The 71,257-nt window shown below is 36.7% G+C and overlaps 5 protein-coding genes and 2 pseudogenes across 8 annotated transcripts; 1 reads left to right on the top strand and 6 right to left on the bottom strand.

The window, feature by feature from the left end:
* Positions 1–10,154: 10,154 nt before the first annotated feature.
* LOC114274811 (ethylene-responsive transcription factor ERF095 pseudogene) lies at positions 10,155–10,568 on the bottom strand (annotated as a pseudogene).
* A 3,158-nt stretch (positions 10,569–13,726) lies between these two features.
* Positions 13,727–17,962, bottom strand: LOC114277385 (dehydrodolichyl diphosphate synthase CPT3). 3 transcript variants are annotated; one of them, XM_028219284.2, is made up of 2 exons: positions 17,791–17,962; positions 13,727–15,216 (listed from the first exon to the last, which is right to left on the bottom strand). In XM_028219284.2, exon 2 carries the CDS (start codon positions 15,174–15,176, stop codon positions 14,268–14,270), a length of 909 nt encoding a protein of 302 aa, XP_028075085.2. In that variant the 5' UTR covers positions 15,177–15,216; positions 17,791–17,962; the 3' UTR covers positions 13,727–14,267. The 3 variants fall into 3 exon arrangements, with proteins under 3 accessions (XP_028075085.2, XP_082761717.1, XP_028075086.2); XM_082905591.1 differs by having other exon boundaries at positions 16,863–17,902; XM_028219285.2 differs by lacking the exon at positions 17,791–17,962 and adding an exon at positions 16,318–17,790.
* Positions 17,963–20,291: 2,329 nt separating this feature from the next.
* Positions 20,292–22,503, bottom strand: LOC114277321 (hyoscyamine 6-dioxygenase). Its single transcript, XM_028219216.2, has 4 exons — positions 22,031–22,503; positions 21,221–21,471; positions 20,811–21,129; positions 20,292–20,717 (listed from the first exon to the last, which is right to left on the bottom strand). Exons 1-4 carry the CDS (start codon positions 22,235–22,237, stop codon positions 20,472–20,474), a joined length of 1,023 nt encoding a protein of 340 aa, XP_028075017.2. The 5' UTR covers positions 22,238–22,503; the 3' UTR covers positions 20,292–20,471.
* Positions 22,504–31,504: 9,001 nt separating this feature from the next.
* Positions 31,505–34,438, bottom strand: LOC114277386 (hyoscyamine 6-dioxygenase). Its single transcript, XM_028219287.2, has 4 exons — positions 34,000–34,438; positions 33,620–33,858; positions 33,212–33,524; positions 31,505–32,058 (listed from the first exon to the last, which is right to left on the bottom strand). The coding sequence occupies exons 1-4, from the start codon at positions 34,201–34,203 to the stop codon at positions 31,813–31,815; spliced, it is 1,002 nt and encodes a 333-aa protein (XP_028075088.2). The 5' UTR covers positions 34,204–34,438; the 3' UTR covers positions 31,505–31,812.
* Positions 34,439–36,152: 1,714 nt separating this feature from the next.
* Positions 36,153–37,442, bottom strand: LOC114277347 (hyoscyamine 6-dioxygenase). The gene is made up of 3 exons (XM_082904796.1): positions 37,146–37,442; positions 36,591–37,061; positions 36,153–36,513 (listed from the first exon to the last, which is right to left on the bottom strand). The coding sequence occupies exons 1-3, from the start codon at positions 37,347–37,349 to the stop codon at positions 36,265–36,267; spliced, it is 924 nt and encodes a 307-aa protein (XP_082760922.1). The 5' UTR covers positions 37,350–37,442; the 3' UTR covers positions 36,153–36,264.
* Positions 37,443–38,855: 1,413 nt separating this feature from the next.
* LOC114277348 (RING-H2 finger protein ATL16 pseudogene) lies at positions 38,856–40,029 on the top strand (annotated as a pseudogene).
* A 20,162-nt stretch (positions 40,030–60,191) lies between these two features.
* APG9 (autophagy 9 (APG9)) lies at positions 60,192–69,888 on the bottom strand. Of its 2 annotated transcripts, none has more exons than XM_082905587.1 (11): positions 69,410–69,888; positions 68,934–69,020; positions 66,330–66,979; positions 65,889–66,209; positions 64,868–65,090; positions 63,084–63,263; positions 62,753–62,959; positions 61,768–61,845; positions 61,611–61,681; positions 61,388–61,498; positions 60,192–61,286 (listed from the first exon to the last, which is right to left on the bottom strand). In XM_082905587.1, the coding sequence occupies exons 3-11, from the start codon at positions 66,902–66,904 to the stop codon at positions 60,443–60,445; spliced, it is 2,610 nt and encodes an 869-aa protein (XP_082761713.1). In that variant the 5' UTR covers positions 66,905–66,979; positions 68,934–69,020; positions 69,410–69,888; the 3' UTR covers positions 60,192–60,442. The 2 variants fall into 2 exon arrangements, with proteins under 2 accessions (XP_082761713.1, XP_082761714.1); XM_082905588.1 differs by having other exon boundaries at positions 68,938–69,020; positions 69,410–69,799.
* Positions 69,889–71,257: the final 1,369 nt, after the last annotated feature.

Here is a 71,257-nt window from a genome sequence, read left to right as displayed (position 1 = left end):
GTCGAGCTGCTCGCAACCAGGTTAGAGCTGGAGGTGGAACGCTGCAAGGTGGTGTCGCTCGAGTTCTAGTTGGATGACGAGCAGAAGAAGCTGGAAGAGGCCCATAAAGCCTGCACCGTCACCAACGAAAGGTAGGACAAGGCCATGGTTTGCAATGAAGATCTACGCGCTCAGTTGATCAAAGAAAAAGAAGAAACAGATCTGAAGATCGCTGAATTGAAGAGGGCGCTGGCGGACGAGAGGGCCAAGGTAGTAGCTGAGAAGGTAGGGCTAAAGAAAGCCTTGAAAGAAGAGAGGACCTAGCTAGCATCTGAGAGGGCGGCGTACCCCGACCTACGTGTTGCAGCGGTGGAGCAGTTCAAGGGGTCCGCCGATTTCCAGATGGCTATTAATGCCGCTATTGCCAGCAGCTTGGCAAGAGAAGGGGATAGGAGGACTGGCCCGTCGGGAGCGACCGCTGGAAGGAGGAGTGAAGAGGAAATGATTCAGAGCTTCCAGCTGTTGGACTTTTACAAGCATGAGATAGCTGAGTTTTGGGACAGCGGCTGGAAGACTTTTAAGCGTAAAGCAGAAGAGCTGTTCCCAAACTTGGACTTCAACACTGTGAGAATAGACGAAGACGATGTGGCCCAGACCTCCCTAGACGAAGGTGTTGACGAAGAAGACCTTGCTTCGAGCGAGGATGAATGATTGATGCAAATAAAATGTGTAAATAAATTTTTTGTTGTTTTTGTTTGTTTTGTTTTTTTTTTTTGTTTGTTTGTTTATGTTGGGCGTGTAATTTTCTGTAATTGATGTATAAGTTTATAAATAAAATTATGAATTGTGTTTTTCATACTATTGTCTTTATTTCTTGTAGATCTAAAAAGAATGAGAATGGTCATTCAAATAAGGCTTGTGTATAAATCATAGTAAAAGTTGAGAAGTAGGGAGTCAATCTAACTTGTGAGAAAACTATAACGCAAAGAATGTTAACAATAAAAACGTTGAAATGTAAAGGTCTTAAAATGTGAGAGTGTTGAGAAAACATGAGAGTGTAAAGGTCTTAAAATATGAGAGTCTTGAAATGTTAAATCATGTGGTCAGAGTGTTGAGAAATGAAGGATTGGGTTGGGCAATGAAAGTTAAAAAATGTAAAGAATGTTAAGAGGCGTAAAAGCATGGACCTGGAATTTGACTAAGTATGGCAGGTCTGGCTGAGGCTTTAAGTAACTTAGTCTGGCTGAGCCCTTCGTGCTCAGTCTGGTTGAGGCTTTAAGTAACTCAGTCTGGCTGAGCCCTTCGTGCTCAGTCTGGCTGAGGCTTTAAATTACTCAATCGAGCTAAGGCTGCAAGCAAGGTGTTATTGAAATTCCACGCAGATAACTGAGATATAAGATTGGTGCCATTTAAAACGTAGCCCATTGATCACAGATTTACACCATGTGAGAGAAGGACAAAAACATCCATGTGTGTAGATTATCAAAAAGAAAATACAGTAATGGATCAATACAAAAATAGGGCTTTTATTGAAAACAACGCTTTAAGTGCTCGGCATTCCATGGATGGGGGAGGTCTCGGCCTGCCATGTCCTGAAGTCGGTAAGTACCCGGATGAGGTCTGGCCTTAACAACGTAAGGTCCCTCCCACTTGGCTGTCAGCTTGCCCTCAGCCGGATTTTTGGTGGCAAGAGTTGTTTTGCGCAAAACAAGGTCCTCCACGGCGAACTCCCTAGGTCGGACTTTACGGTTGTAGTGTGTTTTCATTTTCTGTTGGTATGACGCCTGCCTGACAGCAGTCGTCTCTCGGAGCTCTTCAATCAGATCTAGGTCTGCCCGATGCAGCTCTTCAGTTAGTTTTGGATTCGAGTGCAGAACCTTTGGGGTGGGCAGACCGATTTCCACTGGGATGACCGCCTCAGCACCGTATGTTAAGCGGAAGGAGGTCTCCCCAGTGGGGGTTCGGGTGGTAGTGCGGTAGGCCCAGAGTACGTTTGGTGATTCCTCAGCCTAGAGTCCATTACCAGCTTCCAACTTAGTTTTGATGATCTTCAGAAGAGAACGGTTGGTAACCTTAACTTGGCCATTGGCTGAGGGATGACCTAGGGAAGAGAAACATGACTGGATTTGAAGCTCTGCACAGAATTTCCTGAACTTGGCATTGTCGAATTGTTTGCCGTTGTCGGAGACGATGGCTTGAGGGATACCAAATCGGCACATGATCGACTGCCAGATGAATCTGGTTGTGTTCCGCTTGGTGATTGTGGCGAGGGGTTCCACCTCCACCCATTTAGTGAAGTAATGAATAGCGACGATTGCAAATTTGGTTTGGCCTCGGCCGGTGGGCAATGGGCCAACTAAGTCGATCCCCTATTTGGCGATTGGGTAAGGACTGCAGAGTGTGATCAGTTCTGTAGGAGGAGCATGAGGGATGTTGGCAAAAGGTTGGCACTTATCACATTTAAGCACGAATTCAGTGGCATCTTGATTGAGAGTAGGCTAGAAGTAACCGGTGCGAAGTATTTTGTAGGCTAATGACCTGGCACCCGAATTATTACCACATATACCCTCTTGGACTTCCCTCATCACGTAGGTCGCTTGAGCAGGATTGAGGCATTGCAGGTATGAGCATAAAAAGCCACGTTTATACAAGAGGCCACTGATGAGAATGTAGTTGGACGACCGGGCCTTGACTTTGGCGGCCTGGTGTTTGTCGTATGGCAATTCCCCCTTTGTCAAAAATAGAAAGATGTCGGCCGCCCATGGAATAAGTTCGTTTTGGAAAAAGTGGACTTGCTGCAAGTTTGAGGAAATTGCGGGGTGAGCCAGGTACTCGAGGCGGACACCATGGCTGAGGTCTGACTGGTCTGCCGAAGCTAATTGAGCCATCTCATCTGCCTTTTAGTTTTCTGCCTGAGGGATGTGTTTGATGTGGAAAGTGTTGAAGAGGCGAGCAAGGGAGAGTGCAATATCCCTGTAAGCCCGCATTATGTCTTCCTTGGCATCGAATTCCCCCGTAAGTTGTCCGACAATGAGCTGGGAATTGCTGAACACTTGGATATGGCTGACACCAATGTCTCTAGCAAGGCGGAGACCTGCGATCAATGCTTCATATTCAGCCTCATTATTGCTTGCGTCGAACAAGAAGCGAAAAGCACACTTGAAATAACCACCCTCGGGGGCGGTGGGGATGAGACCAGCCCTACTGCCTTCTTTGCGGGATGATCCGTCGACGTTGAGGGTCCAAGAGTGGGGGTCTTCTGCCTCGTGTGGGGTTGCGGATGAGGGAGGCGTGGTTGGAGTGGGATTAGTGAATTCTAGGATAAAATCGGCAACAGCCTGCCCTTTGATCGCCGTTCGAGGTCGGTAGGAGATGTCAAATTGGCTGAGTTCGACCGACCATTGCATAAGTCTACTAGACAGCTCTGGTTGTTGCATTATCTTCTTCAAGGGTTGGTCAGTGAGGACCATTATGGAATGGGCTTGGAAATAAAGGCGGAGTCGTCTTGAGGCGGTGACCAAGGCCAAGGGCATATTTTCTAGCAATGGGTAGTTCTGTTCTGCGCCTCTGAAAGCCCGTCTAATGTAATAAACCGGGGCTGTACTGAACCGTCCTCCCTGATGAGGGCTGCACTAACTGTAGTGCTGGAGACGGCTAAATAGAGGAAAAAGAGGCTCACCCGTAAGCGCCTGGGAGAGTAAGAAGGGGTTGGCCATACACTATTTCAATTGTTGGAAAGCCTCTTCGGATTCGGTCGTCCACTCGAAAGTTTGCCGAAGAACTTTAAAGAAGAGGAGGCACTTGTCCGTTGCGCGGGAAATGAAGCGGTAGAGGGCGGCGACTCTGTCAATAAGCCTATGAACTTCCTTAACCGTTCTGGGCGACTGCATTTCTATCAATGCCTTGATCTTTTCGGGGTTAGCTTCGATGCCCTGCTGACTGACCATGATACCCAAGAACTTCCCAGATCCTACGCCGAAGGCGCATTTCTCCAGATTAAGCTTCATTTGATACTTTCGTAGGGTGCCGAAGGTCTCTCAGAGGTCGGCCAGATGATCAGTGGAGAGTTTGCTCTTGACTAGCATGTCATCGACGTATACTTCCATGTTCCGGCCTATCTGATGATGAAAGACGGCGTTGACCAACCGTTGGTAAGTAGCCCCGGCATTTTTCAACCCAAATGGCATGACACAATAATGGTAGGTTCCCCGGTCAGTGATAAAGGAGGTGTGTTCCTGGTTAGACGGGTGCATCAGAATTTGGTTGTACCCAAAGAAGGCATCCATGAAGTTGAGCATTTGATGACCGATCGTGGCGTCAACAAGCAGATCTATGCGAGGAAGGGGATAACTGTCTTTGGGGCAAGCTCGGTTAAGGTCGGAGTAGTCGACACAGAGTTACCATTTACCATTGTTTTTACGAACCAGGACCACATTTGACAGCCATCTGGGGTAGTCCACGTTTTTTATAAACTGTGTCTCAAAGAGCTTATCTACTTCAGAAGCGATAAGAGTATTGCGCTCTGGGTGAAAGATGCGATGCTTCTGGCGGAAAGGTCGGAAATAGGGCTCAATGCTAAGACGATGGATGATGAAGAAGGGGTCAATACTCGGCATATCGGAGTGGGTCCAAGCAAATACATCGTTGTGCTCAATCAGGAGGGCCGTAAGGTTGGCCTTGGCCTGGGAGGATAGTTGGCTGCCGATCTTGGCATTTTTTTTCGGGTTGGTGGGATTGATGAAGACCTCGACAAGCTCTTCCACTGGTTCCCCTCTGACCAGCTCGTCCTTATCTTTGACGTTGAGTCCTTTAATGATCATAGCCTCCTTTAGCTTGACCTCTTTAAGTGAAGCGACGTAACATTCTCTGGCCATGGTCTATTCTTCCCTCGCCATGCCGAATCCAAGGTCGGTGGGGAAGTTGACGGCAAGATGGAAAGTGGATGTGATAGCTTGGAAAGCATTTAGGACGGTGCGGCCGAGGATAATGTTGTAAGTAGAGGGACAGTCGACGACGAGGAAGGTGAGCAACTTTGTGGTCTGCCACGGGTATTCTCCGATTGTGATGGAAAGACCGATGGAGCCGATAGAGGTCACTCGATTTCCAGTAAAATCGACCAATGGGATTTGGAGAGGGGACAGGCTTTCTTCCCCGACCTTGAGTAGGCGAAAGACATTTAGGAAGATGATGTCTGAAGAACTGCCATTTTCGACGAGAACCCGTCTGACTTTGTAATTGGAGAGGAGGGTAGAGATGACGAGGGGGTCATTATGGGGGTAACGAATGCCTGTGCAGTCGGCCTCCGTAAAGGTGATGGGCTCCATCCACTACTTGGGCTGTTTGGAAGGGCGGTCCAATGTGACAACTTCTTTGTCTGAGCCCTGCCTTATTTTTCTGAGTTCTGCTCGCTGAACTGAGCGGGATGGTCCTCCACAAGCAAGCCCGCCAGCAATAACTCTGATCTCTCCAACAGGAGGGGCGGGGTTACCTTGTGCCCGGGGTTGTTGTGGAGGGCGATCATGACCTTGGTTAGGTTGTGCAAGTTGCCGGGGAGGGGTGCGCCGGCAGTTATTTCTAATAGGTTTAGTCCTTTGCCTCTGCTGAGGGCGGGCTTCCGTGAACTGACTAAGACGTCCTTGATGTACCAAGCCCTCGACCTGGTCTTTGAGGTTAACACACTCCTCGGTATTATGGCCGTAGTCTTGGTGAAAGTGGCAGTATTTGGACGGGTCTCACCGATTGAAAGGAGACCGTGACGGTTGGGGCCATTTTAGGGGATAATCTCGCTGGATCTAGTTCAGGACTTGTTCCATGGGGGAATTGAGGGGTATGCATCGTTTGAACCGGCCGGGTGGTCGGGTAGGCACCGGCCGGTCGGCTCGGGCAGGTCGATCGGTATACTGAGGTGTTTGGTGAGTGTATGGGGTGTTTCTGGAGTCAAAGTCCTTTCTCTTCTCTCTGGGGGTCGGGTTTTTGGCTGTAGGATCTTGTCGGGCGGTTAGGGAATGTTCGGCGTTCATGTATTTTTGGGCTTTGGAAAGTAGGGTTGCCATGGAGGTCGGAGGGTTTTTGAAGAGGGAAAAAAGGAAGTCAGATGATCGTAGACCGGCCATGAAAGCCGTGAGAATGACCTTGTCTTCGTTCTCTGTTACCTGTAGGGCTTCAGTGTTGAAGCGGGTGACGAAGCTGCGCAGCGACTCCCCCTTGGTCTAACGGATATTGAGGAGCTGGGTTGCCGGACGCCGCTGGCGCTGGGCACCAATGAAATGGCTGAGAAATGAGTCACTGAGGTGCTGGAAAGTGGAGACAGAGTCTGTTGGTAGTTGACTAAACCAGAGTCGGGCCGACCCCTTAAGTGTTACAAGGAAAGCCCGACACATGATTTCGTCAGGGAATGCATGGAGGACCATAAGGGTCCTGTAAGTTTCCAGATGGTCGACCGGGTCTGTTATGCCGTCGAAAGAGTCAAGCGAGGGCATTTTGAACTTAGGAGGTAAGGGTTTGTCCTTGATGGAGGCAACGAACGGAGAGTTGGCTGTGGTAGATGGTTCAGTCTGCATGTTTTGCATGACTCCTTGGAGCTGGAGCTTCATGGCTCAGAGTTCTACATCCCAGAGAGGAATGTTGTCACCACCGGAATGCAGTGGAGGCTGGACACTACTGGCCTCTCCTTCGTAGGTGGGTGCTTGGACCGAAGGATGTGGGGCTAGGGGTGACGGGTTCATATCTGGGGGAGGGGGTCGCAAGCCTTCCAAGTTGGGTGGGTAGGGCTGTTGGATAGGATGGCTCGGGGCTTGTTCTTGGTTGGGTGAGATATCTTGAGGTGGAGGAGGAGGAGAGATAAGAAGGTCTCTTTGAAGCAAAGCATTAATCAGGGCTTGGTTTTGCTCTGCTAAACGGTTGATGCTGTTGGTAAGTTCTGTGAAGTACTACAGAGGGTTGTTTGGATTTGGAGGGTTGGCTTGGTGGTCGGCAACATTATGGTGAGAAGCTATGGATCTAGTTGTGACCATCCACCTTGGTGGGTGGCAGAAAGAGGTTATTGGGAAAGGGTCTTCGGCGACAGTAAGCACAACTGGCGCGTAGAGCAAAAGAATTTCCCACAGACGGCGACAACTGATGATACAGCGTATTCCAAATGGAACGGGTCAGATCGATTCACGCTTCACAAACCGATGTTCGAGGTACCAAGCCCACAGGGTGACCTGCACAAGAGTTCAACGGGAAACGGGGAGTCCCCAGCGAACTCTCCGACGAGCAAGTTAGAAAGAGAGATGAAATGTAGAGATAGATTAGTGATAGAAAGCTTAGCCTTCTTCTTGTCTTCGATGCCGGCTTATATCCTCTGGTAATCATTTCGTTGTCCCTTCCGACCTGTCGTCTTGGCCGAAAGTCTATACTCTAGCTTACCTTGTTCATGGTGAGGTCGTTCTGTCCCGACGGGGAGGGGTTATCGTAATAAATACTGTAAGAAACTCTATTAATGGCTGATATGCAGTGCAATAACTTTGCAGGATCTTTGTCTGCTTATGTGACTTGTCCTTCTCTTGCCACGTGTTTAGATGTCACTGGTTCTTAATGTCACGTTGAGTTCCAGTAACGTTGAGCTTTAGTATTTGAATTATGTATTGGGCCCTAAGTGGTGGTCTATAACTTTTATGGACTTACTCATGTCATGTGACATTTTTTATGGTGTGAAATCTTGAATTCAACTCTTATGAAGAGGAGTTTGATGGTTTATTTCTCTTCCATAATGGTTGTTGGGCTTAGAATTTGACTTAATTGTGTTGGGCGTTGTTTACTTTCTAACTATCATAGGCTAGTAATATGGTTTATATAAATATTTTTCATATTTACAATTATTCTCATATTAATTTACAAAAGAAAACAAAAAGACAAAAAAATATCAAATAAGTATTTAATGAAAATATCATTAAAAAAACCGCACACACAAATGATATCATTATGATGAGTATATAAGATGCATCACTTGGCAGTGAGGTCATAGTGATTACGTCTCCCATATTACTCATCATGTCCTTATACCATGTTACCAATGCAAAAAGGTTCATATTGAAAACATAAATAAATCCTAAGAGCTGATTTGGAAACAAATATAAGTTATTTATTGACTTAATAGTTTATCTCGACCTTATTATTAATTTTATTTTTTTTGTATATTTTTTGGTAATAAATAAAGAAGTTAGTTTATAAGTTATCTCTAACATTATTTTTAATCATCATTGAATAATAAATATTATTTTATACAAATTTTCGATGTGTATTACATATCGTATGTAATTCTATATAAAATTAAGTAAGTTTTCATAAACTTACACAAATAATCTCATAAAAATACGCAAATTAAATATAACTTTATATAATCACGTAAATTTTTACAAATTCATATTTAACTTATATAATTTTATGTATACCAAAGCATTTCTCCTATTTGTTCCTCGCTTGCTACCGAAACAATGTACGTTTTAAATAGCGTTCTCAAAATTTTATTTTTATTTTTTGAAAAGAAAAGAGAACAAGATTTTCATTTGATTGCCAGTTTTAAGTTGTCTTCTTTTCTTTTTTTCTTTTTTTAATTTCGCAAAAAGAAATTTTCATTTTTTATATTGTGGGTCAAACACGATTGAATTGAATTTGAGTGTACTTTAATGTTATGTTTGGTTAGGGGATTTGAGCAGAGATTTGAAAAGAAAAATAGAAAAGATAGGTGAAATGTGAATAAAACATGCTTATATTTCACCTAATTTCACACACTTTTTTCTTTTTTCTTTCTAAATTTCTCTCCAAATTCTCTAATCAAACACAACGTAAATGATTGGATGTTTAGTTAAACAAGAGGTTGCGCCAAAGGATTGAATTACATTTCCTTTGCTTCAAAACATTGTTATTGTAGTTGAAAATTAATTAAAAAATTTAAAAAAACTAGAAAAGTATTCAAAACTGAGGCACCGTTTGGGAAGCAAGATTTGAGGTTTTTTTAGCTATTTTAGCCACAAAAAACAAAATAGATTATTTTAGTCACAATAAACAAAACATCACATTCAACCCATAAACATTACACTCTTCTTTCACAAAAAAAATCAAAAAAATCAAAAATCTAAAAATTTCTTCCCAAACTAAACTTTTTAACTTAGGTTAAAATAATTAAAAAAATTAAAAAATCAAAAAATTAACCCACTTTCCAAATGAAGCCTGATTAGTTACCTAGTTACCAATTTGGGGTTGTTCTAAAACTCAGGTAGAAGCACTTGAGAGCAGAATTGAGAATGAAAAGTCAAGTCAAGTAAAGTCAAGTCAGTTCCTCCCCTGAATTGTGGGTCCCAAAGCAGGTGTTCTTTCTTTTGACAGTTTTAACATGCAAGCAAGACAGGGTATCATTACAAAAAATGTTTGAGAGTTGTAAAAGCTTTAATGGATGGAGTTTACTTAATGATGTGATATTTTAATTTTTTATTTTTAATTTAATTATCACATAAGTAGAGTTTGATTTAGAACTTTACTTTTAAAAGTTTCTATCACTGCTCAGTATCATTAACAAGTCAATAATTACTTAAGCTTACCAAGACTCCCCAAAAATTTTTTTAAAAAAAAATACTAATTAGATCAATCAATTAAACAAACAATTCTAATTGGACAGAACAACCTTGTTTTCAACTGTCAATCACTCAATCAATTTAAAATAATGTTTCATGATTCATTATGGCGGGAACTTAATTTTTTTGATTTTTTTAATTTTTTTACTAAAAGATAAATTGATTATAAAATCAAAAAATTTTTTTTAAAGAAAATATCACATCAAACCACAAAAAAATTCAATTGTCTTAACAAACACAAAAAAAAAAAATTCTTTAATAATATCTTACAACTAAAAAAATTTAAAAAAAAAAAAACTATTTTCCAAACACCCACTATAAAAGACTCGAGTTTTACGGGATTAATTTTACATAATATGCCATGTCATTATACTTAAAAATAGAAATCTCAATATTTTCCTTATGAAATTGGGGGAAAAGAAGATTTTATTTGACAAAGTGAAAACATATGCCTCCCCCTCCAGGAAATTATATTTACAAAAAAGAAAACAAAACAAAACAGAAGATTAAAAGAAATAGATGCGCATATAATCCTTTGAGCCCCAACATTGGTGTAAATTGTTAATCTTTCTTGGTATTTTTGTCTTCATACCCAAGAAGGTCCTCTAACAACTGGTCATCCAAGTACTCAAATTCAATTACTTCTCTTCCCCTCCCTCCCTGAGTTCTATCCACATTCTCAGCAGCAGTGGCAGAGGACGAGGACGAGGATGATGACGATGAAGAGGAAGAGGGAGGATACTCATCAGGGAAGTTAAGAATTGCCAAACGACCCCTCATTGAATGTGCGGCTCGATCATAAGCTCTTGCAGCCTCCTCTGCAGTGCTAAAAGTGCCAAGCCACACCCGCACTCCGTGCCTATTCGAATCACGAATCTCCGCCGCGAACTTCCCCCATGGCCGCCTTCTCACCCCTCTGTACCTCACTTCTCCTTCCTTCTCTTCATTCGCTCCCTTTCTCTTATCTTCTTCCATATTGTCCTCTGTTCAAGCTATCTCAATTACAGAGGACTCTGTTTCACTCTGTTTCTTTGTAGTAAGTACTCCGTTTCATATAGTTGTAGGAATAGAACTATATCTGAATTACAGAGCACTTACTCTGTTTGTTTTGTACCCACAATTTATATATAGGGAATGTGAAAACAGTTTGAATGGACAAAAGGGTCAATAACTGTATGCGGTACCCGAGTCCATCAATGGGGTAATCCTCAAAAGTGCTCAAAACCTTTTCAGTGAATTATATATTCGTTACTTGATTGGTTGAATACTTTAAAGAAAGTTACATTTTTGGGGGGGTTAGATTTGGATGTTACTTGTTTTCAGTAATGAAATCAGGTGGGTTGGTGGTGAGGTCAGGGTGATGACGCTGCCCAGATGCTCATCATGTTTGTGTCATTAATTAATACAACTTATAATAATATGATTATACATATTATATATAGAGAGATGCCAGTGGTGGTATGGTAGATTCGGATGAGCGAAAGGGGTGATTAGTTTAATTAAAAATGAGGATTTGTGTAAGATGTAAGCCATGGTGAGGTCATAGTGCTTACGACACTCTTCAAGTAAGCCTCTTTGTATTTGTATTTGTATTTCTCTTTTGTTTAATTATTAATTAAAGATTAGTGTATATGTAAATTTGGAGAGTTAAATGATGATGAGCTCATATGGCTTGCGTCTCTCCATATATGATCACTATATGACAGTGAATGGGGGTTTACTTAATGAAAAATACCCTAATGTGTGACTACTACTACTTCAATAGGTTATGATTTTGCAGTGAGAATGGAAACACACAAAAATGCCTCTCCAAAACAAATTACACATTTAAATTTGCAGTGTGACTTCTTACTCTTCTATTTCCTTCTAGTAGATAGATTTGGTGTTGTTTAAATTGTAACATCTACATATATGAATACTCATTTAGGAAAATGATTAATCAAGAGTTTTGATTCTCTTTTAAAGCGTAACATCAAAATTTGTGCAATCCTTAATCTAAATCACATGTCCCCCCTTTATATATATATATATATAGCATTACTATTCAAGACAAAAATTTAGACTTAATTTTCAAACTCAGTGATGTGACAATCAATTAAGAAATTAAAGGTAATATTTTTTCTCATATATTCTCTAATCATCAATCAATCGTATCAATTACACATCATTGAATCTAAAAAATGAGTTTAGAAAGTGGACTTGTATATCATTTTTCACATTTTTTTGCCCCCATTAATCGAATATAATTATAATATCACTTTTGTTGACATGAACAATTTCATAAACTAATAAGATGCAATAGAATAAAGAAAGAAGCTTAAAAAGGAATAGGAGGTCTTGATTCCTTGTTGGAAAGCTTAAAATGAGAAATTTAGTTAAAGCCCTTCCATTGGACACTCGTTTGGTGAAAAGAACAATTTAATTTATTTTACTTCATAAATCCTTTAAGGAGGAAACACATAATTGAGTAAGGACAAAATAAAATATTGTCCTTACTGAGATAATATTGGATATGCTACTGTCAAACAGAGTAACATATTACTGTTTATATCAATTTTGACGGTAATAAATTATTATTTTTTTATTTAAGAATTTCATAGTCAACATAAATCTTATTTGATATATCTTGATGAAAATTTTTTTCAAATACTAATTTTATTAAAAATCGACATCTACATCAAAGTTATATTATTTTAAAATTTAATATTTTGGTAATAGTGGTATGTGTTGAACTTTTCAAAAAAAAAAAATTTGTACTTGTTCCTAATGTATTAAAATTTTAGAATAATACTTCGTAACTCGAAATCCCTTTGGCCTGAATGGCTTGACTGCCAACGACATCGTTCTGGGCAGTTTTTTTTTTTTTTTTCCCCTCTTATATCTCGAAAATAGAGGGATGGAGGAAGAGAAAGAAGAGAGAAGAGAGAAGAAGAGAAAAAGGAAAAGAGAGAAAAGAGAAAAAGTGAAAGAGAAAGAGAAAGAGAAAGAGAGAGAAAGAGGGAACAGAGAGAGAGGCTCCGTCCATCACCAGTGCCATCACTGACGTCGCCATCCTCTGTGTGTGTACACAGATCTGTATATATCTGTGTACCTCTCTCTCTCTCTCTCTCTCTCTCTCTCTCTCTGTGTTCTGAGTTATGGAAAAAGAAAGAAAAAAGAAAAACAGAGGAAAAACAAATACAAAGAAGAAAGGGAAAAAAAAAAAAAAAAGTGCCAAAACATATTGATGATGATGTGGTGTTGTTTGTTATTGTTGTTCAGATTCTACAATTTTTTTGTTGTTGTTGTGATTGTTGGCTATTATTAATGACGATGTGTTGTTGTTGATGTTGATGCTCTCTCTCTCTCGGTTTCCCAGCTCCCTCTTCTCTCTTTCTTCTCTCTTCTTCTTTTTCTTCATCTTCAGAGAGAAAAGAGAGAGAAAAAAAACTATCCAAAACGACGTTGTTTTGAGCAATCGAGCCATTCAGGCTAAAGACATTTCAAGCTACCTAACAGCGCTGGAAATTTTATTACGAGAGGGTTTCAAATAAATCTCCCTAAAATTAATGATGAAAATCAAAACCTAAATGAATGCCTATATCCACCAAAAAGCCATATTTTCAGTTTTTTTTAGTTTACTTTCCAGAGAGAGAAAAAAAAAAAAAAAAAGTCTCAGTTTTTGTTTTGTTTTTTTTTGTAAAAAAAACTTTTTATATGCTTTTAGACTAAAAGACTAATTTTTTCAATAACAAAAAAAGATGAACTTTGAAATTTGAAATTGTTTTTTAGTAAACTTCATCAAATTTGACCCCTTTTTTTGGTTCTAGGTGCATCTAATAAGTTCAAAAATTGACAAATTTTGAAGAAAAAAAATTACTAAAAAGAAAAAAAATTCCCCTTCTTAAGCAGGTGCCGAACACAAACGCCTTAATCCTGTTGAGATCATAGACTAAGAAAACGGACATGCAGACTCAGTGGCCTGGCCGCTTTCAAAGACCAGAAATTTGACCAACATGGTTTTGGATAAACACATGGGCGGTGGTACTCTCAATCCCCTCTGAGCATGAAGTCCAATTTTCCGTCCCAGCTTTGTATGAGTCCATGGCCTAATCAGTAATGAGTCTCTTTCAAATTTAACTAACAAGAACACAGATTCAGAATCTCCCTTCTAATACAGATGAACAAGAACCGAATCAATGGCTCAAATTCGAATTACAGGTCCAAATTGAAGCATACAGAGTTTCTCCTCCAGTGCTGACTACAAACACAACCACAAGTTTTATCAGCACTAATCAGAGAATGCCAGTACCTATTATATATCCAATACATATGCTTCATTAAAATAAAAATATACAGAGTACTCCTGTTCAACCTTAAAAGGCCAACAAATACAAAAATTTCACACCACATACAAGCCCCATACACGAACCTAGTACTTGCTTGGCATGCACTAAGCCAAGGAAAGACTCTTCCCATGCATGAATGTGACCCTGTGTAATGTTCGGAGTATAACTTCTGCTGTATCAGAAGAATAAATATTGCTACGTAGCAAATTCAAGTTTATATTCTCAACCTAGCACCAAGGGCACGGACATGAAAAAGAAGTCCCGACCCAGGTCTGAATGAATTCTGTTGTCAAGACAAATTGTGGAATAGGAATACAATCACTAAAGTAGAACAACCACATTATTGTCAAGAAGATGAGCAATTTGTGTCGGGGTGTGGAATTTGTACAACCTTCTTTCTTTCCTCCAAGTAAACAAATTTCCTTTGGAAGTCCAAAACTGCCCAAAACAAATGCCAAAAACCGATCTCTGGCCAAAGCGCAGAGGGAGAATATAAATGGCAATGCGCAGTCTGCCACAAAAGAAAATTGCTCAAGCGGGTCTCACCGGAAGTACGGATCAAGATATCAGGGTCGGGTGTGACTGCCATATACATATGTTTCTCAACATCTGTCACACTAATAATATCATCTCCTTGGTTCATTTCATTGGCCCCAAGTCCAATTAAACCATACCCAGCACCACTTTCTTCAAGTAATTTGAGTTCATCCCATTTTTCTTGGCAAGATTCTTGAACAGAATGCACAATCTCATCAGTGGAAGTGTAGGCAACACAGATCGACAGCACTGCCTTGGAGTTACTGGCTGTGGCTGTCATAGCCCTCTCTGCTGCCAACCTCACAGATTTGCTCAAAAGCTTAAGGTCACCTATAAAGTAAACTCTAACTCCATAGCGGTTCACTATGCTCTCTTCTTCGATTAACCCTTCAATCTTTTCCTGCATCAACTCCATAACATAATGAACTTCTTCTGGACGTCTTTTAAAATTATCAATGCTGAATGCATAAATCGTTACGTATTTCACACCGAGCTCGTAGCAGTATTGGAGCATGGACATGAGAGCCAAGAAACCAATCCTGTGGCCAGTCCCTTCTATCAATTTCCACTTCTTTGCGTATCTTCGATTCCCATCCATGATGAAGGCAATGTGCTGAGGGACAGGACCAATGGAAAGAACCCCAAAAATGCATTTTCGTAGGATACTGCCGAAATTCCCAAAGATTCGGGATGCTTGATTACCTCTCTCTTTATCCATATCAAAATCCTGACTAGTGCCAAATTAGCATAGGCGAAACCTGTTCATCATGAATATAATCTTGAATTATTAACCGTTCAATCATGAAGCATTCATTTGTCAATCTTCTCAAAACATGTGCTACGTGTAAATATTTTACAAATTTGGAATGAGAGACTGTCAAAGTATGTTTAAGAACTAGAAAACTCTTACTATTAGTACTACCATAAATATCTACTCAAGCCATATCATACAGGTACTTAAATAAAAGTAGCAGACTATCATTACAATCATGGTTGCATGCAATCATTTCACAGAATGACAGGCTCAGTTTACCCAATTTCATTATCGATGAGGAAAAACGAAGTCTAAAAGGTTTTCAAGTGTCATACACAGCTTTTCAACTAGATGACATTTTCTCAAAGATTTGAAGAAGGTAATTTGAAAGAACTGATATGATTCATATGAAAATCCACGAGCTTCAGTTATTTTGTTAGATATTGAAATCATTTTTTGGCATTTTATGATATTGTTCCAAGAATTTGCATATTGTGTGGTCAGTTTTTTTTGAAGTTAACAGCACATAACATGTTCATCTAATTTGAATGTTAGGAACCCAAAAAAACATTGAAAGTTGAAGAGCACTAAAATATGCCTCTGCTAATTATCTGGATGCCTAGTAATAGTATACCACACCTCGAAGGCAAAGAAGCAAGGATACGAACACGGGACATGAATGCAACAAGATACATACACGTCGAGACGACAATTCTCAAAAAAATTAGGACATGATACAGCAACAAATAAATAAATACTTTTTTATATCCATACATGAAAATAAAAACAATTTCTTCACTTTTACATTACAAATACATTTATATTTTGTTATATCAAAATAGTAAGAAGTCATTTTCCACATTCTACATATTGGAAAAAAAAGTGTGTACAAAAAATTTTAATATTTATTTTAGAAATATCTATTAGCCCATGTATTCTCCATTTTCAGAGTTTTTCCTTAACTGATTGCTTCATATCATACTGATTACATGAAAAAACCATCTATAGTTGATACCCTAGTGATTGCAAACAGATTACTCAATTTTTGCACACAAACTATCTTATCTACCTTCTAAAGGTAGTTTGCTGACATGAGTTTTGGTACCTTTTATGAATGATTTCTAGTGGGTCTGATTCCCTGAACCGTGAGCATGTGTGCAAATCACTAGTTAGTTGTACAGAATTGCAAGTCAATAGGTAGCGCATGGACACTTAGGCAAATGGTGCTAGAAAAAGACATCATTCTGGTAAGCATCCATCGTGTGCTCTTTGTTGATCACAATATAGCTCTCATCAAGGATGGAGCCAAAGTTATGCTAATTGCCAAGAAACAAAGATAGGAAGGAGCACCCCACAAAGTTGGGTTTCTCATCATCATGTCAATGCTTAACTTGCTACATCCTACAATGTGGGCATGAAATATAAAACAATATATGCATTTAATATAAGAAGCAATTATTGTACATGACGATAGAGACAGTTATGATTTTTCAGAGAACCTAAAGCTCCAAACTGAACCTGCTGGAGTCTCCGTACTACTCCAATGCATTGATATCAATTTGGGTTTCCTACAGTTTCAAAAATAGGATCATCGTTGTTCTAGAATTGTGCGAAGGAGAATGCAATGATATATGAGAAATGAGTGCATACACAGCTAGCTCGCAATGGTTAAATTGGGCTATGGAAGGTAATGGATAGATATAGGAGATCAATCATATTGTAACAAAGAGGATATATGTGCTGTTGGCCACAGCACAACTCCAAAGTGTTGCCATCAATTTGTGTTTTTCAAAGTTCCATTGGCAAGTTTGTGGTTGTCCTACAATCATGTCAACGAAAATGAAATGATATCTACAAAATAAATGCAAAGACAGCTAGCAATTTCAAGTTGGATTTTGGAATGTATAATAAGAAGTATATATGGGATCAAATCATATTGCAATTTGCAACCAAAAAGAGAAAAATGCTAAATTCATTGGTTTTTGGGCGAATCGAATCGTGAATCAAATCGCAAATCGTAAGATTCTAAAAACAGAGCTGGTTAGCATCAATGATAATTATTCCGGAGATATGTGGACTCTACAGTATATAATATCCAATCCAACCTTTATATCCGGGAATCAAACAGGACCAAAGTGCTTTTCTACATGTTTGATATGACTGCACACACACCATTAACCTACAGCTAAGTTATGGAGGATTGCTTGCTCAACCTAGTCAATCCTGAACTTTGATCAACAAATATTCAATTTCTACTACTAGTACTGGGTTTTCAAAGAAAACAGTGAAATCAATTAAAAAGTACAACCATTAACAGAAATTAACACAAATTGGCTAATAATCATTAATAACAGTAAAACCATGTACTTAAGCATATAATTGTAATCAATGAAATGTTCAGAGTCAATAAACACAGCAAAATCAAATCACATCAATCAATAGTGATACTGGTTCAAGATTTGGTGCAATTTCAAGAAGGAATATAGGAACGCCGATTAGAAAGAAACAAGAGTAGAAATTAATCAACTGTAAAGAAAAGAGAGAAAAACAAAGAATGAGAAAGATCGTTCGTTATTACCTGTAAATCTTTGATTGTCTTGTGGTAAAAAATCTAGGTCCTTCCTAGTTGAATCGAGTGGTTCAGTTCATACATGAGAGAGAGAGGGGATCAGATGGAGGCGGTATCGTGTGTGAAGCCACCACGCAACTTCATCATGGAACTTGTAATAGGAAAACGCCACTTCAACTGTGAGTTTTTTTTTTTTTTTTATTATTATTATTTATTTATTTATTTATTTATTTATTTATTTAACACACAAGTTTTAATTTATGAATTTATATTATATTAGGTCTTAATTAAAAAAAAATTGAACTTTTAAATTATATTTAAATTTTTGATAATCGGAATTGTCTTTTAAACAATGATTATTTATTATTTATGATTATTTATGAATAAACATAATGATTTGACATTTATTTTGATTTTCAAAATTTTAAAACATCAACTTTCTAATTGAAAAAAATTATGTGCAAAAAAAAATGTTTTTTTTGAAAATTTTGAATTTTTTTTTGTTCAAAATTAAAAAATTTGTGTCTATAAAGGAGCATGATAATAGAACATTGATGTGCAAAAAAAAACTTTAAAAATGAAAAAATTGATAATATTCTCAATTTTAAAATTGGAAAAAACTGATAATGTTATCAGTTTTATTAAATAGTAGAATCAAATCAATAAGTAGAAAGACAAAAACGTTTAATCTCATACTCTGTTTTTCTTCATCAATTAGTGAAACAATTATTTTGAACATTACTATACAAAATTGATAATGTTCTTAGTTTTAAAAATTGAGAAAAGCTGATAATATTCTTAGTTTTATTAAATAGAACTTATTGGTTCAAAATCTTAAATAGGACCTACGTTACCATAATATTTATAAATAGTACTTTTAAGTAATTTTTTTTTTTTTAATAATTAACATTGATTTTTTAAAAACATTTTAAGAAAATTTTGAAATGCTGAAACTAAACAAAGGCCATGGCATCATGTGAGTAGCTTGCCGAGGTCTCGTTTGGTGGCTGATTGAGGTTAAATAAGTTAATAAAAAAAATTTAATAGGTTAATTTAATTATTAAAATAAAATATTATATTTAAATTATAATTATTTTATTTTTTCTTTTATAACCATCAAATTAATTACAAAAAAAAGTTAAAAAATTATTCCAAATAGAATTTTTTTAATCTAATTAAAATCATCAAAAAATTATGTTAAAAAAATTTATTGCCAACGAGGCCTAACTTTCCTTTCAAGGCTAAAGAATAATTTAAATATATATTTTTTTGGATGTAATTTATGAGCAGAAACAAGAAAGGGAGAGGGTGGGAAAAAAAATATACTACCCTAAAAGCTCTCAAAAAATAAATTAAAATAAAAAGACCAATTTTCAAACCAAAAACAAAATCAAATTTTATTACCCTGAAGATGAGAAGCCCATCCCGCTGAAGTAAGATTAAGGGAAGTAAGCTTATGGGCTTAGGCTCGCGGTGTCTAGTACTTTTGGCATGTTTGATTGGGTGGATTAGAGCATGGGATTAGGATTATTAATCCGTAGGCCCAATTATCCTATGTTTGTTTTAACATTTTGGTTTAGGATTATTAATCCAATGGATAATTAATCTAACAAATTTGTAGGATTATTAGTAATGGGGTAGGGGTGGGATTATTAATCCAATGGATATTAATCCAATTGGATAGTGAATACCACACTAATTTAATAGGATTATTAATACTTCACTATTAATTGGATAGTGAATACCACACTAATTTAATAGGATTATTAATACTTCACTATTAATGTTTGATTGGAAGGATTAAAGCATAGGATTGGGATTATTAATCCGTGGGCCCAATCATCCTATGTTTGTTTTGACATTTTAGTTTAGGATTATTAATCCAATGGATAATTAATCCAACAAATTTGTAGGATTATTAGTAATGGGGTAGGGGTGGGATAACTAATACCACACTAATTTAATAGGATTATTAATACCTCACTATTAGTGTTGTGAATCAAACATGGCCTTAAGGTCAAATTTGAGTCTAGACTTAGGTGAGAAATGATTAGAATTGCGGTATTTACGTGCTCCTGAGGCTAAACTTGAGTCTGGACTTAGGTGGGTAATGATTAACCACCTATATCTAATTTTTCAAAAATCTATGATTCTAAAAAAATTAATTAGAGAGTGTTCAGAATATTTGATTAATGGTGTATATTAAAGAAGTTATTGTGTGCTCATAGTTTGAACAAATCTTTGCTTTTAATGGGAAATCCTAAATGATTTTCTAATTATTTTTTCTTGATGAAAAACATAAATTTTCGATAAGGATTGAACATTATTAGACCAGTTTAAAAGAAGAAGCCGACACCCAAGTGTTACATTTTTTCATTTGGGAGGGGTTTCTCTCTACCTAAAGAAATCGATAATAATAATGATCATAATAATTAATTTTTCACATTACTGAGATGTTTAATCTTCTTGTTACTTTTACAATTTCCCATTTTGTGATGCAAAATAAATGATTGATGATAAAAATCAAATTAATAATTTCACAAAAAAGGTACAGGTAATTATGTTTCATGGGCCTTTGTGAGAAACACTAAAAATACATTTTTAGCTCCATATATTACAAGGCACTGAAAGATTTGTACACTGCAATTCCACAGCACTTTCTATGATCTTACACAGCATTACTTACTAGCTTATTGGAGCTTATAACACTCCATTACAGCTTCATATTCACCAATTTTCTCTGCATAGGTCCCAAGAAACTCTTTGTATTGGGAGGCTTTATAGATTGGTGGATTGCAATCATCAATCAAATTTTTCGCTGGCTCTACGAAGCATTCATATGAAGGAATAATAAAGTAGCCAATCGTGGTCCGATCCACTTCTGAATTTGTCACCACTCGATGTTCAGCACTTTTCAGCTTGTCGTTACTGATAATCTACAACAAAACAAAAAATTAAAATTCAGAATACCCTTTAATCATTGTAAAAGAAAAATAAAAATTGGATTTTGAACTTTAATCAGATTATACCTGTAATTGGCAGCCTATGATGACGACAAAGGCGTTAGGAAGAGGCTCGACACTGATCCACTGGCCATCCTTGAAGACTTGAAGCCCATCTATGTCGCCTTGTTTTAGAATGGTGACAACGTTGGGATCGCAATGTCTGTGCATTCCCATGGCTAAACTAGGATCAGGGCATCGTGGGTACTGATTAACTGACAGTAACTGAACTTGGCTCAGCTCATCTGCAAAGTACCCATTTTCTAGTCCTAGTCCTTCACAAATCAGGTCCAAAATCCTCAATACCAATTTGCTCACCTCAACCGAATACTTTCCCAAAACTTCCCTGATAATTTGTTCCAAAAAATATGTATATATAATTTAGTCGCGGAAACTATGTAATAAAAAGGTCACATTTTGTTGTTGTAGCCGTTTACCGGTATCTAGGGGGATTTTCAGGCCAAAGTTGAAGGCAATCCTCTAAAGGATGACAAGGGTGAGTCAAATTGTCTCTCCAGAAATGGACCTCTTCGGTGTCATAATTCAAAGTGCTCGTGTAGAGCCGGCATTTTTTGCTCGAGTCTACTTTGAACACGCGTTCCTTGACCTCAGCAGGCATGTCAAAGAACTCCTTGAGAACCTCCATCGCTTCATTCATTAAAGTCTGCGAAGTTCCATGGTTGATCACCTATTTTACAGTGAAATTTCATTGTTATTTGATCTATATTCCCAGTTAAGGTTTCAAATAAAGGTTGTCGTTGGCACTGATACGGTTGTGGGGTGTAATGGGTATGGTGTAACATTAAGGCAACATGAGCTGTGAATTTTTTCAATTTAACGATATGCATGTTTTTAATACAATATCACTAAGGTTTAAAATGATTTTTTAGAGGATTCATTTTTAAATACGATCAAATATATGTACTAAATTTCATACTATTTTTAAGCTGCCATAAAGATAGTTGTGACAACATTTAATGATTTCACGTGCTATAAATTCATAATATGCCCTTTTATTGATACTAATTTTGTTAAGGTTTATATTTTCAAGTTAAAACTGCATATAAAAAATTATGTTCAATTTTTAATATCGAGCAAATAAACAAAAAAATAAAAGCTTAAAAAAGGGAAAAAATTAGCAAAAAAATTGGCATTTAAATATAACCACAGTTATGTAACAGTCGTAACAGATAGCAGTGATGGCCTAATATTGTCAAATTAAATGGGATAATTTTCAAACTTAAAACCTGAAAAAACCCGAATTCTCGGCCAGCTTTCAAAATTTGCTGAATCGTTTCAGAGCGGCCGTGATTATCGACAGCCTTGTTGAGGTCAATTATTGGGTTGTTGCATGCCAGAGGAATGAGGTCACCAGCCCTTTGATCCGGTGGAAAGACATAAGTTTCAGGCAATGAATAGACATCTTTAGACCAGCTTGAAACAAGCATTGCCATCCTCTTGATGAGTATATTTGTTATGTGAGAACTGAGAATTTGGTTTCAATGCTTAAGATGTGGGGGAAAAACCATGTGTTTTATAGTTCCTAAATCACAAGTCCAAAATTTTGTACCGTTTGGAGAAAAAATAAATGTACCTTCATTTTCCGGGAAAATGAAAGGGGTACAATGTATCAGCATTATGACTATGCAAGCCACTAGTTTTATAACCTAAGATAAAGAGAATGTGATCCTCATGAGAATCAAATATTATTAGATTCCATAATTTTGATCTAGTGATGATCATGAAGTTTTAATTGTAGCATGTGGTCCTGCCTTCTGTTGTCAATCTTTCAATTTCAATACATCATTCTAGGCTTTTCCAAGATCTTAATAGGAAATTATCAAATTAGTATTTATTCTTCAAATGAGTGCATTCTTTAGAAGTTCCTTTTGAGTATAATTAATGTCATTTTCTTTGGGATTTTGATATCTTGAGGCAAGGTCATGATAGAAAGAACTTAAACTACTTTCATTACAATATTTCAATTATTAATCAAAGTAATATATAAATTATTGACGTGTTTTGTTTGAATTAAGCAACATAGACCCACATAACACAATATCCAATCTTAAGTTGAATAAGTCAATCGACCTCAACTTGAATTTTAACCTGAAAATATGTTCATCTTATCTTATCTTATATATATAAGCAGTAATTTTCATTTTCTTATGCGGCACATTCTAGAGTCTTTTTTTTTTTTTTTTTTTTTTTTAGAAAAGCCACCTCAACATACATTTTCTATTTACATAGAAGTTTTACCACTCTTATTTATTTCTACTCTAACAAACCCACAAACCCATTACACTTAAACAATTTTGTAAGGGCTCTATTTGCTGAGAAATACTTATTTGACAATTTAAATTAGAGTTTTACATTAAATCTAACTACAAATTCTATATGGATTATACTTTAATTTTACAAAATATTTCTAATATTATTCTATACAATCACAAATCACAAAAGAAAATCAGTGATAAATATATATTCAAAGGCCGTTTCAGATTCTGTATTGAGTTATTTCTTCACTGTTGTATTCTTCAACATCCCTTCTGATTTTTGGTTTTTTGTATTTGGTTGATCGAATATGAAGATTGTTAATTTTTATATATACTAAAAGTAGTGTTTTACTTTTAAATTTTTTCTCTCTATGCATGTCTCCTCTCTTTATTTTTAATTTTATAATTATTATTTTTGATATCAAAATTAGTACTTCTTCTTGTATTACATTATAATTTAATATCATATAAAATCATTATATATATTTATTTAAATTACACTTTTATAGTACGATGGAGTTAAAATTATCAAAATAAATGTTTCTTTTACTATGCTATAATTTAATATCATATAAAATTATTATTATTATTATATATATATATATATTTAAGTTAGATTTTTATAGCACGGTGGGGCTAAATTATTAAAATACATATAAATAATTTATCTAAAATTATTATATATTCATTTAAATAACACTTTTATAAAATGATATGGTTAAGATTATCAAAATAAATAGTTAGAATTATTTTTCAATTTTAAATTATTTTTTTTCAATTTAATTATTATTTTTAATATTTTATATATAAACATATATATATATATATATATAATTTAACTAAATTTTATAAAATATTATTTTCAAAAAACTATATTTTTTTGGGGGGTTAAAATGAAAAAAAAAAACTATATTTTAGCACGTGCACTGCACGGTTAAGTACTTAGGCTTGGTCTGGCACAACCTACAAAATCAAAAAAATATTAAAAAAATCCATACTATTTGAGGGAAGTTTGTGGGAGAAGCTTAGAGGGTAGAATTATTATTTTACGCTTTGAATTCAACTATCCAAAAGTCAAAAAGTCAACAAGGGTAGAATGATTATTTTGATTTTATTATAATATTTTATTACACATCTTTTCCTAAAGAGTTAAAAAATTATCCCAAACATACATATTTTTTTCCTCTACTTTTTTAACTAAAAAGTCAAATAAAAAAAATACTTATATAACAAATCCCAAACAACCCATAGGGTTGGTTTGGGATGTCCTAAAAAAGTGCACTTTTTGACTTATTGGTGGGTTTGGGTTGGGTTTGGGTTGGGTTTGATGTGATGTGTTAGAGAAGTGATGTGATTTAAATAAGATGATGTGACTTAAATAAGATAGTGACTTTTTGACTTTTTAGCTTATTTAGTACATGCCAAACTAGCCCTAAATTATATGTAGGCCTCGTTTGGTAGAGTTGTGGGAAAGTAATTATGTGCCATTTTGGGAACATAGTAAAAACGTGGCTGTCAAAAATGCAACAAAATTCCTTTGGGAAGTGCCAAAAACGCAGTCTTAAAATTACAAATTAGGGCCTATGAAAAAATAAATAAATAAATAAATCTCTTATGCTGGGTAAGGGTATTTGGTCATTTTAATTTGATTTGACACTATAAATAAATATTAAACTAAAAAGCAAAAAGTCATCTTTTTACCAACTTCCCAAATCACCTCCAAAAAAGTCAAAAAGTTTGGTAAAAAACCAAAAACCAGCTTTTTAACAACTTCCCAAAACAACCCTATAACTTATAGCTTAACAACTTATACCTTATAACTATGAATATAAGCTGATTTTTTACTTATAAATTAAGTTTCCCCTCCCCCACTCAAAGAATAAGTTGATTTTTGACTTACAAAAAACTATAAACTGTATTATTAAGCTGAACCAAACACATCAAAATAGTTTAAATTAAGGTAAAAACTGAAATAAGCTGAAAATAAGCCCTACCAAACAGGCCCGTAGTTGTCAAACAATAGAAGAGCACTAACCCTTTTTATTGCATACTTCAAATGATCAAAACATAAGCTTCTATTAAGGCTTCCGTTAAGAGTTTGTTAATAAGTTAATTTATAATTAAAAATAAGCATATAAAGAAATTAATGTTAAAAAAAATTAGTTTGTTTGATAGATTTTTTTATTTATTTTAAAATGAGTTTTAGAATGAAAAATTTAGTTTAACATTTCTCTCCAACTTTTAGTAATGGAAGAGGTTCACAATATATATATATATATATATATTTTGTAGTCTAAGGTCCCTCGGTCATATCCTCTCTCCTGTCTCTCGCTCATCCTCTCTTCTCTCTCTCCTCATGACTGTTTAACATTTAGACGGCGCCAGCGATCATCTTCTTGATATAGTGCTATGATGTAGAAGACAAGTCCAATTTGAATATATAATATATATATATATATATATATATGTAGAGAGAGAGAGAGAGAGAGAGAGAGAAGATGTGAGAAGACATGTCGAAACTGTAGACGAAAATTGCAAGGTTGTTTAGCAACCAATCAATCCCGAGAATGGACTAAGTAAGGAATCGATACTTCACTAGAAAAGACGCAATTGATGGTTTTAATAAGTGGATCTCTCTCAGCAACCAATCAATCCCGGGAATGGACAAAGTAGGGAATCGATACTTCACTAGAAAAGACACAATCGATGGTTTTAGTAAGTGGATCTCTCTCTCTCTCTCTCTCTCTCTCTCTCTCTCTCTCTCCTCCCTTCGCTTTCTTTCTATTCTTGCAAAATCCATTCATTGATTCGTTTGTTTGAGTTCAGAAAATTTAGGGAAACTATTGATTCTAAGGCATTAAATTTTGTAGCTTTCGTTTGTTTCAAATTTAGTTAGTGCTACATTGTTACTGTTTTGTAGAATTGAATGTTAAGTCATATATATACTGGGGACAATATGGTTTTCATGTCTCTTTATGTCTATCGTATAATTTCAGTTTCCAGGGAAATGTTTTTTTGATTGGTTGTGCTTTATATGGCTAATTTTCTAGTTTTATGTACAAAATAAAATTTGCAATCATTGGAAGCATTGTAAGGAAATTGTGCCACAAGTATATGAACTTGCTTGTTTTAGCAAGAAAAAAAAAAGTCAATTGAAACTCGATTCAGAAAATTAAAAAATTGAAATTTTTGCACTCAGTTGATTTTGTGATGAAGAAACAATAGCAAATTATTTGAGTTTTCAGTATAAAAAAAAAATGGTTGATTAAGCAACCTAATGTAGAATGGGTGATCATAGACAACAATAAACTCATGGATGTAGCGGAATTCAGATGAGGAGATTGTGATGTATAAGCAAATCAGATTGAAAGTTGTGTGAGCAAATCAGATTGAATTTTCTCTAGACTGTGTGAATTTTCTCTAGATGTGGGAACTGTGTAAATTTTATTTGGTTGTGACCATTGTTTATAATTTTGTGAATTTTCTCTAACTGTGTGAATTTTCTCTAGCTGTGATCACTGTGTGATTTTTCTCTGGTTGTGGCCACTATTTGTAATTTTGTGAATTTTCTCTGACTGTGGTCGCTGTATGTCACTGTATAAATTTTCTCTAGCTACGGTCATTGTGTGAATTTTCTCAAATATTGTGGGATTGTGATGTGCCTAGAGAAATTTCAGTAAAAATGCCCAGAGAAATTCTAAACATGAACATACAAACACACTCAGAGAATTCTAAGGAGATTTTGATATGTCTAGAGAAACTCTAAACATGAACACACAAACACACTCAGCGAAATTTCTCTGGTTTTAAAATTTCTCCGAAAAAATGTTGAGAGACCCCAACTACTATGAAAATATTGCATGTCTTTTATCCTATAAAATTTTAATATCAAGAATCTTAAAAAAAAAAATTCCCTGTTTAGAGTAGCTAAAATATATTTTTTTTTTATGAGAATTAACAAAATATACTTTGTTAATTAATAAACTCATGTTGAAGTCACATCCAAACGAAACCTTATGGATTGTTGTTAATTATCACTAACACCATTATATTAGAATAAGAAGCTATTGGTGACTGGTTCCAACACAAGACAGACAAGCATGCTACAAAGATAATAATGATAAATTGTGAAAGATTGTGGCCTCTGTATTCTATAAATCTTTCTCTTTCAATGCATCATTAATTTTTTTTTTTTTTTTAACACCTCAAGTGGGTGCAAGCTTTTGATGAGGCCAAATTTAGCAATTCCTATCATTAAAATAATTATCATTTATTTAGAATTTTGATATCTCAATATTACATCGTAAATCACAGTCACATACAAAAAAAAATTCAATATGATAGAAAATCTAAATAAATACAAAAAGAATAAGATTTTGACCCTATGAGTTTGAACTTTTCTGTTTCTGGCTGATTGTACATGGAACTCTCCTGAGGAGTTTTAAGGAGATGGTTAAAAATTAATTTTTAATTTTTTTGATTTTTTTTTAAAAAATATGACTTAAAAGTTGACTTCTAACTTTTTAATTATGTTGCCAAATTAACAGTATATATATTGCTTTGATAGAATGAAATATAAAATTAAATTAACGCCAATAATGGCTTATTGACAGAGAGAGTGGGGGACCATAATTATATTCATTCTTGTCTACAGTATATATAATATTTAATTAGTGAGTGATATAATATTAATTTGGTGGTTCATTAAAGAAAATTTTCTGTGATGTATCAAATGACATAGAAAGTCAAAGATTTTAAATTCTTCTTCAAGATACCCAATTATTATTTTTCATATTTTGTAATTTTTATTTTATTTTATTATTTATTATTTATTATTTTTTCACTCTCCCCTCCTCCTAACCTCCATTGGGCCTGATTACCGTGGATTGGCTTGGCTGTCTTGGGAAAAATCATCTACTCCTCTTATGACGGTTGAAAAAATTTTCAACCCATTGCCAAAACTCACTTATGTTCAAAGCCATTAGGGATGGCAATGGGGTAATGGAGTAGATATTAATTCTCTATTTCCATTTCTTTATAATAATTTTTTTTCATTTCCTATTCTTCATTCTCCATGGGTACCACCCTCCCCATTTCTTAATGGGTATGGATTTTCCCCAACCCACTTTAATCCCCATTTTTATTTTTTATATTTAATGTTAACAATCACTTTTTTTTTTAAGGTTCACAACAAAAACTAAATATACCTTCAATTTTTTTTCTTTCCTTTTTAATATATTTAATGCTAAATTTTTTTTTTTTAAAGGTTCACAACAAAAGTTAAATATACCTTCAATCTTTTTTCTTTCTTTAATGTTAACAATTTTTTTTTTTTTAAGGTTTACAACAAAAGTTAAATATACCTTCAATCTTTTTTCTTTCTTTTTTAATATATTTAATGTTAACAACCTTCTTCTTTTTTTTTTTTTATAAAGGTTTTAGCTAAATATACCTTCAATATTTTTTCTTTCTTTTTTAATATATTTAATGTTAACAACTTATTTATTTATTTTTTTTTTATTTTCTTAAGGTTCACAACAAAAGCTAAATATACATTCAATCTTATTTTATTTTATTTGGTTCAACAACAAAATCAAATACACATTAATTAATTAATTAAAAAGTTTGTTTTATAATAATCAAATATATAATTTTATTTGGAAGAACGTGGAAGATTAAAAAAAAATTACAACCATCTCTCTTTCTCCCACTCTCACTCTCTCCCCTACATGTTATAAGAACCTGATTACAATTTTATAAGAGCCTGTTTAAAGAAATAAAATGTGAAAGAACCTGTTTGAAGAAAGTATTATAAGACCCATATTAAATTGCATCAGGGCATAAATAAGGAATTGTTTGTTGATCTCTTAGCCACGGACATTTTTGACATTAAACCATCTTTCTCTTAGCAAATTTAAACCATTCATTTTAATTTATCCAAAATCTAAGTATACCTTTATCAAATCTGAACCACTCATTTTAAGATATCTATGCATTATCACACCCAATCCATCCTCCATCTTCTTCCTTTAGTCCCCACGAATTTTGTTGTTTGTTACTTTTAAAAAACAAAAAATATTTTTTCAATTAAATTTTTACTAATTTCACAACACCATCACCACTATTCTCACTTTCACTGTCACACTACCATCACCATAGCCACTACTATCATCACTGCCGCCATCACCCCACCACTATGTAACAATCTTTACTTTCACCTTCGTTCCATCACCACCACCACCAAATATAAAAAAATATATTTTTAATTTTTTTTATAAAAAATATTTTTCATTAAAAATATTTTCTATCTAAATAAATGAAGCATAACATTGGGAAACAAGCTGATTTCAGTTAAATCTGTTCATAACTAAGAAAATTTCTTTTAATTTAAAAAAATTATTTAGTAAGACTTTGTATCCCCTTTTTGTTTTTCCAGCAAATAAATCTTTGTACCTATCATTTCTAACCAATCACGACTCATGCTTGTATTGATTCTCTACAATTTCCTTATTTTCAAATACATTCATATATATATATATATATATATGTTGTATAAATTGTGTGATAACATAAAACAAATAGATTCATACTCGTTAATTGAAATTTCAGAACAAGCAAACCATTCTGAAAATTACAATACATAACGAAATAAAATAACATAGAAAAACAAACCGAAACCTACACTAGACAGTGTCCTTAATTTTTTTAAATAAATTTAAAAAATTCTAGATATGCATAAAATTTGACAAGAATAATGTGACAATGTTAATTAATGTGTATTTGATTTTATTGTTGAGCCAAATAAAATAAAATAATATTGAATGTATATTTAGCTTTGGTTGTGAATCTTAAAAAAAAAAAAAAAAATGGTTGTGAACCTTAAAAATAAAAATAATAATAATAAAAAAAGATTGGATATATATTTAGCTTTGGTTGTGGATCTTTAAAAAAAAAAAAATGGTTGTGAACCTGAAAAAATAAATAAATAAAAAAAAGAAAAAAGATTGAATATATATTTAGTTTTGGTTGTGAATCTTAAATAAATAAATAAAAAGAACATGGAGAAATTAGTGGGTACTCATCCCCTGCGGATATTTAAAGAATATCACTTACCCTACCCAATGGATAAGAAAAAGAGGGGAAAACCCATGTATTTGGGTTGGGTCTCATGGATACCCACAGGGTAGGTTATCCATTGCCATCCCTAAAAGCCATCGAGCTAGTTGAATATTTTAATAGATTCAAACCAATAGTTTAAGCCGATTAGGCGAGTTAGATATAAAAAATGAGAGAGAACATTAATAATTATGCAACTTTAAATTATTATTGTTTTATAATTTCAACCAAAAAATTGATTATTTATTCTAAATTTTGACCCAAAATTTTGCCCTAGCACACACACTGAATACAATTTTTCTTTCTTTTGGAAAGACTCAACATATAGTATGGGATATGGCACAATTCGGGCTGGGTTCGAATCATGAATAACATCTGATCTCAACAAAGAAGAAAAAAACAAAAACTAAAAACTGTTTCAATTGTAAATTATTTATGTACCTCCTCCGTCCCAATTTAAAGAAAGAAAATACTTAAAAACTCTAATTGAGTATCTCTAATCTATCCCTAATGACATGGATCGGATCATGTGAAGGGGGATCCACATTCTTCTCTTATTCTCTATCTCTTTCACCTCATTAGAGGTAAAAATGGGAGTGATGTATTAGGGGAATGTATCACCACTCAAAGACATGTAATCATTACATTTTAATTCAAATTTTGAAACATTTTCCCCACCAATGCCCTTCTATTTGAATTTTAAAATATGTTTATAATGATTATAAGGGGCAATTTTGAAAATCTAACAAAATTTAGTATCCCAAAATAAAAAGTGGACAAACATTTCGAAACAGGCTAAAATGAAAAGGTGGACCAACAAAATGATATAGAGAGAATATCATTTAAAAACAGTTGTCATTTTCTTTTTCTTTTTCTTTTTCTTTTTTTTTCTTTTCTTTTCTTTTTTGTATATAAATGTTTTGAAAGTAAATAAAAATTAAAAAATAAATCGATATATTTGATGAGTTGTTGAGATGGTAGCTGACAATATAGGATGGTCGAATGTGGTGGTTGACGGTGGGGGTGGCTAGAGTGTCACATGAGGTCACGGGTGGCCAAAGCAGTCACCGAGCCACTCTCAACTCCTTCAATTGTTAACTATTTGGCCCCATTATGCACTTGAGAAAGGCACCAAAATCTAAATAGGTATTCCAGCAGCTTCTAGCCTATGTTTAAGTGACACCAATTCTTTTCTTTTCTTTTTTTAATCCTTTTCCTGTCAATGTTTTTCATCAACAATGATATAAAACACAAAGATCTGCTCTTAGAAATCTGTCATCTGGAGTGAGACTGAAGGTGACTACAACCTTTTTGATAGAAACAGTGAAATTTCACTCTAATCAACTCACTCTGTGGTATTTCTTTACGTTATCAAATACAAATGATAGTGATTACATGACAGAAATCTTTTACAAGACAACATTCAAAAACAAAAACAAAAACAAAAACAAAAAACAAAACAACAAGAAGAAAAATCACAGATGAAAGTGAATTTGACGAATCGGGTTGATCAAACCACCTAAGCATAACATCCTGAGTACCTCATAATTTAGCATTCACAAACCATATTTTTACACAACATTCACAAACCATATATATTTAACATCCTGAGTACCACATAATTTTGCCTTCGTGCTCTATGGCTCACAAATTTGTTTGAGTATTGCTTCAGTATCAGAACCAAAGGCTCCATAACTGTTGACAAAATCTTTGTACAGGAAGGTACTGTATTGTGGTGCATTTAAACCATTAACCAAAGCCTTTGCGGGTTCCACAACACAATCAGAAGGAGGATTAATGAACGTCGAGATTGCTGTCCTCGTAACTGTTGAATTTGCCACAGCTCGGTGTTCAGGACTTTTAAGCTTCCCGTTGCTGATAATCTGCATAGATGTGAAATTTAACTGTGAAACTGACTAAATCAATCACCAACAAAATCTAACAAATAATAGTCATCTAATTGTGATGTAGTCTCAGATCAAAAAAAATATATATTTGTGATGTAGTAGTGGAAACATGTAGAAACAGAATTTGTAATCACGAAAATCACGGCAATTTTTCTATAACTCTACTGATTCCTAAGAATGCTAGAAAAATGAGAGGTTTACATAGCTATATAATGAAAGAACATCCTAACAATATTAGGAAACAACCAATTAAGTTGATTCTTGGCTAATCACATTTAAATCGAAAAAAATAAAAACCAATATTTGGTAAATTTGAGGCACAAATTTTGATGCTGCAAAGAAAAAGAAACAAATGACATTGAAAAATGAGAAATTTTTCCTAAACACAAAAAAAATCGCTAATTTGGATGCCTAAACAATGAAATCTGCCTGAAAACTAGCCAAAGTCACTGCAAAGTGGTGAGTTTTACTTGTTGGGTTGTTTCTAATCAAACACGGGCTTTCGGAGAAAATCTGCCAACGTTGGGCCGAGCCCATAATTACTATTTTGTCATCCAACAGTCAAACCGATCCAAGTATTGAACTGTCATCATGTCCTCATCAGCTTGTTACAAATAGTCATGTATTTAATTTAATCATCAGTAAAGAACCAGGATAATTTTTAAGATTCAGCAATTTTGAGAACATATTCACAAGTGATGTGGAGTACCAGGCTCCAAGGACAATTTTTGGATTATCATGAAAAGTTGCAAAGAAAACCTCTAAATCAATAAGACAAAATTAATTAAGTAAATGATTGATGTGGAAATAATAAATTTGAAAAAGAGTTTGCTCATCGACGGAACCATACGTAAGAATTCTACTTCAATTTTGTTGTGATTTTGTTGTCACAACCATTTGTCTCGGGACATGTTCTTCACAATTTTGTTGTTTTACAGCTTTAGAAAGGCAGGACTCATTCTTTATACTTATAGAGGCATTCAATTGGACCAAATCATAGCAGTGGGACATGTACTGAAATGAAAAATGGGCTGCCTAAGTGATTTGAGTTCTTAATGCTATTACTAACCGGGTTAATTTGCTGACCAATATTTACTAATCATGTTCTAAAACCGGGATAGAGATATACCTCCAACTGATTGCCAATGTTAACCACGAATGCGCTTGGAAGAGCATCAACACCAACCCATTGTCCATCCTTGACCACTTGAAGCCCAGGCACGTCTTGGAGAAGAATAGTAATGATGCTAGGATCACAATGTCTCAATATTCCAAGGGTTAAACTGGGGTCCGGGCATGGTGGGTAATAATTAGCCGACATTAGCTGAAGTTGGCTCGACTCCTTGAAAAAACCCAGTTCCAGTCCCAATCCTCGGGAAATTAGCTCCAAAATCCTCAAACTAAGCTCCTTTACTTCAACCAAATATTTCGAAACAACCTCCCTAAAAACCACACTCATCATTTAGTTGTGATGCCAGAAAAAAAAAAGACCAATTCACAAAGGGATTTATCATTTACATGGTTTTGCAAGCCTTACCGGTATATTGTAGGCTTTTTGGGGCTCAATTGTATGCATTTCTCCAAAGGGTGACAAGGCTGTTTCAAATTTTCCCTCCACAAGTGAACACCATCTTTGGCATACCCGGTACTACTCGTGTAGATCAAGCCACTTTTATTGACCATGCTTTCCTTATCCTCAACTGTCATGCCAAAGAACTCCTTGAAATTTCTCATCATGTCAAGTATTGAATTTTCCGATACTCCATGGTTGATCACCTGCCAAACAATATTATACAAGACAGTAATTGGACACACACAATCATATGGAAAAAAAAAAAAAAAAAAAAGTCCAACAATTTGCAAATACATCGCATAGTTAAGATTAAAAAAGGTTAAAAAAAAATTGAAAATTTGTACCTGGAAGATTCCAAAATTCTCACTTGCTTCCAAAATTTGCTGAATTATATCATATTGATCTTCACCAAGTGATTTTCCAAGGTCAATGACTGGAATGGCCTTGCATAGAGGAGCAATTAATTTTCCAGGTCTGGTTTCGGGTGGGAATACATAACCCTCTGGCACAGATTCAACATTAAACCAGCTCGAAGAATGCTTCTCCATCGTCTCAATGCTAAGTCTTTTTGGTCTCCCAAAATATGTGTTTTGATTCCAAAGGTGTGAACAACATGTTGACAACAATGGGTTGCTTTTAAAATTAAAATTGCCTGCAAAGCTTACCCCTTCTGTATCAGTCAACTCATGAATTCCATATTATTTTATTATCCAAAGGGGATACATAACTTTCCTAAGTTTAGTATATGATCACATTTTTGCAACTTGAATGTTAAGTGTCCCCAACTTGAATAAAATAGTATTAGTGGCCTAATAGCTAGGCCAGGCAGCTTCTAGTTTGGATCCCAACTCAGAAGTCAGGGGTTTAAACTAAATATTAACATAATTAATAATGTTTTCACGACTACCCAAAAATAAATAAATAATGATGATGATGATCATGATGATGGTTACAATTTTAATTATAGTAAATATTAGGATGTTGTTACTGCTATCGATAAAAAAAGACATGGTAATGATCACAGAAAATTAAGATGACAATGAAAGCATTATGAAATCCTTAAATTAATCAAAAAGATAATTGTGAAATAGGCTAATAGCAAGATTATTTGTTGAGCCAAGTACAGTCTTTTTGGCATTTTCATGGTATGTGGAAGAAATATAGTAATGTAATGTATATTCTGCAAAGATTAAGGAACTACTAATCTTGGAAAGTAAGAGTTGACAGAGCAAAATAACAATAAAGTAATGAATAATTATAACAAAAACAGTACTTAAGTGTGACAATAATTGAAAGGGAAGCCCATGTTGCAATATAAAATATGAACCACCTCCGGCAACAAATGTTTAAAAAAATGACTTTCGTGTCTGACAATCGACAAAGAAAATATGGTATTCACAAAGATGAAGGTTCAGAGCAAGAGGCGGTAACAAATAGGCATGTGAAAACAGACTAGCTAGTTAGATTCTATGCACCATGTTCAAGATATATTGATAATCGAGGAAGTATCATATGAAAAATTGGCCTAATACTGCTGAAGACTTGCCGCATAACAGGAATAAATTGGGGGGGTTTTGTATATCAAGAACACTGCTGGTAAGTCCTAGAAGCTATGCCTGAAGTTTTGGCACCAATTTGGCCACCATTGTATCCAGCAAATGGCCATTTTTTTTGCTTGTGCTGGAAATCATGCCGCCCCCAGTGCCAAGTCTTCCAATGAGTCGTTAACACAGATTTAAATGCTTGGAACATTGAGACCCCGGTAAGTTGGTGATGCAGTGTGATTGACAACTAGTTCAAGGAGCAGGACTAGTTTGACCATTTGATGGCAAAACTTCAATTTTGCTGATTTTCCAAGGCTTTCAGATCAAGCCCAAATTTTACTAATTTTCCAAGGCTTTGCAGTGACCCGTGCTAGATTTTGCACAAACTCCATTGTTTGGCCTTCAAATTAGAATTTTTTTTTTTTTAAATATTTGAATGCTTAATTCTAAGATCTAGACAAATCCACTCTAAATCACGATTTTTCTGGAAATTTCATATTTATTCTAGATTCTAGATTTGAACTAACTCAAATTCTGCATTCTAAGTAGTTTTGACTTCGTGTAATTTTAGCTCAATTTGGGGCATGAATTGTGGTTTGGTTGCCAAGCAATATTTACTATGAATCGGATTGTAAGCCTTTGAGGCTAGGGTTTGTTGTTTGAGTAATAAAAATCCAGAGAAGTTTTATCTCTATGAAGTTATTTTCTTTCATTTCATACGCTTCCCTGCATCAGTTGGCAATACCACTTTGAGACTTTTAGCTAGTTACACTACTATTCCTTGTACTGTACTCTTAGTCCATCTAATGTTTTACCAATTGCATTACAAGACCTAAACCTAGCATCTTTTAAACATTGGATAGACCAAAACCCCCTTACCAAAAGTGTAACTTGCTATACAGAGCTTCCACAAGTCAGACCACTTAATATTCCACAGACTGCAAGAGCAAGTAGGCCCAAGTACAAACCATTATGTCTTGACAACATTTCTTATTCAACATATGGCAAATCAACAGTGTTTTGACATCGGTCACAATAGCATATTCATTTTTTGCATGTTATTACTCAAGCTTGGAGCTTGTAAGGCTCCAACACAGTATTGGTGTCACCAGTCTTTGCTGTGTAGTTTGCAAGAAAATCCTTGTATTGGAAGGCCCTGTATAGCGGAGGACTCCCTCCATTGATCAGCGCTTTAGCGGGTTCTACAATGCTGTCATGACAAGGGTTAAAGAAAGTGACGATTGTAGTCCGAGCATTGTTAGAATTTGTCACTGCTCGATGTTTGGCGTTTTTTAACTTCCCATTGCTGATAATCTACAACAAAATCAAAGACATATATACATACATGATTTTTAATGCCTACAACAAGGATAAGAGTTAATTTAAGAATTAAAAATGGGATTCGATAAAAATATGAGATATTCAGTCCTAAATGGTAGTACTCTTCTTTTCTTTTTTTCTTTTTCTTGTTTTATTTTGTTCTTTTGCCTTTTTACAAGTGTAAGTGCATGAGTTCTAGCATTACACACTAGTCGTGTAATTGTGAGTAAGAGACAAGAATAGACTCTATTTCCAAGATAGAGAATCCCATAAATTTTATGGAGTATGTACTGATATCTAGTTGGCTTTTGGGGCCACAATTGAATGCATTCCTCTGAAGGATGACAAGGGCGTCTGAGATTATCCCTCCAAAAGTGAACCTCTTCGTGGCCATAGTTGTAGCTGCTCGTGAAGAGCCTACGGAGATGACTGGGATCGTCAGAGTAGACACTGGCCTTGTCATCAGCTGGCATGTCGAAAAACTCCTTGAAGAGATCCATTGTTTCGTCCATTAAATTTTCTGAAACTCCATGGTTGATCAGCTTTTTGTAAAATGCAAAATATGGTTTACCATTTTGCGAGAGTCAGAATCAAGATGCACATATTGAACTAGCTATCATGCGAACCTGGAAGAATCCAAACTCTTGGCTAGCATTGAGAACTTTTTTGATTATAATGTTTCGATCACGAGCCTCTGCCATTGAAAGATCAATCACTGGAATGGTTTTGCATAGAGGAACAATTAGCTTCCCAGGTCTTATATCTGGTGGAAATATATAACCTTCAGGAATGGTTCGGATGCTAAACCAGCTTGAAACAAGCTTTTCCATGGTCTTGCAGTGATAACTCAATCAGGAAAAAGATGGGTTTTGAAGAAGTTGAGTGCAAAAATGGGTTCTGGAATTTCTTGCAAGCTTGCACTCTACCATGTCCAACCACAAGGTATGTTTACTAACTCTTGAAGATAAATATTAAAATTAAAAAATCAAAACAAATCAAATCAAAGGGAGTTTGACTTCGTGAAATTGTGAATTGCCACGTTGATGATAGATCATTTGATTGGCCCCCAATTGTAATTGAATAAAAAAATTATGATGGTTGAGAATAATAAGTCAAGAGTAGACCACACTTAAGGACAAGTCATCTTGATGTGAATGAAAGGAATTGGATGCTCTGCTGCGTCTTTTGGTGAGGTCCATTATAGATTTATTTTTATGATTTGAATCGTTCATTTTGTAAAGATTAATAAGTAAATCATTCATGTAAATTATTAAGTCGAGCAAATATCACATGTCTTTAAAAAATTGTCTATCTATCCTCAAATTATATCACTATTAATGTTTGATCAATTTAATTTTTTATTACTAGGTAAATCTTACAAGATAAACCGTTTAATTAATGAAAGTGAATTCAAACCCCTGACATGTTGCAACATAAACGAACTGCCCTGGTTGAAATCAATCTGATGGAAGGCCATGGCTTGCTGACCAAATGTATGTAACTGAAAAATGAGAAGAAAATTATTATTTGATCCAAAAAAAAATTACCTATTAAAAAAATGAGTATATATAAACAATACTCTTTTCCATTTATTTCTCCCTTGATGAATTCAAGATTCAGCCACAACCAAATTCTTCCAAGGAAAAGCATAAAAGTTTGAACAATATCCTCTCTTGCATAACTGAACAAAAAAATCAGGTCCAGAAAATTGATTTATAAACTAAACAAAATCATATAAAAATTTCATTTAGTATAACTGACATTTTCGCAATTATGAATAAAAAAATTATTATTTTGAATTAAAATGAAAATACCACATAAACAAAGTTCAAAAGACCAATCCTTCAGTCATAAATAATATACATGAATTGATAAAATTTTCAAGTATGTTAGTAGTGTCTATTTTTTTAAAAAAATTATTTATTTATATACATTTTGTGTCTAGTTCTACAATTAATTTTTGTGATGGGGCACTTACCTATCTGTCTCAAACAGGAAGGATTGAGTCAGCTCAAGCTCTGTCTGTGTCCAAAGATTATTGACTGGTCCAAAAGCACTACGTGATCATATTTTAGACCAATCACGAATTTTCATATCTCCTCATATGCTCTAATCATCCAACACAAAATCATAAGTCTCACTTCTTTCACCAATCACAATATATATGAAGCGCCGCGTGATACTGTTTCTACACCAACCAATAACTTCTCATCTATCTCAGCTTGCACATGTGTTCGTTTCCCCATTCATATGCTAGTCCACTTTCTTTTCTTTTCTCTTCTTTTTTAATCTTGGTAGATCTTTGACTTGACTTCTTAACAGTTCATCCACTCTCTCTCTCTCTCTCTCTCTCTCTCGCCAATTTCTATTTGAATATTTCCTGTATATGATTCAGTTGTAATGTTTGATTTCTACTCAAGATCTTATGAATCCTATCTACAACGATGAATCCTAATCTCTCACTCCAATCAAGAACCACCAAAGCTCAACCTATCAACAACCTAACTTCCCTATGTTAGCCATTGCAGTACTCTGCATCATGGCCGCGGCTTTTTTACTAGTAAGCTACTACATCTTCCTCACCAAATGCTGCTTCAACTGGCAACAACTCGACCCCCTCCCACGCTTCTCTCTCTCCCGACCACAACGACACGAAGACCCATTAACAGCTTACTCTCCCTCCCTGCAGAGCCACGGACTCGACGAATTGTTGATTCGTGAAATCCCAACTTTCCAATACAAAAGTGGTGAAGAGAGAAGTATATATGAGTGTGTGGTTTGCTTGAATGAGTTTCAAGAACAAGATATGCTGAGAGTGTTGCCTAACTGTGGTCATGGGTTTCACTTGGATTGCATTGACATATGGCTACAGACCAATGCCAATTGCCCTCTCTGCAGATCAAGCATTTCGGGCACCACAAGGTATCCGATTGAACGGGTTGTTGCGCCAACCTCTTCACCTCAGGATCCACTGCCATTTGTGGATACCCATTTGGGTGGTAATGAAGATTTTGTGGTTATTGAATTGTCTGGAGCTGATAGAACAGAAATAAATGACTTGAGGCAACAGAGGAGTCGACATTCGCCAAGAAAGTTTGAGAAGAAGATTGGGAAGGCGAAGCCAAGAAAGTTTCAACATGTTTCAATCATGGGTGATGAGTGCATTGATGTAAGAAGAGAGGAAGAGGATGAGTTCTCTGTCCAACCCATCAGGAGATCTTTCTCAATGGATTCGGCGAGTGATCCAAACGTTTACTTGGCAGTTCAAGAGATTATACGACAGAATCAGTGTTGCAATGAGGTTAGACAGAGTGAAGAGTCTAGCAGCAGAGTCCGAAGACAGTTCTTTCCCTTCGGACATGGACGGGGATCTAGAAGTGCAGTTCTTCCTATTGAGTTTCAGCAGTAAATCACAAAATTCATGCTCATTTGTTAAATTTCTTTCTGTATTGATCATCTTTGATTTTGTGATTCTGATAGTGAAACTCTTACATGTGAATTGATTTTAGTTTTTCATGAAAAAGATTAGATGAGTGTTGATAGATTTTGGGATGATATTTACACATAGAAGAGTTTTGTCTATTGCTGAAATGTGATAATTGCCTAAACCATGAAATGTGATAATTGCCTAAACCATGAATGGATAGAACTCTAATTATTCTGTTTTGAAAATTATGTTTTTACCCATTCTGCTTTAATCTAGAATGCCCTAGAGAGAAAAAATGATATTACACGTGATGGAAGCACCAGCATAGTGCACCCGTTACATACAACATTCTGCTTTTATCTAGAACGTCTCGGGGGAGAGAAGAAGATATTATATGTAAATGGTGGTGCTACATGTATCAATTAATATACTAATTAGTATACCAATACTAGTTATGACATTATTATTGACCCCACTCGTTTACAAATTACAAATACCAAAAACCTATTAAATTATGCCACATCATCAATTAGTACACTAGTTAATATACTAATTGATGTATATAGCTTTATTCATATGTAAAAGGTGCACTTAAAACTTTCTCATTGGAAAGAGAAGCAATCAATGAAGGCCGAGCTCGAGGGGGCCCTTCTTTTTTGAAACTGAGTGAAAACATTAGAGAGCTCTCCTTTGGGAATGATCACCACAAACCTGGTGTGCAAAGCAATTTTGTTGATGTTGATGTTTGTGAAGAACACGAGGAATGATTCTCTGGTTAAGTCTGAAGATGGCCTCAAGTCTTCAGTATTCCCAGGCTGGCCATCTTTGACCTCTGGATTTCTAAAATCTGGATTAATATGAAATCATAAAAAGGAAATGGTAAATGTTGGCTTTGTGTATAAAAATTGTATAAAAATATGTAAAAATGTAAAGAAATATGTGAAATATACATTGAAATTCGATTTTTTAACATTATTTGATTCTTAAGCAATCGTTAGCAGGACCAACATAAAATGATCTCTTGCTTGAATTTTTGGAGATCTAGAACAATCCGCCTCGAACACATGCTTACACTTCACTTTCTTAAAACACTTTCCCACTGGCCAAGAAATGGGTAAGAAAAATATTATAGTAACAGCTATATCAGAACACCTAATTTTCCTCTAATAACATTAACAGATTAACATAAATTTTCTTTAGGTAATGACACAGAATATTATTCATTGACAAGTCAAAGAGTAAACAAATGACAATACACAAGCTCTATAATAAATACACATTATATAATAGAACCCTAAGTTTTAACCAGAAAGATACATCATCATAAGCATCATCAAGGAATTAAATCATTATAAATGAAACAGCATTGATTTGGGAACAAAAAAAAACAAAAACAACCCGACTCCCAACTCCTGACGAGACCAGTAATAACAGAGACAGTCTCTTCCCTCTTGGCATTATTCTAATTGGGATGCCACATGCTTGAAATACAACCCAATTATTTACAAACATAGCAAAGACAATCAGCGAAAATGTAGCTCAAACACACCATTCAGGATCACTTCTTACATGTGTGATCTAATGGCATGTGGACTCCTCTGGGCAATGTAAGATTCATCAGATAAATTATGCAACCCTTAAAAAAATAAAGCCAATGGGACAGAACATCAATTTAGAAACACTAACCAAGCCATCAATCAGGCTGATTCTAATCTACGAAAGGCTTAGCTACGAAAAGAAAATAAAAATAAAAATGAGCAAGAAGTTAAAAAAAACAAGGAAACTGTGGAGAAGTGGTTTGGAAATACTCTTCTGATCCTGGAGACTTTCGTGATCCTCTGCTAGTCACCTGAAAATGAATAAACACTCCGGTCGGGGTTGCCAGAATTAGCACTCCGACGGGCTAGTCAGTCTCAACACTCAAGATTACTTGTATTCTAAGTTAAATATAATGGTTCTCACATACCTCTCTTTGGCTGATGTTATTCTATTTATATCTTTTCTTTCTTGGGTCTCGGGATTAGGTCCATTTTCAATTCGCTATTCGGCATATTTTGTAGCAAACCGCTCTTCACTCGGCCCCTTGCTTAACCGGCTATTTGGCCGAGTAGGGTTGGATTTGAGCGTGCGAGTCAACGCCGAATGCCACATATTTTGACTCTCCCAAGTCCGACTATCTGGAATCTCTACGATTCCGAATACTCGGCCCCCATAATTGCCCCCCAAGCACTCCACTATCGACAGTTGGCTGGAGTGTTTGGCTTCGAACTCGAAAAGTCAGAGCCGAAATTCGGCGGCTGACCGTATTCCAATGCAAATGTCTGAACACACGCTTTCCGGTTAACATTTCAACTTCCCGCCTCTTCGTACACTTGTATTTATTGTGATTTAAAATTTCGACGTCTTTTTAAATACACACACGCTTTTAGATGCTCGTCGTTGGACTGCCTTCCGAATTACCTCTGCAACTTCCTTTTCTTCTCTATCATCTTCGCCTCTTGTAAATTCTCTCCTTCTCTGCTTTGAATCTTTTTTCTTGCTTTGCTTTTAGCTTAGCATATTCCTATTAGCTGGGGGAAATGGCAAAACTTCGAGGATCGAATTTCTGGCTTCCGACGTCATTTCTCTATTCCTGATGACATCCGTCTGTCGCTTGTGACAAATGGCACCCTCGATATGGAGAGGGTTGATGAAACCACGATCGTCTTCCCTCTTCTATCAATCGCAGAGGGTGGAGTTTGTTTCCCCCTTCACCCACTCCTTAGGGCTGTGCTCTGCCATTGGGGCTTAATCCCTTCCCAACCCAATGTCAACTTCTTTAGAATCGTGATGGGGATTATCGCACTAAACCGTCGCCTTAGGCTTAACCTTGGCATTCCCGCTATTCGGCATTGTTACGCCTTGGCCAAGTCTTCTGGTCAACACGGGCGTTATTTCCTTAGGGCCAAGGACACCGACCATCAACTAGTGACTATGCTTTCCAACTCTGGGAAGTGAGTCGATGATGCTATGGTCGTCGTCCAAGGAAACTGGGAATTCGGCGAAGGCGAGGATCGCCTCGATTCTATTCCCAGATGGAGGGGCGAACCAGGTGGCCGTATAGCTTCTTTTATTTATTTATTTTTTATTATATTTATAAAGCTTCATTTTCGGGACCTCATGGTTTTGCTTGTGCAGGAAACGATTTGAAGAAAGTCCTGACCTCAACCGGTGATGCTGTTCTTTCGGAAATCAAGGTTGCGCTCAAATATTTCAGCCGACCGAGTCTTCAGAAATAGGGGAGGGCGGCCCACGTTCTGCTTCACTACGAGCCGACTTATACGACCTTTTCGGCGGTGGAAAACATCCCAATTCCGAAGGGTGAGAAGTTTCTCATCGCCCTTATCTTGATTGATTTCAAAATTTTGAGGCAAGTCAGTTTCGAGGGATCAGATTCGGAGCGACCGGAAGTAGCTGAGGCCGCCGAGTCAGACCAGTCCGAAGTCGAAGTCAACGAGGCTTTGAAGTTAGCATTTGAAGAAGCCGGTCTCAGTTCATTTGACCCTCCATCCACTTCGGGCCGAGAGGACCTTCCACTTGACGATATTTTTCACGATCTGGAGGACCTTCCCGGCGCGTACCCAGAAGATATGGCTGGGTTAAGCCTCACTAAACTTGCCAAGAAGGCGAATGCGGAAAGGATGGCCGCGCGGCGAAGAGCAGAGGCCATTCGGGCTGTCGAATCTCAGCCCTCCCTAACTGTTGGCGGATCTCAGCCCTCCCTGTCTGTTGGCGAATCTCAGCCCTTCTTGCCTATTATTGAGGAAATGGCAAAAAACCGAAGTGCCGAGGCGGAGCCGGTTTGGCAGGCCAGTATGGAGGCTGAGCAAAGGATAGAGAAGCGCCCTGTCGAGGTCGAGGCCGGCTCAGAAGAAGACCGCGCCAACAAACGACCTCATTTGGAGGAATCGGATGTGATTATACCTTTTTGTTATTCAACCGAAGATAAAAAAAACACGCTGATCCCCTCCGATGCTTCGGTAATCAAAGATCTAGAGGTCACACTCAGCATGAATACATCCGTTTCACTGTCTGCTGGCAAGGCTCGGACGGAGCTGGATCTGGTTGTAATAGCGTTGGTCGTGCAATCGGCTATCTTGGTATATATCTTAACTTCGTCTTTTCACTTTATGCAAATATTGTTTTGGTCTCAACTTCCTTTTTTACAGATCGTCGGAAGGATAGCTGAGATGGGCCATCACCATCATGATGCCGTCGAGCTGATTGGTCGTTTACAAACGGAGGTTGAAGGCCAAAGGAGTAGGGTCGAGTTCGAGGCTTTAAGGGCCAAGATGGAGGGCACCCTCGCCGAGGCCGAGATTGAGAGAGCCCGTAACGCTGAAGAATTGAGATCAGTCGCCGAGAAGAGAGATGCGAGCGACGACGCGCTTAAATTGGCCCAAGAGGCGATCTCTAAATTGGAGGCTGAGTTGGAAGAAATAAAGAAAGGGAAGGAAATAGCCGACCTGGAGGTTTCTAGGGCATTTGACGCCGGAAAAAATGTTATTTTCACTGAATACGTAGACGAAGTCTCCAAATTTAAAAATCGAGGATTCAAACACGGCTGGCTCAAAGCCCTTGTTGCTGCTGACGTGACAATGGCTACGCCAATTCCATACGAGCAAGTGGATGTTGAGCCGCTGGAGTCTGACTCCGAGGACTAATTTGGGCGACTCTTGTTTTTGTTTTAGGATTTTCATGTATTTTTACAGCTTTTTGTTTGGTAATTTTCAGCTCTTTACAACTTTTTGTTTAGTAGTTTTCATATGTAAAATGGCTACAACTTGTGCCCAATTTACTTAATGAAAATTCATTTTGTTCTTTGCTATTATTTGTGCTAAATTATGTTATTAATGAATGGTATTGTTTTGTTGCTATTTTGGATAAAACGTTCATGTATACTGGCCGACTAGATGACTAGGCAATTTTCACTTCAAAAAATGGTTGTGGCACATGTCGATCGACGTGGGGCCTAGATATTTGGCCGGTTAAATTAATAAATCTGCCCTTGCCCCAGCCAGTCCATGAACTCCAAGGCATTCATCTATAATTGCCGTTTAGATAATTAGGTTATTTTAACTCCAAAAAGCTGAAAATTAGTACATGGAGTGGCTGTGGCAAATATCGATCGGCATGGGGCCTAAATGCTTGGCCGGTTAGATTAATTAATCTGCCCTTGTCCCAGCCGGTGCATGAACTCCAAGGCAGTCATCTATAATTTCCATTTAGATAATTAGGCCATTTTAACTCCAAAAAGTTAAAAATTAGTACATGGAGTGGCTGTGGAAAATATCGATCGGCATGGGGCCTGGATGCTTGACCGGTTAGATTAATAAATCTGCACTTGCCCTAGCCGGTGCATGAACTCCAAGGAAGTCATCTATAATTTCCGTTTAGATAATTAGGCCATTTTAACTCCGAAAAGCCAAAAATTAGTACATGGAGTGGCTGTAGCAAATATCGATCAGCATTGGGCCTGAATGCTTGGCCGGTTAGATTAATAAATCTGCCCTTGCCCCAGCCAGTGCATGAACTCCAAGGTAGTCATCTATAATTGCCGTTTAGATAATTAGGCCATTTTAACTCCAAAAAGCCAAAAATTAGTACATGGAGTGGTTGTGGCAAATATTGATTGGCATGGGGCCTGGATGCTTGGCCGGTTAGATTAATAAATCTGCCCTTACCCCAGCCAGTGCATGAACTCCAAGGCAGTCATCTATAATTTCTGTTTAGATAATTAGGCCATTTTAACTCCAAAAAGCCAAAAATCAGTACATGGAGTGGCTGTGGCACATATCGATCGGCATCCGTCTTTTGGAGTTTAGCGTTAATGAAATCGCCTCGGGGTCACTGTAAGCATTAGAAATAAATGGGATGGACTCTTCGCGCCAGTAACTTCACTTACTGTGTTCAGACTCAATTTAAAACAATTTGTTGTGTGGGGTTAGATAAGTGCGAATGTCAAATAGAGTTTTCTTCAACAGTAGAGGAGAAGCGCAAACTTTGGCTGAGCTTGATACTGCGATGAATCGCAGCAGCGAACCCACCCGCGCGGGAGGTAGGGCATCCAAAGAACGGGAAAAACGTCAACCTCCAAGTCGTCAAAGCGGATCACCCCGAAAGGAGAAACAGCAACAAGGAAGTTCTCCGCGACCGCGACCTAGAAATGAGGTTGACGTGGCGCCGCGACCATTGAGTTTTGCAGTTTTTGTGGGGAATAAACCGATGACGGAGGCGGACTCCATTATCAAGGACCCAGGTGTGGTGGTCAAGTTTGCTCGACAGATTTTTCCACCGGAGGTCTAGCAGTCAATGGTCGGTCGACAGGATTTTGACGTATTTCGAGAGGGCATCTACGGAGCGGTGAAAGGGCTGTATACCGCCAATGAAGTCGGCATACACCTGCGCTCCGCGTGACATGAAATAGAGAAGAAGGAGGAAAGAATCCGCAGCTTGGAGGCTCACGCGGAGAAGGCCGAGCGTGAGCTCAGGGAGCTTAGGAAGGCTCAAACCACTGAGCCGCGTGTGGTGAGTCACGCCATCATTGACCGAAACACGGCAAGCATGTTCGCCGTAGAGAATGCGAGGACCGTGGGTTACGAACAAGGCTTCCATGCGGGCTGGAAGGTCGGCATCGACAAAACCAAAGAGAAACTTGCGGAGGAGGTCTGTCGATGCGAGAACCGGGGATTTAGGCACGGTTGGATCGATGCACTTCAGGCCGCAGAGACTCTTCGTGCAAAGGGTGTTGATTCGGCGTTGCTGCTATACCAGCGTGATCATTTTTCCTTTTCCACTTTTGAAGTTGAAAAGAGTGACGATGAGGGAGGCGCCGGATAAAAACACTCATTGTGCTGCTGAAAACGCAAATTGCATTAAAAACTATGTAATCATTAGCTGATTGAATAAAATATTTTGTTTTCAATGTTTGTTTCTTAATAATTTTTTGTTCGGCACACATATGTTTGCATGTTTTGTGCTTTATTGCATGAATGTTTGAATAAATGTTTTTTAGATGATTGGATAGACATTGACCGTCTGGAGTTCATTCCAAACGTATATATGTCTTAATGTGCAAATGGTTTTTGTTGGCTCGTCGTAATGGATCGCCCTTTATTAAATATTTATTCAGCATACGTGTTACACACGGCCCTGACTCCGAATCCGGGGACTTTAATAGGCATTAAATATTAAATCTTAGATAGACTTGAATAGACTTTAAATATTTATTTGGCCCAAAGGCGTTATGCACCGACTAGGTTCCGAATCTGTGAAGGGCATTCCGAAGCCGGAGAATTTATCGGCTCAAAGACGTGATGCGCCGATGGGGCTCCGAATCTGGAGACTATTTGGCCAATCGTGATATCCACGAAGGGGGCTCTGCATCCGGAGACTTTTTGACCAATCGTGATATTCACGAAGGGCGCTTCAAATCCGGAGACTTTTCGGCCCAAAGACGTCATGCGCGGATAGGGCTCTGAATCCAGAGACTGGCCAATCGTGATATCCCCGAGGGGCGCTCCGAATCCGAAGACTTTATCGGCCCAAAGACATCATTCACCGATGGGGCTCCGAATCCGGAGATTGGCCAATCGTGATATCCCCAAAGGGCGCTCCGAATCTGGAGCCTGTTCGGCCCAAAGACGTCATATGCCGATGGGGCTCCGAATTTGGAGACTGGCCAATCGTGATATCCACGAAGGGCGCTTCGAATCCGGAAGCTTTTTCGGCCCAAAGACGTCATTCGCCGATGGGGCTCCGAATCCGAAGACTTTTTGGCCAATCGTGATATCCACGAAGAACGCTCCGAATCCGGAGGCTTTATCAGCCCAAAGATGTCATGCGCCGATGGGGCTCTGATTCCGGAGACTTTTTGGCCAATCGTGATATCCACGAAGGGCGCTCCGAATTCGGAGGCTTTTTCGACCCAAAGACGTTATTCGACGATGGGGCTCCGAATCCGGAGACTTTTTGGCCAATCGTGATATCCACGAAGGGCGCTCCGAATCCGGAGGCTTTATCGGCCCAAAGACGTCATTCGCCGATGGGGCTCCGAATCCGGAGGCTTTATCGATCCAAAGACGTCATTCGCCGATGGGGCTCTAAATCCGGAGACTTTTTGGCCAATCGTGATAATCACGAATAGCGCTCCAAATCTGAAGGTTTTATCGGCCCAAAGACGTCATGCGCCGATGGGGCTCCGATTCTAGAGACTTTTTAGCCAATCATGATATCCACGAAGGGCGCTCCGAATCTAGAGGCTTTATTCAGAACACTTTTGAATTGGTTTGCACAATGAGTAAACAGGGATCTTTCAATCTTTGCATTACAAAAGTGGAAAATGTACATGGTGAGCCATTCGGAACCAATATCATTCCAAGGCCATGACAGACTCCTTCCAGACATGTCTTTGAGCCGATATGCCCCCACTCCTGCGATCGAATCAATCTAATAGGGGCCATCCCAGTCTGGACCCAATTCTATCCGTCGATTTCTTGGCAGCTGGAAGTACCTTCTTTAGGACCAACTCTCCTGGTATGTAACGGCGCAGCTGAACACGTTGATTATACGAATTAGCAAGTTGATGATACCGCGCCATGGATGCAAAGGCACGGTCTCTGCGTTCTTCAATCAAAATCAAATCCAGGGCCAACATCATGTCGTTTTGGCCCATATCAAAAACTTTCGATTTTAAGGTCGGGAGGCCGATCTCCAGGGGTATGATTTCCTGGGTTCCAAAGCATAGAGCAAACGGTGTTTCCCCAGTAGATCGTCTCGGCGTAGTTCGATGAGCCCACAACACACTCGGCAATTCTTCGACCCATTTCCCTTTAACTTTCTCCAGCCTTTTCTTGATGCCATCTAAGATGGTTTTGTTAGAGGCTTCAGCTTGACCGTTGCTTTGAGGATAAGCCGGTGTGAAAAAATAAGGCCGAATACCATATTTGCTGCACAATTCTCGATAGACGCCACAATCGAACTAGGTGCCATTGTCTGAGATAAGTGCTCTTAGAGTGCCGAATCCCGTTATGATGTTTCTCTAAACAAAATGCTTCACGTCAGAATCTCAGATGTGCGTTAGTGCCTCCGCTTCTACCCATTTTGTAAAATAATCTGTTACGACAATAAAAAATCGCTTGTTACCCGGGGCACGAAGCAATGGTCCGACGATGTCAAGCCCCTATTGAGCGAACGGCCAAGGGATGGTTATGGAGCTTAGGTCTTCTGCAGGCAGATGGGTCAAAAGAGAGAACTTCTGGCACTGTTCGCACTTTTTCACATAACATTCGGCATCAACTCTCATTGTCGGCCAGTAATACCCTTGTGTTACAGCTCGATGGGCGAAAGAACGGCCGCCAGAATGGGTGCCACAACTGCCCTTATGTATTTCAGTCAAAAGCTCTTCAACTTTGTCCAGGCGTACACATTCCAAGTATGGACCAGAAAGGGATTTTTTATAAAGCTTTCCTTGCGGATCCAAGAAATATCGCAGGGCTTTGTTTCGCAGCTTGTGCGCTTTTTTTTTGTCCGCTGGGAGCTGTTCAGAAGACAGGGATGCAGTAATGGGATCCATCCAACTCGGTCCAGCTTCTATAACATTGACCTGGACTTCCTCCGAAGGGCCAATGCTCGGCTCCGGGATAAAACCTACTTCGATGGTCAGTTTAATCTCTGAGTTAATGGCGGAGGCTAGGCAAGCAAGGGCATCTGCATGTGTGTTCTGATCACGTGTTATCTGGTTCAATTCATGATGGTCAAATTTTGCCAGCAAGGAGTTTGCCGTTTTCATGTAAGCCGGCATACGGTCGTTTCTTGTCGCGTACTCCCCCTTTAGCTGATTGATCACTAGTTTTGAATCGTAAAATACAAGCAAACGCCGAGCACCCAGAAGATGTGCATTCCGCAAACTGGCTAGAAGGGTTTCATATTCAGCTTCGTTATTTGACGCTTCGAAGCCGAGCTTAACGATTTGCTCAATTATTGCGTCGTCAAGAGACATGATTACAACTCTGGCTCCGCTGCCCTGCTGATTGGATGATCCGTCATAGTACAACTGCCAAATGTCCCTAACATAAATTCTCCAGTTCGGCTCCGGTCGAATCTCGTCAGACTTGAAGTCGACTAGACCCCCAGTGAATTCGACAACAAAGTCGGCAAGCACTTGTCTCTTGATTGAGGTTCTAGGTAGAAACTGAATTTCGTACTGGCCGAGTTCAAGAGCCCACTTTGAAACACGTCCTGATGCTTCTGCACTTCGTTGTACTGATCAGAGGGGATAATCTGTTAACACCCTAATGCTGTGTCCCTGGAAGTAATGCATCAGTTTTCTTGCCGCCATAACTAAGGCTATGATGAGTTTTTCCAGCGGAAGGTAGCGTGTTTCGGCGTCAACCATTGCCTTGCTCACATAATACACTGGTCGCTGCTCCCCAAGCTCTTCCTTTATTAGTACGGCGCTGACAGCCCTGTCGGAAACTGCCAGATATAAAATGAGCGGGTCACCAGCAGCAAGTGTTGTCAAGATTGGTACTGAGCGGAGGTAGGTCTTGAGGCCGTTGAAAGCGGCTTCGCATTCGGTGGACCATTCAAAAGCCTTGCCTTGCTGTAGTGCATGAAAGAATTGCCGGCAGTGATCTGTGGACCGACTGATGAACCTGTTGAGTACGACGGCCATCCCCATTAACTTTTGAACTTGCTTGACCAATTGAGGGGAGCCGAGTTCTAGGATTGCTGCGATTTGCCTTGGGTTGGCTTCGATTCCTCGATGGTTGACAATGTATCCCAAGAATTTGCTAGAGCTGATTCCAAACGCACATTTGGAAGCGTTCAGCTTCATTCCATATTTGTGTAAAATGTCGAATGTCTCTTTCAGATCGGCTATATGATTTTGTTCTTCCTTGGACTTGACCACCATATCATCAATGTACACTTCCATAGTGTGGCCGAGTTGCTCCTTGAACATGGCGGTGACCAGTCTTTGGTAGGTTGCCCCTGCATTTTTCAGCCCAAAAAGCATAACCTTGTAGCAGTAGGTTCCCCTTGGGGTGAGGAATGTAGTTTTGTCCTGGTCGTTTGGATACATGGCGATTTGATGGTAGCCTCTATAAGCATCGAGGAAGCTCATGTGTTGATAGCGTGCCGTCGCATCTACAAGTTGGTCAATTCTGGGTAGGGGAAAATAATCCTTGGGGCAGGCTTTATTCAGGTCCGTGAAATCGACGCACACTCGCCAAGTCCCGTTTTTCTTCTTCACCACCACTGTATTAGAAAGCCATCTCGAGTAGGTCACTTCCCTGATTGCCCCGGCGTCAAGCAGCCTGTCAACCTCCTCAACGACGGCAGCAGTGTGCTCTGCAACTGACCGCCGACTTTTCTGAATGATCGGCTTGCACTTAGGATCAACATTCAAACGGTGTTGTGAGATGGACAGATTTATACTCGGCATCTCATATGGAGTCTACGCAAAGACGTCAAGGTTACTGAGTAGGAAAGAGATTAGCTGCTGTATGTCGGCCTGATTCAGGGATGCGCCAACCATGAAGAATTTGTCTGGGCTGCCATCGATTTCAACTCGGTCTAAGCCTTCCGTGGCCTTTTCATTTGGGAGCCGCCCAACATCGTTGAGGCTCTCTCGATCTGGCACCTCAATAGAATTCACCTGCAGCTCCTTCGGTGTTTTTTCAGCAAGGAGATAACATGCTTGTGGCGATTTCTGGGATCCACGGATTTGCTCAATACTACGTTCTGTCGGGAAGCGTAGCAGCTGATGATAGGTGCTTGGCACGGCCTGCATTGTATGCAACCAAGATTGCCCCATGATGAGATTATACGGCGATGGCAGCTTGACGACCAAGAATTCTACATCCACTGTTTGGGAGCCTGCTCGAACGGGTAGTGTGATCTTTCCCAACGGGTACTCTGGATTGGTGTTAAAGCCGAATAGTGGATACGGGGCCGGGGAGAGATCCGATTCGGAGAAGTCGAGTTTGGTAAATGTCTTATAGTACATAACCTCCGATGTGCTCCCCGGATCAATGAGTACGCGCTCAACTGTGAACCGGTTTACGCGTAACTCAATTACCAAGGGATCAATATGGGGCAGTGTTACTCCAGCCAAATCTGAATCATCAAAAGTAATGCCCGCGGCTTCATGGGGTCGTTTAGCCGAAGTGAGTTGGTTTTGAAGGTCGGAGTTCAACTGAATCATATGTACCGCTGATGACATTGGCAGGCTTTATATCATGTGGATCATGCCGAGTGGAGGTGAATCCTGTCTTAAGGCTATTGCTTTGGTCGGGTTGCCTTTTCGGACGTGCTGTTGCAGCCGGCCATCTTGTATCAATTCCTCCAAGTGATCCTTCAGCACATAACAACTCTCAGTATCATGGCCATGGTCCTTGTGATGCTCACACCGTCTATCCCGTCTTCTTGTGTCGGGAAGTCCCACCATTTTCGACGGCCATTTGAAGAACGGAAGGTGTTGGATTGTGAACATAACCACACTGATCGGCTCTATCAACTCCGTATATTTCTTGTCAACGCGCCTCGTGCGCCTGCTGTCAACTTGTAGTTGTTCATTTTCTTGGTGGGAGCATTGGTCGCTTGATCGGCGGGAATTCCCTCTCTTGTCTCGTTTCGCCCGATGACGTGGTTCAGGGCTCTGAGGTGCTACGGAATTTAACGGCTAAGCAATTTCAGCAGGAGCCGTCTTGTTGGTCACATTGCCAGCTTTAACCCTCAAGGCATCATCTTCCACTTTACAGTATTCTTCAACTTTCTTCATCAACGACCAAACTGTTTTGGGGGGTTGTCTGGTCAAAGAGCTGCAGAGGGCACTGTCGGGATGCAGCCCCATCTTGAAGGCGGTGATGGCCATGGAGTCATTACAAGCATCATCTACCAGATTGAAACATTCCCAATACCGCATCGAGTAGGCACGAAGGGTTTTCCCCGGTTGAATCTGCATTGTCTAGAGGGAATCAGCTTGCTTCGGCTAGACTTCATTAGTGATAAACCTTGCTCTGAAGGATTTTTGAGTTGGTGGAAACTTTTAATCGAAGCCGACTCCAGTTTGTAATACCACCTGACAGCTAGTGGTCCCAAACTACTCGGAAATATTCTGCACATCAAAGCCTCATCATCTGCATGCAGTGTCATGGCTTGCTTGTAATGGCAGATGTGATCGGTGGGGTCTGATTTTCCGTCGTACAGGGTGAATGACGGTGCTTTGAATTTCTTGGGTAGCACTGCCTTTGCAATCCGTCGTACAAAAGGATCGTGTTGATCTTCATCCGAACTGTTTTTTCTTCGCTTATGCCTTATACGGGGACTCTCTTTAGAAGAACTGGAAGTTTCAGATCGTCCCTTCTTCTTGGGCTCCGGGTATAATGAGTCAGAGTCGCTATCAGTGTCTTGATGACGTGCTCGAGATCGTTGACCACCTGCCCTCGCAGGTCTTTCCGGGCCTTGGTGTACAGCTTGTTGGGACTTTGCCACCTCCAAGGCCAAATCCTGACGGAGACGTTCGTTTTCTGCGATCATGTTCTCCAACCTTTGTTCGTTTTGCTTTACTTGTTCCATGATCGCTTGCATTGCTTCATGCTCTAGAGTTGAGGGTGAGGCGAAGTTCAAAGCGCGTCTTGCGGGGATAGTCTCCGGTCCAAGCATGTTTGTTGGAGTGAGGTCATCTCTCTGCGTGGTTTCATCAGTGACTATCGGAGGGTCTTCCGTTACGCCCGCCATGGATGTGTTTGAGTATTCCCACAGACGGTGCCAATTGTGGAGAAGTGGTTTGGAAATACTCTTCTGATCCTGGGGGACTCTCGTGATCCTCTGCTAGTCACCTGAAAAGGAATAAACACTTCAGTCGGGGGTGCCGGAATTAGCACTCCGACGGTCTAGTCAGTCTCAACACTCAGGATTACTTGTATTCTAAGTTAAATATAATGGTTCTCACATACCTCTTTCTGGCTGATGTTCTTCTATTTATATCTTTTCTTTCTTAGGCCTCGGGATTAGGTTCATTTTCGATTCGCTATTTAGCATATTTTGTAGCAAACTGCTCTTCACTCGACGCCTTGCTTAACCGACTATTTGGCCGAGTAAGGTTGGATTCAAGTGTGCGAGCCGACGCCGAATGCCACATATTTCGACTTTCCCAAGTCCGACTATTCGGAATCTCTACGATTCCGAATATTCGACCCCCACAGAAACTAAAAAGATATAATGTGGTGCAAAATTTGTGTCTTTTTCCCCAAGACAGATTTACAGAAATAATAATACCCAATTGTCTCAAGTAGAAAGCTCACCAGAAAGAATTGCACTTGATTTTGCAGCAGTTTGATATAATAATATACTGGCCCTGTTGTTAAAGCTTGTTTTAAGTTTAAAACTGATACGGAACTAAAAACATCTCCCTCCCAACTTCTAAATAATAAGTCGTTTTCGATATAATTAAGTTATTTCTATCTAATAAATTATAAGTAAATGTTGTACTGAATAGTAAGCTTGTTTGGTAAAGTTTATAAGCTGCTTATTTCAGTTTTTAACTTAATTTAAGCTAAAATATTGTGTTTGGTGCAGCTTAAGTTAACCTGCTTATATCTTAAATCAAATTATTTCTCAACTTATCTCAAAAGCTGGTCAGGGGGTGTTTAAATTTTTAACTTAAGCGCACAGCTGGTGTGAGGGGCTAAAATTACTTAAATGCCCTCGTCAATACCCAAATATTAATATTAATTTAAAAAATAAAAAATTGTATATTTCTGGAAAAAAAAAAATCTATATTAATTGAAAAATAAATATTAATTGGTATTAATTATTAATAAATTCATATTGTATATTTTTATATTAATTAAAAAATAAAAAATTGCATATTTCTGAAGAAAAAGAAAAAAATCAATATTAATTGGTATTAATTATTAATAAATTAATATTGTATACTTTTGTAATGAATTAATTATTAATTGATGCTAATTAATAACAATTGTTGATTATTAATATTAATTGATACTAATAAAAATTAAATATTAATATTAATTTATACTAATTAATAATTTTAGTATTAATTGAGACTATTAAACCATTAATTGATACTAATTAATAATTTTAGTATTAATTGATACTAATTAAGCAATTAATTGATACTAATTAATTTATAATGAAAAATAATTGTGACAATAATACTTTCATTACATTTTTAGTAAATGTATCAATTTTTATATTAATTGATACTAATTAATACTAATTATATTAACTTTTATTAATGAAATATTTTTTTTTTAAATTAAAACTGAAAAAAATGACAAAATAATCATTTTTATATCATATAAGGGCAGAAAGGACAATTATACAGTAAAAAATTATTTTATAGCTTATTAACTAAACACTACTTTACTACTTAAATCTAATCCCAAAATTAACAGCTTATGTTCACAGTTATAAGTCATAATTTATTAAGGTATAATATGTAATCACTCAGTTCTATTAAACAGGATATAGCACATACTTTTAAATTAAAATAAGTTATAATCAAAGCTGCAACAAACAGCCCCTCACTAAATTGCGCTTGTTCGCTTCTCACTCACAGAAACAGCAGAAAAAGTAAGCTGGTGTTTGAGGGTTGAAAGGTGAAAAGTGCTTGGCCATTGTCATTTTAGAAGGATCCACATAGCACTTTGTGTAACCTCCACTGAATTATGTCCCTCTTGTATATCTTCACGCTTTTAAACAAAATGGCAATGCCTCGTTAAAATTCAAAACCGCAACATACGCCTCTGCCAAATCACGATTAGCATTACCAAGTTCCCTACGATCTTTCTCCCAAGTCATTTCTTTTATCTCCAAACATTTCCTAAGATTACCAGAGCCTCCTCTCTCCTTCAATCTAAAACAAGCGGAACCCAACAATAACAACGTCATGGGAAGAGGTAAAGAAAAGTTATCATCATCTCAATTAGCAAAAGAGTCTTTTCAGGGTCCTCACTGTCTTGGTCAAGTTGAGGCCTTTCAGCCAAGCCAATGCTCTCTCTCTCTCTCTCTCTCTCTCTCTCTCTCTCTCTCTCTCTCTCTCATCAAAACTAGCCTCCATGTCTCTAAATGCTTTGATCATGTCTCCGGAAGTCTTTGCAGACTCAAAATCTTCCTCTAGTTGTGATTTCTCTTTAATCTTTATGTGTCTTGAGGACATTTGAGGAAATAGTGGTTTTGAGATTACGAGATGGGTGTGTCAGAAATTGATGGGTTTTTGATCTTTGGTAAGAGCGAAGCATTGGTTTTGCCACGGGTTTTGGTTCTGTTAATTGGTGGCAGTGGGTAGGGAGGAGATAGAAAGAGAGTTGGGGGTGTGTGGGCGAGAGGTGAGAGAGAAGTTTGGACGAAGCCCTTCTCATGGCGGATCAGTGGTGTCCGGCTTTCTAGGGTTTCACAATGTCGGTGGTTAAACCCTTGGAAAAACGCTTCTCTCTGCCCGTTGCGGTGTGGTGTGGGAAGTAATTTTATTAGAGTACTCCCACTCACTTTATTTTACCTAAATTTTTTATTTTAACTCTTCATTTAAACTAGCAACAAATTTTATACATTCTACATTTTTCGTGAAATGTCACATTTGCACTTAGAGTTGACATAGTTGTCAATGCAGCATTTGTGATAACCTTTTTTTAACATGTATTTAAAAAATGGCAAATTATCTATATCTCTCTTAAGATTTAATAAAATTACAGATTTTTTTTTTAAATTTTAAAAATTACATCTCGTCCCATTGTAATTAACGCCGTTAATAGATATTATAAATTGATTAAAATGTCCTTTTGACAAATAAGGACAAATTACCTACAGTCCTTTGAAGTTTAGCTAAATTACAGATTTTCTACTGAGACTTAGCTAAATTATAGATTTCTTCTGAGATTTAGCTAAATTTTCAATTTTAAATAAGTTATGAAATGTAAAATTAAAATGGAAAAACAATTATCATACTACAAAAAATTAAAGTTTTAGAGACTAAAATTTAGAGACAATTATTTTTAGAGGATCAAATATTTTTATTGCAAAAAATGTCATTATATTTTTAGCAACAAAAATTAAACATTAGTAATTAATTATTATCTTTTTGGTATCAATTTTTTTGTCTCAAAAAATAAACTATTTTGAAACCAAATTATTTTGTCCCTAAAAGTCTTTATTATTGACATTTTTGAATTTTTATCGCTAAAAACCTTATTTTTTACTTTTGAGGGTCGCCGTTTAGTGACTATTCTTACGATGATAGAAATTAGTCCATAAATATCTTTTGCAACAAAATTTTCACTCTTAGATATCAAAAAAATTGGTCTCTAAAACTCTTATATGTTGTAGTGTCAGATGGTGAAAATATCATAAAATCAACAAATAATTAAGGGTAAATTACATTGACACCCCCTGAGATTTATGTTTATTACAGTTCCCCCTCACCTTTTGGAAATTACATCCCCTCCCTGAGGTTTAAAGTTTGATTACAGATTATTCCCTTAGTTTAGTTGACTGTTAAGTCAACTAACAAATTTTCTTGATGTCAGCAATTTAATTTTTTTAAATACTAATTTTTTCCTCATTGGGTAAATTACATTGACACCCCTCACATTTTAGAAATTACAATCTCCTCCCCAAAATTTAAAGTAGCATTACCAATTGCATCCTCGGTTAGTATTAGTTGAAAAAAAAATTCATTGAAAAAAAATAATTAATTGGAAAAAAATAATTTGAAAAAAAATTTTGTTAGTCAAATTTTTAAATTTATGTTTAAAAACCAACGTAAACTCATTTTTTGAATTTACGTTTTCTTCGCAAATTTACAAATTGAGACAATCATTTGTAAACCAAAAAAAATTATCAAACAAGTTTTTATGACAGTTTCTTAAATTTTGTAAGTATAAATTAAAAACTGAAAACAAAATGGTTACCAAGCAGGCCTCAGATGGAAAAAATGTCGTAAAATCAACAAATAATTAAATAAGTTATCAACATAAGAAATGGCTTATCAAAAGATTTTTAGGTTATGTATAGTTTGATTTTTAAAATTTTTTTTTAAAAATTAAAAATTAATTTGGTTAAGAAATAAAAAAATAAAAAATTATTATTATTTTTATTTTTATATAATTTTTATCTTTCGAGTGGTTAAAAATAATTTTTTACAAATTAAATATATTTCTTCATATTTATTTTTATTATTTTTTTTTTTTAAATGTTAAGGGGGACTCGTATTAAATTGAAACCTCAAGGGGTGTCAATGTAATTTACCCGTTAAAGTATATGTAAAGGTTAAGGGTAAATATGTCATTTTAACTTAAAAGTTAACACCGTCAAATAATTACACTGACAATGGGGGTCAGTTTAATTTTTTAAATGTATGGAGAAAACTGTAATAAACATAAACCTCAAGGGGTGTCAGTGTAATTTACCCAATAATTAAATAAGTTAAAAACACAAAAAATGACTTGTCAAAAAATTCTTAGAATATGTTTGGTTTGATTTTTAGAAATTTATTTTTAAATTTTTCTTTAAAAAAAATTAAAATTAATTTGGTAAAGAAATAAAAAAATAATTATTATTTTTATATAATTGTATCTTTTGAGTGGTTAGAAATAATTTTTACAAATTAAATATATTTTTTCATATTTATTTTTATTAAATTAGTTTTTTTTTTTTTAATTCTGAAATTGTTTTGTAAACAACAAATCAAACATGATTCCAAAAACTTTTTTTTTTTTTTCATCTAACGTAATTCTTTTGATGATGTCAGCTAACCATTCTTAACATTTAATTAACGGTAGGAGTTAAATTGTTATGTGAATATAAACCTCGGGGGCGGGATGTAATTTCTGAAACCTCAGGATAGAATCTGTAATTTAGCTAAACCTCAAGCGAGGTGTAAGTAATTTGCCCTTGAAAAAAATATTTAATATTTTTTAACATATTTAAAAATATATATTATTAAATATTGTGTATAAAAACTAATATGTACACAACTTTGTATGCTTTGAATAGGTTTTTAAAAGATTGAGCCTGCAAATTATAAAATGAACTCTAAATAAAAGAAACTAGTTTAATTTGAGAAACTAGTTTAATAATTCTAATAAATGACCACACATCTTCAATAAATAAATAAATTTCAGATAAAATCTTTGTTTAATTATGGAATTTTAACTACAAATTACCTTTATTCTGCACCAAACTTTCTAAATTTTCATATCGCTTATGATTGAAGCCAAAACAAAATAAAACAAAATCAATCATAAGATGAGTTCTGGTGGTATGGAGTGAAGGAGTTGTGGAAAGAGAAAAAGAAAGGTTGAAGAGAGGTTTCCAAATAGGGTTTTACAGGTAGGGATGTGGGGAGTTGAAGAGGGAGGGAGGGGAGAGAAATGGCTGTGTTGACCATGGAACAAGAGAAAAATAGATTGAGAAGGATACATACCTTGATGAGAGTTTCGCGGGAAAAGACTTCACATATGATTTGAAGAGCTTCTTGTGCTCTTTAATGCTGTGTTTGGTTGAGAGATTTGAGGAGAGATTTAGAAAGAAAAATAAAAAAAGTAGGTAAAATATGAAAAAAATATACCTACATTTCACATAATTTTACACACCTTTTCCCTTTTTTTTTCCAAAAAATAATGATAAAATACCCAACCTTTTGGCCAGCCCGTTAGAGGGTCCAAAATAAATTAATGTCAATTAAAATAGCTAAGAAGCCTATTTTAACTAGTCCTTTGGAGTTACTCTTAGCACTAAAACATTTAAACTACAAGGTAGAGATTCTAAATTCTTGGTATACAGATTTTTTTTTTTTTTTTAATTATATGATTTGTGTACATTTTGAAGTAGGCTATAATTATTACCAAGCAGTCCATTATAGAATAAAAACCAAGCTACATATACTATATGGTCATGTTTGATTCAAAAGACTAATAGTGAAGTATTAATAATCCTATTAAATTAGTGTAGGATTCACTATCCAATTGGATTAATATCCATTGGATTAATAATCCCACCCCTACCCCATTACTAATAATCCTATAAATTTGTTGGATTAATTATCCATTGGATTAATAATCCTAAACCAAAATGTTAAAACAAACATGAGATAATTGGGCCCACGGATTAATAATCCTAATCCCATGCTCTAATCCACCCAATCAAACATGCCCTATATATATAGAATAAAACATCTTCATTTGGATGAAATTGAAATTCATGATAAAAATCAAATGGCTTGTTTCTTGGTTCTGTCTTTACACTTTCAGAAGGCTAGGTGATTCTAGGGTTCCAAATCAAATTGAGGCCTGCTCACAATCCAACCCCATGATGATGAATTATATACAACAAAGAATATATAAGCTTCCTTCTTATGAGAAATATCATGGTCTGGACCCGGGAAACCCATACACATTATGAATATCCAAAAAAACACAGATGCAACTTTGATCACACAAAGCTTGTGGGATCAAAATTCACAGAGGGGCTTTCCGGCCGTCCACTGTTGTAAATGTCATCGAAAGGAAGATAGAATTCTCCTCCCTCCAAGTTGTCCACACCATAGCTCCGAGACAACCTGTGAAAGCTTTTCCAGTCAAATTGTTGTTCTTCCTCCTCTAAGCTTCTATCCGAGAAATTATCATGATAATTATTCGAAGCATTTTGGTTGAAATTTGGAGGCTCGAGAAAACTTGTTTGGGCGTCTAAGCCATGTGGGCGACTCCTAGCCCACCAATGGCTCTTAGTAGGGTGTGCTGTGGTACTTGAGTCATGGTCATGATGATGTACTACGCTTTCACGAAAGAGTGAAGCCGATGTAGAAGCTTCTAGATGACTCTGTGATCGATCCTCGAAAAGGTTGCTGCAGTTTTCTTCATGCGTCGCTTCATTTCGTGGCAAGTGTGGTGGTGTCCAAAAATCTTTTGAGCCCTCCTCGGCAACTTCAAAAGGTCCTCGGTCCACATCTCTTGAATTATCAGTTGCATGATGAGGTCGAGAGGTGTAATACCAATCAAGAATATATGGGTAGTTCTTTTGATCAGCATCGATCATCCATGGAGAAACTAATTGGTAGCCAGTTCCTGGAATGTTCTGGGGCATTTCTCTCGACAGGAAACTGTTTCTGTCCCCTAGGCCTCTCCAACTTGTGGTCCATTGCTGCTGCATTCTAGGAGGTGCATACGCCGGTCTTGTTCCCTGACCATGTAACATTTGGTCCCTGAATTTTTTAAGAGTCGAAAGGAATTGCTTTCCCTCAGCGTTCGGTTCCCATGTAGGATAGCTACTTTGAAAGCTGTCAGCAAAGTAAAAAGATTCAACATGAGCATTGCCGGTTTGCATACAAGTCAATATTAACATTAAAAAAAAACCTGTAATATTTCTCACAAATGATACCTCAAGAATGATTTCTCCATTTTCCCCTGGGAACTCCTCTGAATGCGTGGCGAATTGTATGGTGAACCATAGTTGGTATTTCCATGATTTTGGAAGTCAAAGACACTAAAGCTGCAAGAATAAAGTGTCAAATAATGACAAAGTTACATTCTGCCCGAGCAATACCAACACATACAAAGTAAAAAATTGAGAGGGAGAAAAAAAAGAATGGTCAAATACTAACCTGCATACGTGACCAACACCTTCAACATTTACTGTGAAATCTGCAATGAACTGTAGAATGTCATCCACTCGCTGCAACATTGACAGAGCTTCTCAGTTCAAAGACGAGAATCAATGATGTAGTAGTAAAATGAGATAAAGATATAGTGAATAATAACCTCTGGGACAACGAATAAGAGCAAGTAGGGAGTGAGAAAGATTGACGCCATCTCCTCTAGTAGCATCATTCCAGTGTACTGCAACCAGTGGACTAAAAAATGTAAGCACTAAGATCATTATTGTAGAATATTGGTAATGGTATTGACCAAGGAGACTTAGGAAGGTAACTCTTAGATTTCTCATTACGAAAGTCACAATGTTATAAAAACACATAAAAAGAGGGGAGAGCGAGCGGGACAAGGTGGATTTTGGGAGATGTGTGAGGGGCTGGGGTTGAGACAAACACTAATTACACTCAATAATAAATTCCTCACGGGCCGGCACCAAGTGTGCCAATGGGGAAACTATAACAGGTTTCCATGACACGAAATTGCAACAATGACCGAGTACCGTACTATTCTAACTAGTTTCCATCTCTGGAAAGATCTTGAAGATTTTAATTAACATATAAAACTACACCACTGATTTGGGTATGGACCTGGTTGTTTGATAAATAAAATATTCCAGTAGCCTAGACTACCATTATCATGTATGAATTCAATGTACGAAACAATATGGCATGTTGAATGCAAGCAAGAGCTCTGAAGTGATATGAGAAAGTGCAGAACTCTTCTCTTTCTTTCCTTCTCATCTTCACTTGTCCATTCCATTTCTTTGCTTTGCTTTTCTTCTTCTTCTTCTTCTTCTTCATTCTTTTTTTATTATTCTCATTTTTTAATTAATGGTGTGGAAGTGAGTAGTTCGAAATACTAAGAAATAATAGGAGGAAAAAGAAAGCGAAGAAGAAAAGCAAAGTAAGGTTCAAATAAACTAGCTGGTCCTATTGAACATGCAAGTTGGCCAATAAATCTACCCTATTTTGATGGAGGATTATCTGATGCATGCACCAAACCACATAGGCGCCAAAAAGTAAGATTATTGCTTGTAAACTCCAGCCACTTCCAGTTTAGCAAGTCATAAGAGCAAACCGCTCAGAAGATTCACCTGGAATAGAGTTGCAAACTCCATGCAGACAATCTCCGTATTTTCTTTCCCACGCCATCTCTTTGGCATATAGTGTGTTTGCTGGACTACCAGAGACATCGCACCTTGTGGGTCAAGGACCAGAAGCTCATCTGTCACTGCAGCCCGGCTAATAGCTGTTATAGCTCCAAAAACAGCAGCGTACCAGAACAAGTTGCGACCAAAGATCTGCAAGTTTTGAAACAAAATCCCATGAAAAATGGGGAAATCCCTAGCTATCTGCACTAGTAAAAATCAATATGCAAATGGTCCAAAATACTCCTTCACGGTGATATAAGTGCAGATACATTACATGGCCTTCCAGTAGAGATTCTTCCAGGAATGCAATGATGATCAGAATAGCAGCAAAGCCTCCAGAAACAAAAGAGATGAACTTTGCAATGATTGTTATAATAGGAGAGGGGAATTGCTTTAGATAATCAGAAGCATGTAGTACACTGCCATTGATCCGGTGCTTGAAAAAATGGTCAACCTGAAACACAAAGACAATGGAATGTAAGAGGTTGCGTTGGTATGTGAAATTGTGTTGTAGAACCAATGCAAAGAGAAGAAAAAACTACCTGATAAAATGGAAACCACCTCAAAGAATCTAATAAAAAATACCTAAATTATGAATATAAACTGGTAATGATCCTGCTAACAAGAGAACATACCCACAAAGGGAAGAAACATCGTGACATTATGATAAATAAAAAAAAAAGTAGAGTAGCGATGGGAACAATTGAAATGTAGAAATTAGTGTATCCTTTTGAGAAATAATGAATCCTTTCTATGACTGATAGAATATCTGAACATTGGTGTATGGATTTAACGAGGGTACCCTTACTTCTGATAATAATTCAATTACATCCATTAACTTCTTGTTCATCCCAATGAGATTACCATCCAATGGGAGAAGCATACTTATGGATGAAGCAGCCAAAGGCAGGAGCTATTGCCAAAGCAACCAGTGCTTTGACAAGTTGTACAGTACAATTAATAAACGCATTGATTGTTTTGGCAAAAGCCATGGCCTAAACCAAAACTTTAACCAGGAACCTCATGAATAGAGGGTCATATATGTTCATCGGTATTAATTATTATTATTTTTTTTATTTTTTTTGGATAAATATGTTCATTGGTATTAATTATGCTTGCAGCAGAGATCATTAACTTGAAAACACAAATTAATTTAAGCAGCTTCTTCTGAATCCTTTCTATGACTGATAGAATATCTGAACATTGGTGTATGGATTTAACGAGGGTACCCTTCTGAGAATAATTCAATTACATCCATTAATTTCTTGTTCATCCCAATGAGATTAACATCCAAGGAGATAAGTACTTTATGGATGAAGCAGCCAAAGGCAGGAGCTATTGCCAAAGCAACCAGTGCTTTGACAAGTTGTACAGTACAATTAATAAATGCACTGATTGTTTTGGCAAAAGCCATGGCCTAAACCAAAACTTTAACCAGGAACCTCATGAATAGATGGTCATATATGTTCATCGGTATTAATTATTTATTTATTTTTATTTTTTTTGATAAATATGTTCATCGGTATTAATTATGCTTGCAGCAGAGATCATTAACTTGAAAACACAAACTAATTTAAGCAGCTTCTTTTGTTTTAAAAATCATAGCAAAGCCCTGGTTCATGAGTTCATTTGGCACATATAATATAAGCTCATATGTGTTTAGGTCAATTAAAGACGAGCTGTGCAGTGCAAGATACATTTTAACAATCATAAGTTCTTTTTGAACAGAACTTGCAAACAATTTGAGCTTGAATATTCCATCAACAATTACTTCCAAGCACAGAAACAAATTCTGACAACAGATTGGACACAAGTGACAGACGCTGATCTATTCTACATAGCAGGGGTGTGGTGGGAGTATTGAAAAGTGAAAAAAAAAAAAAAAAAAAACAAAAAAACAAAAAAAAAAAGAAAAGAAGAAGAAGAAGAAGAAGAAAAAAAAAAAAGAAAAGAAAGAAAGAAAAAAAGAGTTAAAAGAGATGGAAAAGGAAGTAGAACACAAAATTGGCTACTCTTAGCAACACAGACTACTAAAAAGTCAAGGGAAAACAAAGATACCTCATTAAATTCTCTAAACATCCACTTAGAGAGATTTGACCATCTTCGAGATGATGCTGTGCTCGGCTGATTATAGAACTGTTCAGCATGCCTCAGAAAGAGATATACCAGCATGAATATGACAAGAAACGGGGAAAGAAGAAGCATTGCAAGCCCAACTATCATAAGCCTCTTCTTTAATGTTTTAGGATCGGAAACAAAGTCCCTCCGAACACAAAAGTTTCTGCCAAAAAGGTATATCTAGATTAGAAAAGGATTGTCAATAGATTTAGAATCAGTAGTAGAATGCGCCTTTGAACCCCATGAAGTGAATTATACAATAGTTCAAAGAAATTTCATTAAAATTGAAAAATAAATAATAGATGATCAACATTGCTTTGGGCAGGCAACAAAAGGAGACCGCAACCACACTCAAGAAGATATCTACCCCACTCCCCATGCCTCCAAAAAAGAGGGGAAAAAAACTTTTTCGTTCTATTTAGGGTTGGCTATATGAAATCCTTTTTGCTATGATTCTGGTCTTGCAAGAGTTTCTTCTTGTAAAGGACTTCTGCATTGGACAGTAAGAGTCTAAAATTCATGCATATCATCATCTTAATAAAAAAAAGGGTGACCTAGTGCACAAACCTCCCACTAAAGCAAGGTTTGGGGATGTCACGCAGCCTCCCATTATCATTTTGCTAAAAGAATTTAAAATAATTATCAATCTTCCTCTTTGTGGACCTAGGACCCACAAGTTAAAAAAAAAAAAAAGCTGCAAAAAGAGAGAACCCATAACATTTCCCTGGAAATATACCCCATTATGAATAGCAAGGATACACACAGAATACAAAAGAACACAATTCTCCACTCTAAAATTAAAATTAATAAGACATGTTCAAACTTTCAAACTGCCCCAAAATTGATACCAATAGACATCTAGATGCATCTGTTACATGTAGTGGGCAAAAATATATCACATATGGTGGCTCACTATAATGCACACAAGGCTATAATTGTCCTCAAGGAAAATGCAACACACCTGTCAAACATACTTTGCAGTATGCACCAATTTAAGGTCCATTCGAGGGTCTTTGTTAGTATTAAGCGATATCGCGTACCATTTGGGCCAAATTTGACTGATGGGCTAGAACCTGGAACCCATTGAGAGATTGGAAAAGCAAGCACCCCTTTGTTCAGCATTCCAATCAAGTAATTCTCCTTTCGCATTAATCGCATCACCACATCGTGAGCAGAAAGATCCTTGACTACACATAGTTGCTGGGTACTTTGTAACCGAACAACCTTTTCAAGAATGGACGCCCATGGCATGGTCTGTATTTCATTATCCGTTACGCATAGACTGCAGAAACATGATAAACATGCTTATTGCATTACAAAATGATGGAATTCTTTGCTCTGAAAAAATAAGGAGAAATAAATATTTGCTTTCAGCATAATAATTTCCATTGCTCAGATGTACCTGTTGTAGTAAAATTGACGGATTTTTAAAGTGTCCTTCAGCTGTGCAAAGAACCTTAAAAAACAGAATGCCCAATAGACAGAAAATATTCCCAAATACCCAACAATAATAGCTTTCGAAAGTGTAAAAGGGATTAATGGATGCGGATGAAGAGCTTCCTTAGCCAGATCACACGGCTTAATTCCAGATTCAACTGCATCCATCCCACATTTTGCATTGCGAAGGCCATTCCAATCAACATATAATAAGAAAAATCCTGAGAAACATATGGTGAAAACTAGGCTTAAGAGCTCAACTATCCACTTTATAATAATGCACCAAAGCCCTTTCTCGCAATAGTAGCTGTAAAGCCTCTCAAAAAACAGGTCCAAATCAGCAATTGGCTCTGCATTCAAGCCCTCGCCATTAAGAAGCCCAGAAGGACTTTCACTACCAGGACTGGGTGCTCTTTGGTAATCAGATAATTCAATTTCATGATGCACATCATCAAGAAATCCAGTTGTTAAGGATGATTCACCACGCCTTTTCCATTTAAATATGTTAAACGCTTTAGCACCCTTTGCCCCACTGAACATTATTTACAGAAACTGACAGCAGGAGAAATACAGCCAGTCCATTAACCAACGTGCATGAATGGTTAAAACACAGTGCTGTAAGAAAGAAGAAAATTGGGTTATTCCCTCTATACTTCACAATTTGTCTCAATGAAATAATTCAATGAAGACCAGCAGAGTAACAGTAATTTATAAAGAATAAAATTACAGTAAATCTACGCAGATGAAGACTACCTTTACTTCAGCTTTGTCAGATCAAAACAAAATTTGAGAACTTACCAACACAAACAATAACACTCTTCCAATATGTAAATTATATACACACATATAACATACATTTTATAGCATAACTTAAAACTGAAACATAAAAACTCAAGAACCCCGTATTTCTGGTGTAGAATCTCAACTACAATAAGATACATCATACATATTACATATATATTTTCTTTCTATACATATTGCATTTTAAGAGATATCCACCAATTTGTAAATAGCACCAACTAATTTAACTCAAGCATAAACCTATTCAAAGAACCAAATCACATTTGTCCTCACAATTATTCTTCTTTTTTCTTGCAAATAAGAACATAGTAAATCGCATGTGTGTTTCATTACGTTGCTGATACCAGCAAGGCACTGATTGTAATCATGCTCAAGCGATGACGTATGCTTTGTTCTTCAACCGTCAATAATATAATTTTTTCCTGGAAATTAAACCACATTAAATGGCTCTCTGTCGGTTTCAAATTAAAATTTCAGCAGGAATTCATAAGTAATTTGCAGCAGAGATTAATTTTATTTTTATTTTTTTCATTTAAAAAACACAAGTAAATTTGCAGCAGAACCTTCTCTTCAAATTATGCAATCAATCGGTCATGCAGAAATGATATTGCTGAATGCACATGGAAATGAGGAAGTTGGCTACAATCTTCAAGAATGCCTGGTAAGTAGCTTTCTATTGCTTTTTCTTTTTCTTTTATAGAAGCAGCGGCAAAGTTAGATTTTGGTCAGGGGTACAACATTAATGGTAAAGGAATACGTCTAGGGATGGTGTCCCGCAACCTTACTATATAAGTATGGCCATAAATCACTTACGTTCTGTTTGGGAACCTAGCAGAGAGAAGAAAATAAATGATTACATAAGTTAGGAGAGAAAAGATTGTGTTTTTCCCCCTCTTGTTTTGGATACGTAGGAGAGAAAAGAGAATGATTTCTCTCCTATCTTGTTTGATTAAACTACATAAAAGAAAAGAAAAGAAAAGAAAAGAAATCATTTCATGTTATTATACCAAAAACAACCTTTCATAGGTGTCAGTTTTTTTTAGGGTTTTTTTGGTATTTCTTCAATATAAAAAATGGGCAGTTTTGGTATTATGAACAAAATAGTAATTTGTTGATTTCGCTTCTCTTCTAATCTCTCCACTTTTGGAGAGATTCAAAATGAGGGTTATAAGAGAAATAGGTTTCTCTCTATTTCCTCCCATTTCACCTCATTTCTCTCCTCTTTACTAATCCAAACAGGTGATATGAACAAAGAGAAATACTTTTCCTTCCAAATCACCCAATCCAAATGAGCTGTTATACACTGCCTTGAAGCAAGAGCATATACTTAATTCTTAATGAACTTACTTATCTTGTATTAAATTTGGCAGCAGAGATAGTAAGATCATAATGGATGGAGATTTGACTACCAAGATTTTGCATATTTCTTCTCAAATGCAGTGAAAACTAATGGTTTCAAGTATAAGACCCTAGCATATATTTTATTCTTAAACCAGCAAATATACGTGTACATACATATTCACAGTACTCCAATTGTGATGAACTGGATCAATGCATCTCCCTTTAATAGTTGCAGGCACAAATTTGCATATGAAGATTTGAACAGTGTTTTCTAAATGTTCTGTTTATACAAAATATGCAGAAACTAACAATCAAATAATACATCAAATTCCACAAATTTAGCAAATGCAAAACTAAACCCAAACCCAAAAAAAAAAAAATGCTGAATAGAAATAGATAATTAGAATGCAGCTGAAAGTAATCTTACCAACCAGTTGAACCAAATAATGTGCTGACAGTTCAGATTCAGATATTACAGCTTTGTTGCACAAAACCTCCAATGCACCCAGACCCTCTGTGAACAAAAACATAAGTGAACCAAACTCAGAACCCACAACATTGAAAACCTAAAACATGAAAACAAAAACACAAAAAGAAAACAAAGCCCTTCCATTACAGTGAAAGCAATTAAAGATTGCATATTTCCCATAATAAGAGAACATCCACATACTAAAGACACTACAAACAATCATAGTACAATATTATTTCCCTGAATATTTTAGGATCATAAACAGCTAAATTAACAGCTAGTTTCGTCGACTACAAGTCAACCTAAATACCCATATCTAAAGAAACTAACAACACATTAATGAAACTCCAATAAAGCGGTGCAAAAGATAAATTAATACAAAGTAACAATAATTAGTATAATTTTTTGGGCATCAAAGGAGGGTTTTAACCCACCAAAAGCGACGGTCGATTGAGCGAGGGAAGGCGAAGAGAGTTGAAATTGGAGGGTTTGGAGAAACCCAGTAGATGATTGTGGGCAAAGAAGCGCACAAGATCAGACAGAATTCGAAGATGAGAGAGAACAAAGAGGGTCGAAGCTTGATATATACCAGAGTCGACGAAAAAAAAAAAAAAAAAAAAAGCAAGAGAGAAGAGAAAGAGAGGTTGGATTACGTGGAAGAAAAAAGGATTTTTGCGGTAAAAATCTATTTCGGTTCTCTCTTTCTCTAATATATGAGTTTTTTAAGGAGAAGAAAAGGAGACGTGAGGGAAGGTATTGCTTTCTCTCTCCCCCCTCTCTCTCTATTTGATACGCTGAGCTGAGGGAAGAAGTTCTACAGCTTCCAAGGTAGTGATTTTACGATGAGTAATGGTAGAGAATTAAAAATTTGAGTAATACCAGAGAGTCTAAGCCCCCGTTTGTTTTGGGTGAAAGAGAAGGTATTGAGATTGTTAATATTAAGGTATTAGTAATAGTCTTGTTTGTTTTGGGAGAAGGCCTTGGGATTATTAGTCCCTTGGTATTACTAATACCCTTGGAGAGGGGATTGGTAAGGAGGAAGTAGAGATGGTATTAGAAAAATAGTGAGCAGATTAGAAATTTTTTTATTTTTTTTATTTTTTATATATGGGAAATTTTTTTTAAAATATAATTTTTAATTTTTTATATTTTTTTATTTGTTTTATTATTTTATATAAAAATAATTTAATAATTCCTCACTACTAATACCCTCACTATCAATCCCCTCACTATTAATCCCCTCACTATCAATCCCCTCCATTCTATCTCTGGAAACAAACGGGACCTAAATATTCTATCAAAAGCTTTACTAAATGTCTCATATGGGTGTGGGACCCATACAATGTGGGTCTCATGTGGGTCCCACACCCATGTGAGACATTTGATAAAACTTTTCGTAGAATTTTTGGGGGCTTGTAAAAATTTTAATGGTAGAGAATTAAAAATTTTATTGTTTAGGAGATTTGAGAAAGAATTTTAAAATAGAAAATAAATAAAATGTACTTATATTTTATTTAATTTTATATTTTTTTTTAAAAAAATCTTTTTAAATTTTCTAATCAAACACAGCGTAAATGTGGGACTTACATAAGACTTACGTAGTGGTATTTTAAAAAATTAGTAAAAAGTTGATTTTTTAACTTTCTTTGTGGCTTTTTGATTTTTTTTTTGGGTGTTAAAAAGCTAATTTTTTTGAATTTTTTTTGTAAAAAAAGCTAAAAAAACTAATTTATTTTAGCTTCTTTTCAAATTGTCCCATAGTGTCAGTTTTATACTAATATAAAATATTTAATAAAAATTTTAGTAAAACCTTGCATCCCTAAGTATTTTTCCTTTGGAATTTTACGCTTGTATTAACCGACAAGTAATTGGAACGATTAATGGGCCTTCAATGGCCCAACTTTGTGAGCGTCCTGGACTGCCCATATTAGGTCCGTTTAGCAATCCGACCATGGGCCCACGCGGTTACAGGCCCTGTGAGCCATTTGTTAGAATATCATGGCATGCCCCCAAAAATTTAAAATTGTTAACTACGCCAGGACCTCCTTAATATTGTTATTTTCTAATAAACAATTCAAAATAATAAAATTACACTGACACAGACCCCACTTAGGGGTGACCCGACCACCCCCACATACACGTGGGGGTCAAAGAGAGGAAGACAAAAAAAAAAAAAAATTAAACCAATCAACATTCACTGAAAGTGACGGGGTCACGCCAGTGAAGGTCTCACTCATTTTTATAATAAAATAGTCTTTTAAATAAGTATTCATATTCATAAT

This window comes from Camellia sinensis, chromosome 14, assembly GCF_055761805.1.
Source record: "Camellia sinensis isolate YWXY chromosome 14, ASM5576180v1, whole genome shotgun sequence".
NCBI lineage: Eukaryota > Viridiplantae > Streptophyta > Magnoliopsida > Ericales > Theaceae > Camellia > Camellia sinensis.
Note: the sequence above shows the minus strand (reverse complement) of the source record. Positions and strands in the feature narration are given on the sequence as shown.

Bases quoted from the DNA above. Each gene is read 5' to 3' on its own strand.
- LOC114277347 (XM_082904796.1), bottom strand. From the start codon at position 37,349: ATGGAAAAGCTTGTTTCAAGCTGGTTTAGCATCCGAACCATTCCTGAA. The intron at 37,062-37,145 runs GTTCGCATGATA...TTTTACAAAAAG, and splicing joins AAGAGTTTGGATTCTTCCAG to CTGATCAACCATGGAGTTTC. The intron at 36,514-36,590 runs AATTCTTAAATT...ATTTTGTTGTAG, and splicing joins TTTTATCGAATCCCATTTTT to ATTATCAGCAATGGGAAGTT.
- LOC114277385 (XM_028219284.2), bottom strand. From the start codon at position 15,176: ATGGATAAAGAGAGAGGTAATCAAGCATCCCGAATCTTTGGGAATTTC.
- LOC114277386 (XM_028219287.2), bottom strand. From the start codon at position 34,203: ATGGAGAAGCATTCTTCGAGCTGGTTTAATGTTGAATCTGTGCCAGAG. The intron at 33,859-33,999 runs GTACAAATTTTC...ATTGTTTGGCAG, and splicing joins AGAATTTTGGAATCTTCCAG to GTGATCAACCATGGAGTATC. The intron at 32,059-33,211 runs GTATATCTCTAT...ACATCTATGCAG, and splicing joins ACATTGGCAATCAGTTGGAG to ATTATCAGCAACGGGAAGCT.
- LOC114277321 (XM_028219216.2), bottom strand. From the start codon at position 22,237: ATGGCAATGCTTGTTTCAAGCTGGTCTAAAGATGTCTATTCATTGCCT. The intron at 21,130-21,220 runs GTAAACGGCTAC...ACAAATTATCAG, and splicing joins GAAAATCCCCCTAGATACCG to GGAAGTTTTGGGAAAGTATT. The intron at 20,718-20,810 runs GTATAATCTGAT...GTTTTGTTGTAG, and splicing joins TCATAGGCTGCCAATTACAG to ATTATCAGTAACGACAAGCT.
- APG9 (XM_082905587.1), bottom strand. From the start codon at position 66,904: ATGTTCAGTGGGGCAAAGGGTGCTAAAGCGTTTAACATATTTAAATGG. The intron at 66,210-66,329 runs GTACATCTGAGC...ATGTTTCTGCAG, and splicing joins CGTCAATTTTACTACAACAG to TCTATGCGTAACGGATAATG. The intron at 61,682-61,767 runs GTTATTATTCAC...TCAATGTTGCAG, and splicing joins TCTTATTCGTTGTCCCAGAG to CGAGTGGATGACATTCTACA.